Genomic DNA, 72,089 nt, shown 5'->3' with positions numbered 1-72,089 from the left:
CTTTTCAAGTGGGAAATGCTTGAACTCTTTTGTACCTTAAATATGTGCTGCCTTGCCTTCAGGTCTGGGAGAGGGATGTATATGCGTTTGTCAAAGCGTCTCCGAATAGCCTGAAATACTTTACTTTAGCCTCAGGAAACAGTGTAGCAATAAATTTCACTTTAGTTCAACAGACTTAGAAGGATGATTTTCCCACCTGATCCAGTGCATAAGGAGTATTTGTGGCTGCAAGAATGAGAACTTTCTGATCATTGTTTCCCACACCCTGACATGTACAAAGTTAAAGATACAAATGAATCTCTAGTAATTCATAAGAAAGTTGACATGCACAGCACTGACAGTCACCACTCCAGATTTAAAGATAAAATATATCAAGAATAATTTATAATCAACAATAAATATTTGTGACATATTTAAAATTGGGAGCCGTGACAAATTACACTAAAGCAGAACAACTGAACAAGTATGCACTGCACATGCACAGTACCAATAGCTTGAGTTCAGATTTCGGGAATGCGTGTGGATGTAATGATACAGGACAACTTTTGAAGGCTCTCCATGCAAGGTGCTGTTAGGAGCAAGATTTATGTGGGGTTTTCTTAAATTGTATCCCAAATAAAGATGAACCTCAACCTATGCTCCTTAATACTTTCCATTACGGAGAGGTATCAGTAGATTCACTTGACCCTTATGGTCTAATGGGTTCTACCTGGTCTGCTGAAAGCATTGTGTTCAAACCAAGGGATTCATAAGCCCCATAAATTCCGTCCAAAAAGTTGCCTTGCCCATGGACTTCATTGAAACTAGAAGAATAAGGTTCCCTCACTTAACACAGAAGTCTTAGAGAAAAACTGTCACGGAGGTGTTTATGCTCAACAGTAGATATGATCTCTATTCCCTCCTAAGGTTAAGGGTGTGTCATTATTCAATGCTCAAAATAATATGGTCAGTGATGGACATCAAGACAGGTACACCAATTTTAAAAGAAATCTTAATTGATATCTCTAGCACAACAACTCAAACATTAGGTCTTAAACATCTGATTGATTAAATAAGTAATCCAATAATAAATGAAAACTTACCAATACAAGAGAAAGGATGAAAGAAGAAAATGAAATGCTTCACAATCATCAAAAAATGGTTTTCACTTGATCATGGAGAAATCTAAGTCCCTTTTTCCTTTCATCCTTTGTAAAAAGCCACATTTACAATGTAGATGCATAGAGAAGAGAAAACTTTATCATCTTTGGATATGATACCCATTTAAATATTCATTCCATTTTAAGAGTATATGATGCATGATCTACTATGTCATAATGGATAACAAAAAATAAAATCAAAGTTGACAGTATCACAATTATTAAATTCATCAACAAAATCAGCATCCCCAATTCTTCTTACATCTGAATTTGTTACAACTTTATAAACAGTCACATTATTATCATCTTAGGATAAGAGACGTTGGCTTGTCTTAGAATAGTAGATTTAAGTCTAACTTAACCCTACAAAACCGGCTTGTAAGGTGAGGATTGCTTTCAACTTATATACTATTCAATTGCCTAATCTCTAGTTGATATGGGACTTAGAATTTTCCCAATACACCCCCTCACGTCCAGTACTATTGGGCTTGGTACGTGTATAAATGGTGGGTGACCCTTTTTAATAATCTAGGATTGGCGGGATTTGAGTTTTTCTTTCTTAATACACTCCCTCATGCCTATGAAGCATGTATCAATAGTGAGTGACCCATTTTTAAGAATCTAGGATAGCTCTGATACCATCTTAGAATAGTAGATTTAAGCCTAACTCAACCCTACAAAACCGGCTTGTAAGGTGAGGGTTGCTTTCCACTTATATACTATTCAATTGCCTAATCTCTAGTAGATGTGAGATTTGAGTTTTTCCCAATAGCTTGATATATTCTTTTAAGACTACAACTGACACCATTTCATTCTGTTCCAAGTTGACATTAGGAATTATTATTTATTAAATACAAAAGTGATAAGAGAAGACATTGGTGAAAATAATAAATCTTTAATTTAAAATCCAGAGTAAGACATAATAAATACCTGCATTTGCACTAAAAGTTCAGTTTTAATTCTTCGAGATGCTTCACTTTCGTTGCCTTCACCTCGTTGACCACATAAAGAATCTATTTCATCAATAAAAATAATTGAAGGAGCATTGTCTCTAGCCATTTGGAAAAGACTTGCAACCAGCTTTTCACTCTCACCCATCCACTTAGAAACAAGATCTGATGATGAAACACTGCATAGACAGAACATATACACCTGAGATATCAATTAATTATTAAACACAATCTTATGTTTTAAAATCATTTTATCTTCTGTTGACATGTGGGCGAGACATAAGCAAACACTGTCAGATCAATTCTTCCGAACTATGAAATACAGCATAAATATGTTTTCAATCAGATATGTTTGAGAGCATGCACATCTTGGTCTGTTTATACTTTGTATTATGTGGATATATAGCCAGTTGTACTGCTTCCTTTTACAATATGCCACTCGTATGAGTCATTCAGTAACCTACATGCTCCATTAAACTTATCTAGTAAACTGGAGAATCACATCAAAGGACACCGTTAACATGGCTCTCGTGCTAGAGACACATAGTGCTGCTTTTATTCTTAAAGCTGATTATTGGTATAATGAAGACTCAAGTGGATGCTCATAATATACTTCTGTAAATTCTTAATAAACTACATCCCTTGTGAATCTTTGACATCCTAATGTGTTGCTATGATGCAGGATAAATCCTTAATCATCCTTTACTTTCACTGACTTCAATACCTAGAAAAATTGAATGTATGGCTGTATATGCCCGCAATTAAGCATAAACATTATTTAATTTTATTCCCCATGCAACAAAAAGTTTTTAACTCCTGTCATTATAGTTTGACTTCATTTATATTTTCTACAAAACTCAGCGTGTACTATATAATTAACGGCCAAATTGAGTAGCAATGTGAAATTTCATAAAACTGTGGTAAGAAAGCAGAAAAAATCAGAATAAGGAATGTTATCTTTAAGAAATAACCATTTTCTTTCATGCTCTGATTAAATCCTGTTGTGAGTAACATTTGCTTATGACTTATGACTTACATGAGAAGAAAATAATGAGAACTGCTTTACAGCCTTTACTATTGAGAACTGTGTACTGTGCACCACTGCCATGCTACTAATTAACCTGAGAAGTAATAAGAATTTCCATATGTTCTGATAAACTTATATTAGTATCCTATAAAATACTAGAAGTTAGCAGAAGAAAGAGAAAAAATTTCAGGGAGAAATGAGAAAAGAGATGTATATCACTAATTCACTTTCAGAACAGATAGTGAGGAGAAAAGTTAGGGGTATAATTGTGGGGTATTAAGAGAATGAGTCAGTTCCTCTGAAAGTGGTGAATGAAGAATTTAAAAAAAAAAATCACTTTGTTGGAGTCCAGATGAAACCAACTATAGGTTCACACAATTTCTAAAATCTGGATTTATCATCAGAATTGGAAAAGGAGGGAAGAGTTTCTAGACTTAATAATGAATCAGGCATACTAATTAAAAATCAGATGTCAAGCTCACTTCCAATGTCTATGTTAAATACCTGAAAAATGTAGAGTCTGCTTCTGTCGCAACTGCCTTTGCTAAGTATGATTTCCCTGTTCCAGGTGGACCATACAACAGAAATGCTCTCCATGGTTGTCTCTTACCTAAGGGAATATGAGATGACATATAGTTGTCAGCAAAATACAGAAAGCAAATATGTTATGATTTAGATTAATTCTAGAAGGACAAGTCTCCAACTTGTTAGTAATTACTTATTAGCAATGATCTTGCTACAAGCTTTATCATAAGATGCTATTATTGTTTCAACCAACAGCATGGAAAGAAAAGATTCACTGCTCCTAGGATTAGGAGTTTGAGGAATACAATTTACATGCTTTCTAGACCTCAGTGGAATTACACAAAAATTAGGGAGGGATGGTTTTTCTAGTTGACAATCAGTTGAAACTCATTACATGTATCAACATGTCCAGATACCATAATTACATCCCCAGATTCATGAGTTCAAATTGGTTGCAACATTTTTTTCATCTGCAACTAAGACTCACAAGGTTAAAAATAAATGAATCCTGTGGTTTTTTGGTAATTAATTATCTTTTCCATACAGAAAAATTCAACTAAGATTTAACTCCTCAAACTATTATCAGCACCAGTTATCTTATTCAGACTTCAGAGTACAGGCTTGGAAGCTTATGGAACTAATTTCCTTTTCTTTTCAAATTAATCTATTTTCATGCATTCATAAAGCATGATTTTGGTTGAATAAACATATAATTGTACACTACCCATACAATTCCAAAACTCAGCACTCAGATATTGCTGATGGGATCATGTCCTAACCTATGCACTAAAGTGCAACTAACTGGCCTGTACAGACACTGAAATACAACCAGATGCAAGTACCTAATGGTCATGATTCATTAACATACCAGTGAAAAATTGTGGGAACTTAGCAGGCAATATAACAGCCTCTTGTAATGCCTGTTTAGCACTCTCGAGGCCTGCGATATCACTCCATCTGACATTTGGTTTTTCTTTGATTATAACAGAATCAAGAGCAGACTTCAACTTTGCTTGCTCAGGATCCTCCTTGTCTTTCTCTCCTCCCCCACTTGTCTTTGTCTTTGGTCTCACAGAACCAGCCGCGGCATCTCTATTCAAGTTTGCTTCACCACCACCCGCATCAAGAATGGCTTGAATCTCCTCAGCCCTTCTCAAGTATTGAGCAAATTTCAGAGTTATTGTCTCCTTGATCTTGGGGTGCTTCTCATACTTCAAATGGGCCCTTAAGTATTCCAAAGCATTCATATAAAGAGTAAATGCCTTCTTATAGTTTCCAGCATCATCCTCACGAACTGCCTGCTTAACATACTCAGCAGCATGCTCCTTGAAATTGCAATACATCCTCAGATTACCAGCACTGCAAACCTAATGTGTCCCTATCCTTTTACTGTTAACATAAGAGCCTTTCGAAATTATTAACTGTTGAATAAACACAAGGGGCACAACTTCATCTATCTCTTAAAAAAATTCATAAATTCAGACACTAAATTAGGTCACTTTCATAACATCAACAGATTATAACACAACAGAATTAACATAACAATACCCTTATGAAGTAGGGGAAGAAGCTCACTTTGATTGGACTATATACAATTATTACACACAATTGAAACCGCCATTATACAATAATCATATAGAAACAAACGAGTATATTTGGTATTTGAAAACTCAAAGCTTTTGCAAAACCGCTACAGAGTTTAATAATAAAGGGCCTTTAAATGCCCAGAAGGAAAACAAAAACATGAATTTGTAGAGGCTAGAAAGGATCAAAACCCAGATATACAAACTTGAGAGGAATCACAGAATCATGAAGCAGAGACGGGGATCGAGAGAAGCGTTTTAACTATTGCTGAAAATTTTGGCAAAAAACAAATCAGTAACCATCCAACGGGGTTAAACCGTCGAAAGAATTAAGAAAAGAGAAAAAAATTAAAAGAAATAAATTGGAGATGAAAGAAATGAGAAAAATAAAAAGTCGATTATATATTTTTATTTTTATTTTCTATTTATATATTTATTTCTGAAAAAACCTATTTCTATTTATTTTTTATTTTTTTTATTTCTTTAAAATCAAATAATTTTAATTTTCCTCTATTTTCACTTATATTTTTCATTCTATTATTTTTATCTATTTTTTTAACTTATTTATTTATTTTCATCTTATCAAATATTAGTATAGAGTATGGAATAACTTGTAAGTGCAAAATTCATCAAGAAAAAATATGGATCATGTAAAAATTATAAAATATACAAATAAAAAACATTAGGATTGATAATATATATATATAGTTTTAATTTTTGTGTATTTTCTTTAAATTTTTAAAATTCTCAACTAATTAAAATACATGCACATTATTATCTCAACATCTTATGATTGGGTTGATTAGCAGTTTTTGAGGGACACCTTATATCTGTTTGGTTTTCCAATGGTTACCGTTTCTTTGATTATGCACAGTATTTCCTTGACACAACTCTCCCTTATGTGGAATGGTAGCAGGTTAGAGATCTTTAACCTGGTTAGGGAGTTGGGGGGCAAGGAGACTCATTCTCTTCTTACTTGTTTGCCTTGTGAATGGAATGCTTAGGTGTTACAATCCTACATGAAGTTCAAGAATCAAGATGGAAGCCTATTCAAATCTCTTATATTGTGCCTCTTATTTCACATATCTTCTTTGCAGAGGATGTGCTTCTATTTGTTAAGGCTTTGTCCTCCCAAGCCCATGTTGTTGCTAATGTTGTAAACATGTTATGTTCCTCTTCAAGTATGAAAATTAACTTAGATAAATCTTGAGCTTTTGCTTCACAAGGGGTGGTAGGAAGCATATAGGATCCCATCCTTGGAATCACTCAAATTTGGTTTACCTCTTAGTTGGGAAAATACCTGGGGTTCAAGTTAGTTCAAGGGTGCGTCACTAAAGCAAACTTCATGAATGTTTTATACAAGATATCCAGCTACTTAGCCAGTTGGAAGGGGCATCTTCTTAATAAGCCAGGATGGCTGATGCTGGCCAATTCAATCTTAGCATCAATACCAACTCACAAGATGCAAACACAATGGTTTCCCAAGGTGTGTGTGATCATATTTATAAAACTATCTGGGGTTTATTTGGGATGGCCATGGTGACCATGTAGTGCACTAGGTAGATATCATAATATAGCACTCTTGGGGAAGTTAATTTGGGATCTTGTATCCTCTCCGAAACAAATTTGGGTAATTGTTTTACGCCATAAATATTTGCAACACAAGACTATTTTCAAGGTGAAGGGGGTCAAAGGCTAACCCACGTGAAGGGTTAGAACCAATGCATGATGTTCCTTGAAGACAACTTTTGCATGAAGTTGGGTGATGGCAGCTTAAACATTTGGTTTGATGCATGGATTGCCAAATTTCTCATCGGTCAACTTATTCCTTGGATAGATATCCATGATTTAGAAGTTACTATCAAAGATCTTTGGACAAATCAAGGATGAAATTTTGATAGATTGTATAATAACTCCCTGAGGTTCTGGATATCATTAGAAGCTTGCACCTTGTTTCGTGGAAGGCTTACCAAATATGTAGGTTAGGGGACATAATCCTGCGGGCACTTACACCACCAAATTCAGGTATGATTGGCTTAACTTTGGATGAGTCCTTACAAGATTGGAGAGGCAGATAGTGTTGGATATGGAAATTTAACCTTCCAGCAAACTCCCAATTCTTCCTCTAGTAGGTTTGTCATATGGTTATCCAAGTGAGACAAATTCTTTTTCATAGATACATTGTTTAATCTTAACGTTTATTCTCGTTGTTCTGTTGAGAATGAAGCAATCTCTCATTGCCTCTTCAATTGTAGTGCTTCTTAAATGGTATGGATGTCTTGGGGGTTCTCTTGTAAGTTGTAGCCTTCATATATCATTCATGATTTAAGAAAACTACTGCATACCATAAGGATCTTAGAATTTATGATTCTCACATACATTTATAATAGTAAGAAAGACTTACCTTGATCCATGACAACCGTAATGAGAATAAGTTCTTCAATCACATTTTTCCAATCTATCTCTTTCCATACTTCATATTCTCACATTACTTTCTTTGATGGTAAAACAATGAGAATTGTTTCATATGGCATAGATAGAACCCAAATAGTTCCTCTTATTCAACTAACTTCCATCAAGTTAGTTATAGGCGGTTATAAATTTTGAAAATAATAACTTTCCATATTTGCCAATAAGTCCTTTTATTTTATTAAATCACGTTTGAGCTCTTAATTCACATGAGTCACATTATAGTGTTATTTAATATTTTCTAACATTCTCCCACTTGACTCATGTGATGTCATAACACTTCATGATTTAATAATTACATAAATCATAGTGCGCATTAAAGACCTTAGATAAATTGACTCCATCATTAATCATAATTAAAGATACAGAAATAATAAGATCATGGCGGTTACATGTCATTCAATCAACACATTTCCTTCCATGTACTACTATATTATCCTTCTCCTTAATATGACCGTAAAATGAGAAGTTCATAATGGATTCAAACATAAAGTCACTCTTTCATTAATAAACACATAATATGTTTTCCACATCATAATTTGCATGCATATACATAAAGTAGAAAACATAAATTTCAGAAACTTGTATATTAAATGAGCTCAGAGTGTCAAATAGGCATTAATAACAACATTAACATTCAACATTCACTAGTAGACATAATGCCCATATTCTCTACATGGCTAGTAAATACTTTGGGCAGTAACCCTTTTGTTAAAGGGCCAACAATCATAAGATTAGTTCTAATATGTTTTATTGACACTCTTTGTTTCTGAACTTCTTCTTTAACGACAAAGTATTTCAATTCCATATGCTTAGCACCTTTGGAATACTTGTCATTTTTAGAAAAGAAAATAGTTGCGAAATTATCACAATAAATTTTCAGCGGCCTGACAATACTGTCAACTACTCCAAGTCCCGAAATAAAATTTTGCAACTAATTAGCCTAAACTGTGGCCTCAAAGCATGCCACAAATTCAGCCTCCATAGTGGATGTAGCAATGACTGACTGCTTCGCACTCTTCCATGAAATTGCTCCTCCGGCTAAAAGATACACAACCAAATGTAGACTTTCTTGTATCTATACAACCGGCAAAATCTAAATCTGTATATCCAATCACCTCAAGATGATCAGATTTCTTATAAGTAAGCATGTGATCCTTTGTCCCTTACAAGTATCTTAATACTTTCTTTGCAGCTTTCTAATGATCCAATCTCGGATTACTTTGGTATCTACCAAGCATACCAACTACAAAGCTAATATCTGGCCTTGTACATGTTTGAGCATACATTAAACTCCTAACAACAGATGCAGAAGGGATATTTTTCATCTGTTTCCGTTCCAAATCATTCTTTGGACATTGCATAAGACTAAATTTGTCTCTTTTCTGTATTGGAACGGGAGATGTTGAACATGTATCCATTCTGAATCTCTCTAAAACTTTATTAATATAGGCTTTCTGAGACAAGCCTAACAGTCCTTGTGATCTATCACGGAATATTTCTATTCCTATCACATAGTTTGCCTCACCCATATCTTTCATTTCAAAGTTGTTAGAGAGAAACTTCTTAGTCTCACTTAATAGACCAAGATCATTAGTTGCAAGCAAGATGTCATCAACATACATAATTAGAAATATAAACTTGCTCCCACTGAATTTCAGATATACACCGATCAACAGTGTTTTCCTTAAATCCAAAGGACATAATAGTATCATTGAACTTAATATACCATTGTCGGGAAGCTTGTTTAAGTCCATATATTGCTTAAGTTTACACACCATGTGTTCTTTTCCTTCTTCAATGAACCCCAGTAGTTGGTCCATATAAACATTCTCTTCTAAATTCCCATTCAAAAAGCCAGTTTTAACATCCATTTGATGTAACTCAAGGTCATAATGAGCTACTAATGCCATGATAATTCTGAAAGAATCTTTCTTAGAAATCGGAGAAAAGGTTTCCTTATAATCAATGCCATCCTTTTGAGTAAAACCTTTGGCAACAAGTCGAGCCTTGTGTCGTTCGATATTGCCATGAGAGTCACGGTTAGTCTTAAAGACCCATTTACACCCAACTCTCTTGCACCCTTCAGGCAATTCCACAAGGTCCCATACATCATTTTGTGCCATTGATTTAAGCTCATCATTCATGGCATCTAACCATTTTTTAGAATTATCACCATTAATAGCTTCTAAAAATGAAACTGGATCATTTCCTGACTCTTGTAGATAAATCACATAGTCATTTGAAATAGCAGATCTTTTTTCCCTTTGAGATCTTCTTAATACTATTTCCTGTGGTTATTCTACTATAGGTTCATTGTTAACCACAGGATCATTAATTTGTTGTTCTTCTTGATTGTTGTTTGGTTCAACAACATGGGGAACAAAAATTCTTGAAGTAGAAGCACTAGTTAAAGGAACTTGTACTCTAACTTCCTTAATCTTCACATTTCGTGAAGTTTCACTCCCACTGGTTTCACCATTTTCAATGAACCTGACATTTCCAGTTTCAACAATTCTTGTACTATGGGTAGGACAATAAAACATATACCCTTTTAATTTTACTGGATAACCAATGAAATACCCACTGATTGTTCTTGCATCTAGTTTATTTTCTTGCAGATTGTATATTCTAATTTCTGCCTGACAACCCCAAACATGTAGGTGTTTTAAACTGGGTTTCCTACCTGTTCACAACTCAAAAGGTGTCTTTTGAACTACCTTACTAAGAACCTTGTTTAGCTTGATTACTTATACCTGTAGGGACATAGTTACTTTGTCGAACCAGAGATCCCTCATGAGTCATCCCTACTTGTTGATAAGGATCTTGCATGATAAATCTCATCCCATTTGGTCTGGGATTATATCCTTGTGGGGATACATGCATTTGTGGATTTGACCCTAAATAAGGCAATGGCATCTCGACATGTATGGGTTGAGTAGTTCACCAATTTGGAGGCATAACCCATGGGTATTCTCAAGTGGCATTCAAAACTTCCTGAGACACATTTATTTGTCTAGCCACATTCTCAGGTACTATAGGTGGTGGCGTTGCCCCCTTGTCAAGACAGTTACATTTTCCACATTAAGATTTGAATTTATATTCTTTATATCTGCTGGAACATCGTTATTTACCTCTCTAGATGTAGACATGGTTCTTCCACTCTTAAGTCTCATAAAACATACCTAAAAATAGTTTAATTATGTTTTCAATCAAACATGTCCCACCGGGCGTGCCAATTTGTTTGTGGTAAAATTAGTTTATGGGTTCTTTTTACTTGAACTAATACATAATTATTTCAATTTAGGTATTTACGATTAAGGCTTCTTAAGAACGGAGACAAAGACGAGGAAAAGCGCTAATAGATACTTGTTTCTAGATTTTCCTCAATGACTATCAAGCAATAATTTTCACACATGTAGATCCTCAAATAAACGAAATGAATAGTACATATATTGGCAACACAAATCATCGTCCACTTCGCATAATTATCAAGTTACAGTATAATGATTTTAACTACAACAAACTACGAGCTACGGAATTCAACGAAGCTAAACTAACCCTAAGAAAATACAATAAATGTGGCCAAGAAGTCATACCCAGCAATCTTGTGCACGGAAGCTATATGCGCAGGTAGTGAGTGCTTGTGAAAGTTCAAGTATGAATTTTCCGACCATTGTGAAGTAACATGCTTCTCATATTTATAAAACCAGTCGAGAGCGGTTAATTTTGTGCAAGTTCATCATGGGCGCGTAACCGTTGTCCACTACGCCAATTACGCAGCTTAAATGTAACTTCTCGTAACTGTTCATCCCACGTTTCTTTATTTCTTCGGCTAGGCTTAGTAACCGCCTTGGTGTAACTGTCCCAAACTGCTCAAGCAATATTATATTAGAACTACTCGACCTACCCTCGAACACCCACATTCTTTTAGTCCAGCTTGATCTTTATTTGTATGGCATGTATCCCTTTTGATTTTTCGAGTAGATTTCGAGAGAATTTGTTTCGGGTGCCCCCAACAAATAGTAAGAAAGACTTACCTTGATCCATGACAACTGTAATGAGAATAAGTTCTTCAATCACATTTTCCCAATCTATCTCTTTCCATACTTCATATTCTCACATCACTTTCTTTGATGGTAAAACAATGAAAGTTGTTTCATATGGCATAGATAGAACTCAAATAGTTCCTCTTATTCAACTAACTTCCATCAAGTTAGTTATTGGCAGTTATAAATTTTGAAAATAATAACTTTCCATATTTGCCAATAAGTCCTTTTTATTTTATTAAATCACGTTTAAGTTCTTAATTCACATGAGTCACATTATAGTATTATTTAATATTTTCTAACATCTCTAACCTTAGTATTCCACATAATGATTTGAAGCTCATTTTGTGGCTGCAAGACAAGGTTCAAACTAATGTTTTGTTAGTTCCAACAATTTTATGGACTATTTGGTGTGATAGAAATGATATGGTGTTCAACCAAAATACCACTTGCACCAATGTGTTGTGTGAAAAAGAAAAGGTATAGAGTTATAAAATATAGAGTTTACAATAGTTTATAAATAAAAAAGAAAAGGTATATTCAAATAATATATAAACTCCTAACCTAATTTCATTGCCTCGATGTCACACTATCAGAATAACCTATAACTTTAACTCTCGACGTCTTGAGTGTCACCCACATCAAGATCATCATTACCTAAAATAACCACAAAACATATGGGTGAGAAAAACAAGCGTTCATAAGTGAGATACAAGAAAGAATTCCCACCCAATACAAAGTCTAGCTAAGAAAGATTAAACAACCTACCGAAACGATAATGGTGCTCCCTTCCTTGTGTTCTTTTGATAATGAAAAAGGGGGAGAAAAAAATAAGATCATCATAAAACATTTCAATTTTTAGTTCTAAATTTTTGTTAAATATTTTTTTTAGCTTTAATACATACATCGATACATTTGTGCTATGATACTCTTAATTATATTGATACTATATGTGGATATGCATCCAATGCTTATACTTTGACATGTTTTGACATGTTTTCTTGTTGCTCTGATCATATTGGCATGATGCATATTGCATAGACTCAAGGAGAGTCACACAATAGAATGCAAGTTATAAAGCTTAAGCTTTGATGCATGTTATATATGACATCAATGTATGATATTATTTTGATACAAATGTATGAGAACGTATTTGTTATTTTAAAATGAATCAATTGATAATTTTTTCATCATAAAAAAGGGGTGGATTATTGAACCAAATATGAAGTATGTGTCTAAATACTTCAATTTTGATGAGAACAAAGTCACGACCTTGATGAACAAACAATTTGTCTAAATGATTATAGGAACCATGTGTTCAATGCATAGAAGAGTTGAAGAACAAAATTGTTTTTTTATAACAAACTTTCTTCTATCAATGCGTGAAATTGAACAAGTATAATATTAAGCTAAAACGATAGTCGAAGTCCGTGTCCAACATCCAACATCCTAAGACCAATGTTTATGTTTTTAAGTATTAACAAATCCAATGTTTGTTTGAACATCTTCGCACCTTAAATCAACCTTAAAAATGTTTGAAAACATTCTTTGATAAGTATTCTGATAACCTGTGCAAGTTATAAATGCAAATATGCTAATTTATTTCCTATTTTGTGAACACGAGCAAAATGATATAGTAAAACAATCCCAATGCAGCGCCTAGCAAAAGAAAGACAATTACAAAAAGAATTTGTCAACGCCTACAAAAATGTGTTTAGTCGAGATTGCTACTCTTCATTCCTTTATCATTAGATTTTATGAAATTTTGAACTACCATGACAAAAAACGATATTTAACTAACATTTATCACAAGTCACAACTATCATCTTCAAGAGAATAAAAAAGAACATAACTCTTCTTATTTCATTCAACTTGTACAAGGAAAGAAAATAGAAGGAAACAAGTTTTTCTCATCCAATTTTAACTCCCCTCTAATATTAAGTATTAGAAAAATTTAGAAAAAAAGAGACGAGCTTTAAAATAATTTTAGTACTATATGTACAACATCCTTGCTTGTATGATTTACTTAAAGAATCTCGTTCTATTTTTATTATGTGCGAAAAAAATTCATTCTACCAACTATCGTCACAGTGATGCGAATTTTTTAGTTTAATGGACTAAAGAGATCGTGGCAGAAAAAACAAAGTTTTGTTTTTGTTTTTGTTTTTGTTTTTTTTTTCATTCGCCTAGTTGAATTTAAAAATGCGTGTCGAATATATACAACAACGCCTGCACTACGACTCGGTGGTGTCTATTTCCCAGCGAGCCACGCACCTCACTCCTTCAATTATATCAGGTTATTCCTCTTCTTCAATGTTTTTGCATTTTATGTTGTTCTCAATTGCATACACTCTGTTTGGCACAATATTTTCTTCAATCGGTTAAAAGTTACACTTTCTTTGCCCTTCCTCGTATATTCCGAACATGTGAAAATCAAACAATGCTTCTGGGCCTCATTTTTTATTTCTCATTTTAACTTTGAACTAACTAAATAAGAATGTAAAGCATGTCTTTTAATGTTTCTGTAATTCTCTCTCTCTCTCTCTCTTTTCCCTCTTGTTGATCCAACCATGCGAAAGAGAATATTAAATATATATTTTTTAAAATTTTTAATTTTGAATCCAGCACGAGGCACTGTCATCTGTTGAAGGTAGAAGAAGCATAATGCAAAGTGGCGAGGGAGACAAAGAAATGGAGGTGGGTTCAGTGGTGGTTGAAAAAGTTGGAGGTAGATCATCTGTGATACGTTGCTTCTCCAGATACCCCCTCAAGTTCATCATACCCAAAAAGGTTTTCAACAATCTTTAATTTTATTATTATTATTATTAGGAATTTAATTGGAAAAGACTGAAAGAGTATACTGTTGCATGAATTTAATTACAATATAGTAAAACTGACATCTAATTACATATCCTTCTCTGCATGATAAAGATATTGACCTTAACCTGCATGAAGATTGAACTCTTTTTAATATTTCCATATAATGGGAAATTGTTGACACAGGATAATTTTTGATTAGTTGTTAGAATAATTTCTTTACACACTAATAGTGCATTATAATTAAAATTTTATCTTGCCATATAATTGAAAATTGTTGAATTTTGTTGTACTAATTACTTTTAAAGTTACATACATAGACTATTTTGACTAGTTATTTGAGACTATATGAAAATTAAATTCTTCTATTATACTTTCAGTCGTGTTTTGACTTGGTTGCATAGACTTGTATGCTTGTGTTATGGAGCCATTAGTCTAAAAATATTAGCTTGGCATGCTAAAAATGTTTTTTTTTTTTTTTTCACTTATTGCTTAGGTGGGTTCTTCCAAAATTGATGCAGTATGGGTTTATGCCCTCAATTATGGAGGTGGAATTGTATCTGTAAGTTTTATGGTTTTATATTTGCCCCCTTCCTTGCCTTGGTTTTATGTTTCTATTTACATATGATGGTGGACTTGTGTGTTTGCCTTGTGAGGTGTAGGGTGATCACATTACATGCAAGTTTTCTGTGGGAGATGCTTGTACCATGGTGTTAACCACCCAAGGTTCAACCAAGGTTGACTAATTTTTTTTCTTTCTGTCGCTGATTGGTTCTTTTTTTATTTTCTTCATCTTCACCCTTCTAGTGTTATCTTTTTTAAATTGAGCTGGCTTCTGGATCAGATTCAGGTGCTTATGAACAAGATATATATATATCTTTAGATCAGTTGCTTTTGGTTAGAGTGAATTTTGGTCTTTAACTTGGCTTATGTTTAGATTATTGATAATTTTGTTGTCTTGGTTTAGGTTTACAAATCTGTTGGATCTATGTGTTCTCAACAAATATTAGAGGTAAAAACAGTGTATTTCTTTTGCTAGTTAGCATTGATGCTCATCATTCATAACTTAGAGGAGTCATATTACATGATAGAGAAAAAAGATTAGCAATAATTGTTTCACTTTACAGTACATGATGTCAATATCAAGATCATGGCATGAGTATTATGCTTATTGTTGGAATCTAATAAGTTGATTTTTTTAATAACATAACATACTTATACTTTTAAAGAGAAATTCCTTGACGAACTTGTTTTTTCATTTGTGGTTAATATTTGACTATTGGTGAGTTTATTGGTTTCTGGGTACAACTGACAACTGTTGAATTGATTGTGTAGTAGGCTAGAGTTGGAAGCAATGCACTATTAGCCATCATTCCAGATCCAGTGACATGCTTTTCCACTGCAAGATACTATCAGAAACAAGTCTTCAGTGTGTCATCAGACTCAAATATGGTCATGGTTGATTGGATTACAAGTGGGCGACATGAAAGTGGAGAAAAATGGGATTTTGATCTATATAGAAGCACCAATAATATATTCTTAGAAGATGGACAACCTTTATTTCTGGATACGGTAATTGTTTACTGCTGTCCTTGTTATGCTTGTTATCAATAGTACATCTAAAGAATGAAGCCAGTTAAGTGGCAACCAATGTGCTATATACTGCTTTATCTTTTCCTCAAGGGTGTTTCACCTGGGCTTGACGCAGGCCACAGACTCAACCAATCATCGTTAAGTGCAAGTTTGGTATTGCATTTTTTCAGGACATATAATCACTTATTTTTCAAAAGCCATCTTGGGAAATTGATAAATGCAAGTGATTGTTTCTCTAAAATAAGCTGAATCAAACACACTAAGATGCAAATTTAGACATTGAGGACTTAGAAGACTGAAAAATAACTGACACCATTTTTCCTTTTCATGGTTTTGTTAACCAGTATGATATAGGAATAATTTCTTGTGATGCATATTCTTACATAAAGGGAGATGATCAATGCTTTTGGGTTCAAAATCAATTACTTTAGCTCTTACCATTAGAAACTTGTTTGGTGCACCATATGCTGCCCTATGAATAGTAGACGAGTGTACCTAGCAGTTTTTGATGCACTACTATGTTGAGAGATTCTACATCAACTATGTGGTCAATGTATAAGGTTTGGGCAATTCTTACTTTACAAGTTGATTTTGTGGGTTAAGTCTTAACTCCCAAATTCTTTAAGATAATATTAGAGCCTATCTTAGATTTGTTATTCGACCATCTATATATTTGTTTATGATCTAGATGTCTAATCCTAGGCACGAAGCAGTGTTGTTATTGGACTCCTTGCATTTATCTATTCTCCAAATTACCAGCCTTGGGTGTGAGGGGTTGTGTTGAGATCCCATATCACCGAAATATAGTCAATGTAGTCCTTGTGACATTTGGGAAGTCCTCTTTTCTGAAGTTGATTTTGTGAGGTTGAATTAGGTCCTTAAGACACTATATGGGCTAAAATCTTGGGACTTTATATTTCCCTTATATGCAAATTATTTGATGTTGTACATGTACTCTAATACGAGAGCATTTATCAAGACAGTCAATATGAGATAGAATAGGAAGGGCCACTAAGGAGGGAAACACAGTTGTAACTGACATGGCTGTAAACTAACAACTGTATATAAATAACAGAAATGTAACAAATAGAAGCAGATAGGGAAATAGAGGGGAGTCTAAGAAGTCTATGAATTGTAGGAGTCTATGAGAGTTCGGGTATTCTCAACCCAGCCTGTTGTACAACATTCTTACCCTTTGGGTCACATTGATCCAGGGAAATTATTCCTAATAAACGCCTTTTTCCATTGCTTGTTGATTTTTTTCCTAATAGCAGTCACGTCCCACATTGGAAGTATGAGATTCTAGTTTGGGGTTTATAAGATCTTGGTGCTCTAACTTCAACAATAGCTTTGTGGAGTTGTTCTCAAAAGGCTCTTATCAACTGGAATTAGAGCTTTCCATCATGTCTCTTAGTTGTGAATGAGCAGTGCAAGTGGTGATGGCATTGTAATGTTTGCTAAAACCCAGTCAATGGGGTGAGATTAAGGGATCCAATTGCAATGAGACTTGAGTCTCGCAAGGCCATGGGCCCTCAACTAGAATAACTAACTATTGTGGCATGGTAAGTGGTTCTCCCAAAGGCTCTTATCATACTACCATTTTATGACCAAAAGTTATTGGGAAAGGAGAGAATTGTTATTTCATGATCATGAAGAACCCATGACAGCAATGGACTGCAGGACATGAAGTGGATGTCTTTCTTAAGAAGACTCTATAATTGCTTTTTTATCCCTTTCAATCTGGCAGCTACGAATTCAAACTTCCATTTCAGCTCTTACTATGACCTTGTTATTTTATCAAAGAGATAGACACCATATTTGGACCCCGTGCAGGAATGTGGGATCATATAAAGGAGAGGTTTATTCCGTGTACAGGGTGTTGTCCTTGTGATTTTCTTTAGTGACAATATTATGTTAAGAGAACATCCAAATCGAGCAGCATATTTTGCTTTGCATTTTTCTCTCCCCTATACAGGGTGTTGTGCTTGTCAGCTTTCTGAAATGACTATCATGTTAGATGCTAAAATTAGAGCATTAAAATTTGCAGCATATGTTGCTTCTTCATATCTCCTCCCATCACATATAATGTACAAAACAACATCCCTCCTCTTGTAGTTTGAATTAATAAAGTTTCAGTAGATATTTTGGAAAAGGCAATTTGGACCATCTTTTACTTTGGGATTGTTATCCTTTTCTCCCATATTCTACTCAAATGGCTTTTTGTTACAAACAGATGTTATTAGAGAAAGAAAAAGTGGGATGCATACAAGAACACATGCACAACTACCAAGTAATTGCAATGATTGTACTCTTGGGGTGAGTGGTTTATTTTTTCTTACTTTTTGATTAATTTTTTGGTATTATGAATTCATGTACTATGTGCTTTTTTAGGCCAAAGATGGAGTATATCCAGAATCTTGTGCAAGATCACGTAAAAAAAATTATGTCTGAACAATTACAGCATCCTTCCACTGCATGGAGTCACCAAAGGGACAAGGCTGATCATTTCATTACAAAACCAAGCTTCATAGCTTCTTGCAGTGCCTTTGGTCCCAAGGTAAATGATAAATTATATCAATTTCAATTTCAATTGACCAGAATATAATGTCTAGCTCCATTGTTTAAAGAGTGCTTTGACTTGAGTTTGTTTATATCTGACTTCTCCTACTTTTGTTTTGCTGGAACTCAATTCATTTCTGGTCATAGATCCAAGATACTAGTGTCGGTGCATTGCTGTATGTTGAAAAGTAGAATGAAATGGAGGAAACTTTCTGGTTTTCTACTATTTGCATAATAGGTTTGTTTGTGTTTGATGGAAACCCAAAAATGGGTGGGTATTATTATTTCAAATAAATAAAGAGATTGACAGATTAATCTACTGCCTTCCTCTCCTAGAGCACCAACTCCGATTACAATTCAATAAAAATTCTCAAAAACTGTCCCTCTCTGTCAAACTACACTATATTTATCTTCATATCCCTTGCCTAAATTCTTAAAATTGATAAAAGAAGATAAATCCCAAGAATAAGTTATGACAGAATTCAAATAACATAATCCTAATCCTAAAGATAATCTATGATAACAAAATTCAAATGATAAATCCTAAAAATAAGCTATGATAACATAATTCAAATAACATAATCCTAAACTAAATCCTAAACATAAACTATGATAGCATAATTCAAATGAGATAATCCTAAACTAAATTTGCTACTTTGAGTTGGGTGCTATCAATTTTAGTGAGTTATGATTGTAACAATACAATATCACTAGTAGTAGACCCAATTAGGGGCATTTGAAGGGAGTGCCTATGGTAGTGGAGCGTGGAAAAATGATTTGCTGGAATTTTGAATCATCTTTAAGGTAAGGCTGTCCATTTGTTTCTTGTACAGTGAATCTTGCTAGTCTGGGGTATATTTTTAATTTTCTGATACATTTTGAATAATACAGGCATTGATTTATAGACAGAATCAGTCCTAAAGAGGAAACTAAATCTGCTGCAATCAGGAAAAAAAAATAGCTTATCATCTATTATCGGATCATAATTCAGCTTTTATTTAAATCTGATTCTAAAAATCAAACCAGTAATTGATACAAAAATTAAGGACAAACTTGCAACACCCCTTTAAAAATCAAACCAGTAATTGATACAAAAATTAAGGACAAACTTGCAACATCCCTCCCCTCTAAGTTGGTGCAAAGATATCTCCCATGCCCAACTTGCTTATTAGACTTGAATATAAGAGATTTAAGTTTTAGAGAGAAAAATCAGTGAGTTAATCTGTCGTCACTAATGTATATTGTATATATATTTGAGAAATATCTGAGTACAAAATGTATAAGTCAGAGTAGAGAATAATTAGCTGAGATATATCACAGCAGCAAAGTACAGCAAAACTAGCTTTTAAAGAGCTGAACAATAGATACAAAAAGGTTTAATTTAACACTCCCCTCAAGTTGGAGCATATAAATTGTATGCACCAAGCTTGAACATATAAACTGAATCCAAGGTCCTCTCAAGGATGTAGTCAACAAATTTGCAAGTTGATCACTGGAGTTAATAAATTTAGTGATGATCTCCTTGGATAATAGCTTCTCTCTTAAAAATTGACAGTTAATCTCTATATGCTTAGTTCTCTCATGAAACACGGTTTTGAAGTAGCTAGCAACATTAACTGTTTAATCTTCTCTATTTATATTCTTTTTTCTTGAAAGACATCGGAGACCTATAGTTTGAGAATGTTTCTTTTCAAAATATGCATTAATTGTGTGTTTAATGACTTTGAACATAATTTTCGTTTCTTCAAACTACAAGTGTTTCTTTTGTTCTCTTGAAGTTGATAAGGGATCGTAATAAGAAGAACTTTTTATTCTTATATCTGCAAACTAACTTTAACTTAAAACCTACATTGACATATCTACTTTTGTCTTAGACAGAGAGCTTGTTTGGTTACAAACTAGAAGGACTTTTGAGAGTTTCTCTACCGAAAATAAAAAGTATTTTTCATTAGAAAAGTTTTCAAAAGCGTTTCTAAACTTGTTTTCAATCAGATTCATAGTGCACGAGGTTTTTGTGCATGCAAAGTATGACTTTTATACTTTGTCTCATTTTGTTGACCATAGAGGAATTTCCAAAGATCCTAGGATGGATTAGTCTTCAGACTTGATATATTGTGATAGGACCATTCAAATTATAGTTTACTAGTTGCGTATGGTTTTAGGACGATTCTCATCAGACTGTATATCTTTTAGTTAGGTGGGTTGTGACTTTTGATCACTGTACACTTACAGTAAACACATTAGCATTTAACTCTTTTTCATCAAAATTCTAGGATTGATCGTCTTGTCCTTAAAATAAAGGAAAGTTAGCATTTACTCTTTCAGAAACACTTATTATTGGTTAAATTTCATTTGAGTTCCGCTAGACAATGAGTGGGCCCATGCCACGTTATTTAGCGAGACCAACATAAAATTCACCTAATAATAGTGTTCTAAGAGTGTGAATTACCTTGTTGCTAGAATTTTTCAACAATACATTGAAAGATGCTATGATTTGTTAAACACTTGGGTGATAATACCCTTGTTTCACGACTATGTAATATTATTTAGTTATAAATGTTGCTAGCTGCAACTTCGTTTTATGTGCAGAAAATTGGTCTTCTTGTTCGAGTGGCTGCCGAGACAACTGAATCGGTTTATAAGTTTCTACGACATCAATTGGCTCCCTTGGAGCCAATGATAGGGACGCCACCATACAAATAAAGCGAAGTTATTTCATGAAATAATTGTATTGGTTTTAATTGCAGACATGCATGTATTATAGTTTTACATTCCTTTTATTCATGCATATTATATTTCTAGTTATCAAACTGCCATATATTAAGGACAGATTTTGAATTTCACTTTAGGAAGGATCAAACTTTTCTTATTTTCCTGCCATAAGTTGTTGCTGGGAAACTTGCAACTCCCAACTTTCTTTTTCTTCTTGGGGTTATGGCATATTTTTACATTGAAAAACCCTAATTTAAGAAAATTTTTAGGTGTCATTATGCTTGGTAAAATTAACAAAATATAATTGAGACATGAAGTGAATCGTATGGATGTCATGGAACTGAATTTGGAGTGAATTTTTATTTATTTATATTTTTGTCTGAATCTTGTGGTAACGTTTGGTAGACATTAGAGTGAGACAAAGCATAACTTGATTTTCTTTTATAACCATGTTATCATAGTAACTACCAAGTATTTATGACTTTGAAAATATTAATTTCCGCAATAGAATTTGGTTGGTCACTTCTAATGGGGTTTCCTAATTACGTTATTTTCCCATTAATATGAATTTTCGTTCATGTTTGGTGCATTTAAAGAAAACACACGATGTTACAGTTTAAGAAATCACTTCGAAGTATTGAGCGTTAAGTAAATACTAAATAAGTTCTTTGAGTGTTAAACAAGTTTTTAAATTCAACTATTTGGTGTAACTTTAGTCAATTGATTTTTTAAATTTTGGATTAATGTTATTGTTATTTTGCTCTTTCAAGGATTTTATATTATTACGAATCTATGAATATGATGAAAACGTTTAGAGGTAAGAACTAAAGAAAGAATAAGTTTTGAGGCCAATAAAGTCCGGTTGAAGGCAAATAGTTTGTCCCTTACGTATGACCGTGTGGAAAAAGTTGTTAGGAGAGAAACGTATTCTACATTTTCTGTCACATTGAGGATATCCATGCTTATTTTGAAACAATAGAAAGTGGGACAAATAAACATGCAGCAACTGTAAGAAGGAAAAAAGTGGCAAGGTTGCAATTGTTAGGGGGGAGGAAGCATGAAACAGAACATGAGACCCACTGTTTTTTAATCCATTCACTTTAAGACGGAATTAAGAGAGTTGGTTATGTATCCCTAAAAGACTAAATTACTCTTATTTTATATAATTTTTTTCTTATTAAAAATATGTCATAGTGTTGTATTACTATTTGGGAAGCGTTCAGAATCGCATTTCCGAGAGTACTATAACTAGGATGTTGTTCTCGAAAACATGTTTGGCTATATTTTAGTAGTTTTTTTGGAATATTTTCAAAACTTGTGATAATTGAAAGAAAAAAAATTAGAAAAAGAAATTGCCTTTGAGTCTAAATCCTTTATTTTTTAATTATAACAAATCTTATGAACAAAAGTTATAACCTTTTTTGATATTTATGTTAATGATGAATTTACTTACTATATTCAGAATATCAATTAAAGTAAACTTAAGATTGATTTAACGCGATTTTTAAAATGTAGAACTCATAATGGCTTAGAAGACATGTCTCAAGTATATAATGAAAATCTTTAAAAGAATATCAAGATTATTAGTATGACGGTATAAAATTTAGTATGCAATCTTTTTTACTCTATATTCTTACTTGTTGGAATTTTGTTATTGTTTTGTATATCTTTATTGCATAATTTGTCATCATTTTAAACTGTTGAAAAGATAGTTTATAAAGAAACTAAGTTTTTGAATACTCAAAAAGTTCACCTTCCAAAAGATAGATTTTTGCATAAAGAACAAGGTTTTATAAAGGAACTTGTTTATTTAATATTATTATATTTATCATTATATTGTTACATAATCTATTTTACAAACAAGTAAGCTTGGAAACCATTTTCAAGAAAAATATTTTAAGTTTCAATACTTAGAAGATCTAGCTTTAACATCTAGAAGATATACCTTATGAGTAACAAATTTTTATAAAAAAAATAAATTTTTAAAAAGTATAACAATTCAATCCTCTTTTTGTACGCTAATACTCACATAAAAGTATCACATTCTCACTCTCAACATGAGAATAAAAAAGTATGAAACATGATAAGAAAGCATTCTTAGAACAATTCTTATATGAATAATTTTTCAAAATTCGTAACAAAATTTAGAATATTAGATTTTCATGTTCACATTCATGGGAACCAATTTTTAATCATTGAAACAAACGTCTATTAATATTTCAAAAGGTTCAAAAGGAACTACCACTCATAAAGCAATCTTTTAACCCATTGAGTCGGCTTCATAATGAGAGTTAAAATAGTTTATACAAGATCATGGGTTTTGTTATGAGGTGAGGGAGAAAAGTGCCTCTAATGAATTTACATGAAGGCGATTGTGGTGTCTCTATTGGTCTCGATCATTTTTAGTTGCAGAAAAGAAAGTAATAAGAAAAAGTAAAATAAATTTTTGCATAAGTTAAAAATTAACTTTCAGAGAAATAATCTGAAAATTTTATGTATAAAATTGACTTGTATATAAACTAGTTTTAATGTTTAGAGAAATCAACTTTTTTTATTTTTTATTTTTTCTTCTAAAAGTACTTATGAAATATTTATTCTAGCAAGCCTTATGTTTATGGAATTGAAAGGTGCCCAAAATTTATAATGAAGATTCAATGAATATTAAACTTTTTCAAGTTATGCGTAACAGCTACGAAACTAATTTAAATTTAAAAATTCCATGCATGTATTTTGATAAGTAAAACATGTTTTGCTTTATTGACAATCTTTGTATTGTGTACCTGCCTAAAGGTATACTAGTAATCTTATATTCTGAAAGTCAAACAAGAATTCCGAGTCACAATGCAAGGGAGAAGTACTTACAAAAAGTACTTTAATGCTTAAGTCAGGATAAACACGAATATCAATAATAATAATAAATAAACAATAATCATACCTTATTTTGTGTGACTATTTATACTAACCATAATGGGTCCCATACGTGGTGGGCGTCAGTTCCATAATCTACCAAATTAGGTAATATGGTGATTGATAATTGATTATCTCTTAATCTTGTGTTGTCCTTATTAATTGTGATTATCATGCTACTCATGTCGTGGTCTCGACCCTTTCGGCCATTGGTTGAGCCGAGAGGTACAAGCTATCGATAAAGCTCCCTTCTAATAACATACTTGGGCAGGCGAGGTTGTGCTTTTAGCCCTTGGTTGCCGACAAAGCCAGCACAACCTTAACGATTGAAAAATCGTCAACATACGCTTCCTTCAACCATATCGACTGCCGATATGACCGAGGCCGCGTGATCAAGAGGTTGACATTAAGGTCGCTACAGTCTCGACTATATCGACAGCCAATATGGCTGAGACGACGTAGCCGAATGCCTCACGCCAAAGTGAGGTGAGTTAGCTAATGACGTATAGCGTGCCACATGTCGTAACACATGATTATTCCTCCCGATACATATTGTCTTTGGCACATTATAAGAAGAAAAAAAACGAAGTAGTTGACCAAAATAAAACCTTGCTGACTCTTTAAGATGTTGATCGACAGTGCAGAAAAGTTTATCTGGATAGAGAAAGTGTGCTTTTCTTTCCATATATTGAATTTTAGCTGTAAAAATAACAATATTTTTGTCAACATGTACAAATATTTTTTCATAGATTTACATTTACATCTAACCTTTATGCTTACAATCAAGTGCTTTATGTAAAATTGAGATAAGTTGTTCTACTCCTAGTTCAACAATGTCTACATTTGGAAGATGAAGACCTAGAGTATATTCTTCTTCAGTAAAGTCCACTTTCCTCAAAGTTGCTTTGTAACTCATAGCAGCTGATATTGGGTGAACTCTGGCAATTGAAACCTGTAAAACAATAAATAAGTTTAAGGTATATAAGTTAAAAATGATGGGGGAAAGCCCTACACAATAATAACAACTAATTGAGAGAAAGTAAATTATGCATCGGAAATTATATTCCCCTATTTGCAAGAATATGTGAAGAGCACCAACAAAATAGAGCAAGATAGATAACCCAAATGCACAAAAGACAAATATTTAGGTTAAAAATCACGAGTAGTCCAAACCAAAGAAAAACTCCACTATGATCAACAAAGGGTACAAGAAAGTCTCTAATGAACGCATCAAACAGTGCTTACAATCAATTGAAGCAAAACCAATCACAATTGCTTATAATTGAGAAATAAGAAGATGAAAAACCTAAAAACAAAATTGTTGTTATTACGAGATGTTTTTCTCTCACTCTAGACTTCTTTTTAACGATTTAATCGTTGAATATGAAATGCCACATCTTATGAACCTGCTGTTCAAAAATCAGTATGATCCAACGGTAAACAAATCTCCAGTCACAATTCAAGAAATATTATTCGGTGGATATACGACCTATAACTTTATCTCTTCTTTCCTCTTTATATTTTGCTGTTATTTTCTCAAATTGAGTCACTCTTTCTACCCTAATCTGACCCCTCTCCACTTGATTGAATGAGACATGATGAACTTATACAACTTGAACTTATTCTTCACATAAGAAGAGAGTCCAAAACCTAATAATAAAAAAACTAGATGCATGAATTCATAACCATGAGAGATAGACCTACAAGTTACTGTTAGCCGTTAGAAATGTAATACATTTACATGTTTTTAGTATGTTTGGATAAACTTATCAAGAAGAATTTTTTTTTAAAAAAAATAGGAAGAAAATTTTAAAGAAATTTTTTAATAAACTAAAATTAACTTATATATAAGCTAAAGATAAGATTTTATAAAAGTTAATAGGAGAAAACTTCTACAAATTAGTTTGTGCATAAATTAATTTTAGTTTATAGAAAAATTCATTTTATTTTTTTCTTTTATAAGTGCTTATTGAGAAATTTATGCAAACATATATTTTATCTCATAGCTCAAGTTTTAAGAATATGTTATTGTAGCCTAAATACTCCTCATACTGACATAGGGAATCCTCCTCCTTTGAGTTAGCTTTTGTTATTCAGCACTTATACCAATTTTAATTCCAGCAATATGGGTATCCTTGCAATAGAAATCTAGTTGTAGAACTATATGATCCATCCTTTAGCAGAAACGAAAACCTCGGAATTATTGCTACGCACGCCAGTTTTTTTCATTTGCATATGACCAACACCATGTTAGTTCCCTTTAAGTTTACTCAAGGGCAAGGAAATGAAATTGTAAGCCTCACAAAATGTAAGAGAATACCAGATTTTAACTACATGGATACAAAAGGAATGACTTGTTTTTCAGAAAAAAAACTTACACAAATATGGAATCTCTCATGTGATTGAAAAGGGGCATTTATTATTTGGTCAATATCATTCAACACCCCCTTCCCCCTCATCTCCTTTGCATCACATTCATCCACATAGTTAAAAAATCTGGTATTCATTTTTATTTCTCCCAACAATAAAGGTACACACGGGGATTTCTAGTCATAATTGTCAAAGTATATTAGAAGTTCACGAGGAACTTACACAATGTCTATCGTCAAGTTCAAACTGCCAAAATCTCCACTCTGTCATAACCTTCCCATCCACTTTCACTGATATATTAGTCCATCTCGTATGAGAAAATTCCACTTTATTTAACCCTTCAGTCAGTCCACTCCCTATAGCTTTAACATATGCTTCTTTTAAGCTCCAATATCTGCAAAGTAAAAGCACCTTTGACTTACAGCATGGTCTATCTTCATTTCAAAAAACCATTTTACATTTACAAAGAATTTTACTTATTTGACATATTAAAATCCTTTATCTGATCTGACACTATCATTGAACACTTTCAGACACTATCTTATGCTCTATATTACATAGCAACAATATCTTCAGGTTTGTTCTTTGCCAAATTATGTGATATACTGATAACAATTAAATTGAGAAGGAGCATAAAACCATAGCTTAAAATTATTGGGATTTTAGATTGAGGGGATGAACATGACTGCTATCTGGAATGAAGCTAGGAAAGCACAGTAAAGGCTTTAGCTGATGTCATTTGTTGAGCTGCCTTCACTTAAAGAGTGCACTGATATCAATTCTTGAAAAATGCTACGCAAGCAATTTATTATTCATTATTCATATATTCTATTTGGCTGTTGGAGTGTTTGGTGTGAATGAAGAGTTCTATATTGGATAAGAAAAGGCAAGTTAAACAATATATAAGTGGCAAGGTCCTATACGCCTAAAATGCCTTTTAAGGTTTTTGGTTTAATGTGGTGTCCGGTTCACCATAGTTGTATCATTTTCTCTTGGTAATTGATGGAGATTTTCCTGTGTTTAAGCTCCCCCTCACATCCCAACATTGGTTTCTTTAAACAAAAATGACAATACCAAGTCTTTTTTCCACATGCATGTTGCCAACTATCAAGAAGTTCAATTAAGAAATATATGCAGAATTAAGAGGAATTAATTTTATTTATCTAATGAAAAAAGAAGTTTTATTAGAGAGAATAGATGCAAAATATAACTAGGGAGAGGATTAGAGTATTAGTCACATTCCAATGCATGAAATACAAAAAACAGCTAGAAGCAAGAAAATCTCAACAATGAAGCAGAGGTGCCCACTCTCTCTGCATGCTGGAACAGAAACATTGAGAGGAATTAAATCTATTTTACAAGAAATATTTCCAATTGAACTATTCCTTCACAGTTGATAAAAAAAAAATACCCTGGTACAGTATAATCATATCATACCTGTAAAATTCAATTAGTACATCATCAGAAGTGCCAGCATTGACTATGTTATCCCATTCGAAACTTGAAAAGTATGATGAGAAGAATTTAATGAATTCTGTAATTGTTTCTCCCTGTGGAACATCATAGGAGACAATGTCTAATCCCACAAGACATACAGGTTCAGATGCTATGGCCACATAGTCACCGTGATGGGATACATTGAAATTAAAATTTGGGAATCTAAGACCACATTTATCATAGTCCTGAAGGAGATAAACAAATAAATAAGGCACCACAAAATAACATGAATACAGGACTTGAGAAACAAACATTGAGTTTGTTATTCAACACGTAAATATTACAAATTTTATTATTTTGATTATTATTTTCATCTTTATACATATGGGTGTATGCGTGCATGCACCAAAAGATATCATCATCCGCACCAAAAGATATCATCATCCGACAACCAAAAAACTAATTCCATTTGAGATATACACCGCAGAGGTCATCAGAGTGTGTTTTCTTCTCCTAACAAAGCCTATTTCATACACATAAGCAAAGTTTTAAATAGCAGTCATGGTTTCATCACAATCCTTCTTATTATCAGAAATTGCAGACAAATGCAACTGATGCAGAGACAATTGTAGTCAAAGAGAACCCAAAAACCTTGATATTACAGTCACAGAATGGTTCTAGACTTTTAACAAAACTTGAGTACAATTTCTTATATATGATTACTTTATTTTTTTAATCAGAATTAAAATTTAACTTTAATAATATGCATTTACTTTTAATGCAGATCTTAGTAATATATGATTAAGCATATTACCAAGGTTAAACATCAATTATAAATGAAGAACTAATACTAACCACACTTAAAAAAGTGTACCTAAATTTTGTCTTTTTTTAAAACCTTGCACATGAGCATGACCAAGAGACTTAAATATCTATCAGTTGTACCGATCATTGTTGTATTATTACTCATATTTGAATGCTACAGGAAACAATCATACCAAATATGGTTTGCCTTCCAAAGTTCGTTTTATGAGAATGTCAGTAAAAGGGATTTGCAACACCTCATGGACAAGAGCGTACTGAAGCATGCGGCTGACAAGTGCACGTTTCCTGTCTTCCATTTTAACAAACCTACCAATGCGCAACAAGTCAAGGGATCCATCAAAACCCATTTGTATAAGTTTCTGAACTGAACAACAACCTATGTCAAAAGTCAAAACCACTTGATTTCACCTAAAGTGACTGCTAAAACTTCATCATTATATACCATAAACGGGTCAAAATTTCAGACACAAATTTTCTTCATACAATTTAGGGAGACACCAATCAGACCTTTCAGGGTACATTTGAAAATCAAGTTCAAAGAAGGAAAAACAAATAATTTTTTTAAGTTTAGAAAATTATAAAATATTCATAAAAAACAAACAAAAGACAGCCAAATTATATTTATATTGAGAATAGTAGATAAAGTGACAACCTAAAGTTCATATTATTCAATAATGAGCTGTCACGTAGGATAATTTTTTTCACTTTTATAATGATTAACTTAAAATTCATATCAAGGATGATTTTTTTATTAAAATTCATTTTTATCTGTTTTTCTGGTCCTCCCTTGGGTATCTCCCAAGTCCCAACCAACTAGAATAGAGATTAATTCTACTTAGGATACTTTGATTATTGATAATCTGAAAAGTTTTTACACATGACTGAGATCGAACTATTCTCTACTAAATAATCATTTGTACAACGTAGAAGAATATGATAGCTAACTACTACACCTAACCACTACGCCTAACCGCTAAGGCTAATTCATTTTGATCAATTAAACTCTTATCAACCCATCATTTTTTTTTATCAAATAAAAGTGGTGACACCAATGTAATTAATCAAAATCTAATATAATAGTGAAAGAGAGTGGTTGGAATTACGAAAGTGAATTGGATAAAGAGAACCTGGTAACAGAGGAGTGGTGTTGGAAAGGAAGAAGGGAGAGAAGGAAGGAGAAGTGAGAGGGGTGTGGGTCCCACTTTGATATGTCCACCACCCATCTCCTCACGCCTTCTTCCATTCTCAACTCATATAACCAAAACCAACAAAGGTAGCTTCTACTTCCAACTTGTATGTTAATCGCTCAACAAAACCTCATTTTTCACGCTTTTTCTGTGCCTTGCCAGCCGGCTTATATGACGAAGCACTTCCAAAAATTAAAATAGTGGGGAAGAGGCACCATGTATTTATTTAAAAATAAAATAAAATAAAACAAAAATATGTGCAGTTTTTAGATTAATAAAAAAGAAAAGGTTGCTGTTTTCTCTGATAAATGTCTCACATTAAAGTGTGATAAAAATCTATTTAAAAGTGAAAAGAGTTTTAGGGTAAATTTGTCTAAAAATAAAATATAGGACAAGAGAAATTCTAAAATTATGTATCTCCTTTATAACATATATAAATGTTTCGAAAGAAGTAAATCCAATTCTTGCTGGTTTAACCATCAAGTACTGAGAATTGAAACAATGATAATATGCATATGATGTTAACTTCAAACTATGTTGTGCTTATAATTAATTGACTTATTAAAAAAATACTTTAGTTTGTTAAGTAGTACTTTTTTCATTGATATTATTTATACTAGTGGAAAAAAACACATTGAATCTCTCTTATTAAAAAAAAAGTAGTTAATTTAAAAGTGTATCTCTCGTTTAAAAAGTTAAAATTAAAAAAAAAAATTGTAGAGTAAAGTACTTATTTAAAATTGGATCCGAAATATGTCTACGAAAAAAACCTATAATAGTTATAGATTAAAAAAATGAGTATTTTTTTTCTTTAAATTTTAAGAAATATTATAAACCTATTTTAAAATAAATCATTTTTATTTCTTTTTTATTTTTCATTTGTTACGAAATCTATTAATGAGACATCTAGTTTTTCCTGCAAATGAATATATCTATATTATTAATGAAAAATATTTGTTTTAATTAGGTGTAATATCATTAAATATAATTATTATTTAAATTATTATATTATTAATAATTTATTTTAAAATATTAAATCTAATTTAAAAATAAATATGAAAATATAAATTGAAATAGATGAAAAAATATTTAAAAATCATCAATTAAAAAAATCTTTAAAAATTATCACTTAAAATAATTATTCTCACTTTTAGCACATCACGGCAAATTAAAAGCTTATAAATTTTTTAAAAACTAGAAGTAAATACAACTTTTAGGGTTTGATTCAAAATAAAGGAGAAGTAGGAGGAAAGGAGAGGAGAGAGACTACAAACTTGTTTATTTGAGAGGAGGGGAGGGGATGGGTTTTAATATAGGAGAGGGAAGACAACTTTTTTATTGTTGTCGAAACCTAAAAAAGTTTCGATCTTATTCACAAATGGTTTAGACCTCTGGTTTGAAAATCTCATCAATTTCAAAATGTCTAAAGACCGGACTAATCTTCCGACTAATGGTTTTGAAAAAGAGTTTGAAGGAGTCACCACCGATATTTTACACAAAACATCAGAAAAAGAAAAGGATTTCAAAAATGCTATTTTTTAGCTTTCATAGCCAAAGTCAGATTCGGGAATCGGTCACGTGTGGGGACAGTATTAGGTATCCCACGACGCCCAAACTTGGTACCTTATAACAAATTTGGTATAATAATGACGTGATTAAATTTATACCCCTTTTATTTTATTATATATACAACGATTTACATTATCCCTAATTTACAACATGCGTATTACTACATTGTCTACATGATGTCCAATCTATTGCATGCAAGTAAAGCTATAAATAAAACAAATAAAGAGAAGGAAAAAGGAAGAGAAAAATTTTAGAACCTCAGAAGTAAGCTTTTATAAATTTCTTCACAAATCTGTACAAAGGTGTTTTTTTGGCAACCTGTCGTTCTACAAAGACCTCACTATCACTTAGAAATTTCAGAGAAGGGAGAAGAATTTTTTTCGTATTGGTGTGTGTTAGGGAATGAGCCCTAGGCACGCTTTTATAGGCACCCAAGGAAGGGAAGGGTCATTCCCAACCTTGGAATGACCAAAATGCACTGAAAATTTCATTGAGAACGACTGTTCCAAATGTGGGAACGATCGTTCTAATCCTAAATTAGGGTTTTCGTGCTAAGGTGTTTTCTGAACAAGTGGACATCCAAACCTATGGGCCATAAAAAGATTTGTGTTTTCTAAGGCCAATAAGCCTATCATGACTTTAGCTAATTACACCTCTCCAAAAAAATTAATTACACCCTTAAGTAAAAATAATATAAGGACAAAAGTAGCTACACTAATTGACCCAAAATACAAGGCAAAAAAATATCCTAATACAATCACTACTAAAATGAATTACAAAAAATGTATAACAACTATAAAAGCCCTCTAAGATAGGATAGGCCTCCAAAGGTAGGGTACCTTACAAAATAAAGGTAAGTGCCCTATTATTATTCAAACCAACTTTATCATCCTTCACCTTTCTTGGTCTTATCTCTTCCAAAGGGATCCTTGGGAAGTAGGTTTCCATATCATCCCCTATCTTTAAAACTTTAATCATCTCAAAAAAACAATTTCTCACCAAACCTCTCCCATGAACTCAAACACAAATATCTCTTTTTCCATCAAAACTTAGAACAAGCAATCTTGTATCAAAAAAAAAAACTCATTCATCATTTCCTTTGAATGTTTACGCTTAACCATGTATTTCCAACTACTTCATTTGACTGGGTTGGCTAGGGACTCTGCCTTTCATCTACACAATCACTAGTGGAAAAAGGAGCTACTACGTCTCTTCATTTACGTTGAAAACTAGCACACCCGACGTTGTAAAAACGCGGTAGCAGTTCTGTAAATAAGAGGAGGAAATTTACGTCGGACATCGATGGGTTCGACGTAAATGAGATAATTTACGTCGGACAGCTAAAGCAGCCGACGTAAATTATCTCATTTACGTCGGACCCATCTTCGTCCGACGTAAATAACTCCTTAAATAAAGAGCGCGCACTACATATTTCAAATCATGGCATTCTTCTTCATCTTCACGTTCTCCCGCGCGTTGTGGATTCTTCCTCATCCCTCCGCCTCCTCCTCAAATCGTGGTTGTCTTCCTCATCTTCACGTTTTTCTGTTTTTCTTCTTCGGAGTTGCGTTGTTTCTTCTTCGCGTGTTGATGGAAATGGCTTAACCATACATCCATATGTTTTTCTATGAGGTAGTGACCACTCCTTAACCGATGTTTGTGTTTTCTGGGATGTATTTTTCGTAATAATGTTTGTGTTGCATTTCGTGTTTGTGAAGCTGCAGAAGGAAGTGACCACTGCCTGGGTCTATCAAGCAGAACGGGCCGTTCTGCTTGGAGAACGGCCTGTTCTGCTTGCACTCGTTTTTTTTATTTTAATTTTCATGACTTTTTTACGTCGAACCTTGGCATGTCCGACATAAATTTACGTCGGTTTTTGACCCCCAACGTAAATTTTACGTCTCCCGTATTGACGTCTGATGCTTTTCCGACGTAAAAGGCTTCAAATACCCGACGTAAAAGGGGTCTTTTGTACTAGTGAATTCCTATCACCAACTTTATGATAACAACTTGAGTCTTTGACCAACTCAGTCTAATGAGTATGTTGTCAATCATTGTTATCCATTATCATTTGCTTCTTCACCATCATCCACTCTACCTTTCCCCCACTCATAATTGAAGAGGACTGCGACAAGGTGATCATCGGTCTTTACTAAGTTTTGCACTACAAGCTAAGGAGGCAAGCACGTACTAAAAGGAAGTTCGATAAGTTATTGTCTTGCCTCAACCTTGACTTGAGCTCTAATGTGGAGGATGCCTTGGACTAACTTTTGCTGGTGCCAAAAGGGGGAGAGTGATTAAAACTTTTTCTTTTTCTACTTTGATTTATTTTTGAAGTTTTTAATTTATGAAGTTTTATTTTTGTAGTTTCAAGTAGTTGTTTTAGCTCTGATTGATTCTATTTTCTTCTAAACAACATGCTCTGCATAGTTTACATTATATTTGTTCTATATTATACAAGCTATATTCATCAGATCATGCATGTTTTTAGGGGAAGTAGAAATACATGCTCTAATTTATAACATATGCTATAATTTACAACATATGCTTTAATATATCTCAACATATTTGTATGCTTAATGAAGAGATAAAACAAGCATGCTATGTTATAATGATCCCATCTACTATGATATATTTTAATATGCTCCAATATAATTCAATATATTATGATCTGATACACTATGATATGCTTAATAAGAAAAAGATAAAACAAGCATGTCATGCTATATCTATCTTATATGCTTTGTTTTAGCTCTAAAATATGAAGAATATTTCACATATAATTTATCACTCTAATTTAGTTCTAAAATGTGAAGACTAAGTCTCATAGAATATGTCTGTTTATTGTAATGCCCCAATTTTCTTAATTCATATTAATGATATCACTACAAAAAAATATGCAATTTAGCAACCACCAAAATCGGTCGCTAAATTGCTAAAATCAGTCGCTATTTACATTAACGATCGAATTTAATCAGTTGCTAAAACCCTGGTCGTTAAGCTATTTAACGACGAAAAAATTTCGGTTGCTAATTCGGTCGCAAAATGGTTGCAATGATTTTGGTCGCTGAAGTGTATGGGACCAAATTAGTGACCGAATAAATCGGTCGCTAAATATTTATTTATTTATTATTAAATTTTATACACGTCGCAAATTTGGTCACTACGAACCACTCATATTTGGCCTCTTAAGGATTTTATTTCACAATACTTAACTTTTTAGCATGTTTTGTCCTTAATTACACAATTTTTGGAAACTTCCCAAAATGTCACTTATCCTTATATTACTCCAAGTCAAGCATGCTTAACTGTGAAGTTTTTATGAGATAAGCTATCGAAAAGCATATACATGTTGTTAGTATAAGTAGTACAAATTAATTCATTTAAGTCATCCTCAACTATACAATCTCATACTTATATTATCTTTGGATCCTTATCATTTTGGTGTATCCGGACCGTTATAAATATATAATAATATATAATAATTATATTACTAATAATAATAATTATATTATATTTAATTAATCTTTATTTATATATATACTTACTTTTATAATTAACAATCTACTTATTTCTGTTTAAAATTAATTTAAAATAATTAATTTTATCACACAACAATAAAGAAATACTAATAGTTAAGAAAATACATTTATACTCTTCCTATTAGAAAAAGAGAGGATGTTATAATTCTTTTTTCCCTTAAGATATCACATCTCTTCACTAGTACAAAAGAGGTGTACTACGTCGGATATTTTGAGCTATTTACGTCAGAAAACATACCGACGTAGAAGCGGAGACGTAAATTTTACGTCGGACCTGCAAAACTGACGTAAATTTACGTTGGACATTACGAAATCTGACGTAAAAAAGTAGTAAAAAAAATATTAAAAAAAACATAAGAATGCAAGCAGAACGACCCGTTTTACAAGCAGAACGGCCCGTTCTGCTTCGTAGAACAACCCAAAAGAAAACGCCCACTACATATACAAATAGAACAACCAAAAAATCGAATAAAACAGATAGCCACAGTAGCAATGCGAAGTAGAAAAGTGCTAACGAAACCTTGATTCATACCTGAGGAGCAGCAACAATGTGCGAATGAGTAACAAAGAGTTCATCCCTCTATAAAAGACAAAAAAATGATTCAGTAACAAAGGAGAGGGAGAGGGTTTACAGAAAAAAAAAAACGAAAAGTGATGAAGAGTGAATGCGCGCGGTGTGCCTCGCGTTCTCTTATTCAAATTTGCGTCCTTTTTTACGTCGGATTTGACTTTTTACGTCAGACCTTACCAGGTTCGACATAAAAAAGTTCGCAAAAATTACAAAAATGCCACCGCATTTTGTTTACGTCAGATTTTCGTATTTCTAACGTAAAAGGGGTAACGTAATATGCTGATTTTCCACTAGTGCTTCTATCAATAAAATTTAAATATAAATATTTATTTACAAATAAAGTTATCATAAGTTAGAAATATATATTATAAATATGGATCAAAATAAATAAGAAATTTTAAAAAATTCATATACTCTAATTAAAAAACTGCCTAAAAATCCAATCTAAAAAAAAACCTCTAAATATTTTTTCACATAAATAACTATTGGTATTAATTATGTAGGAGTGCATATAAATATTTTTTATTATAAATTAATGTTTTTCTCTTACAAAAAAAGAAAATGGGATTGGTACTCAACAACAATATTATCATCACTTTTAAGCAATTTATAAAAAAAAATTAAGTTTTATTTAGTGACTGAATAAAATTTTTTCGCTAATTTTAACTAATATTTAACGATCGAATAGAATTTCGTTGCTAATTTTAACTAATATTTAGTGACCGAATAGAATTAGATCGCTAATTGTAACTAATATTTAGGACCTAATTTAATTCTGTCGCTAAAAAAATCAAATTTTTTTATTTAGCGACCGAATTCAATTCTGTCGCTAGCGACTGAATTGAATTCAGTCTCTATTTTTAACTAATATTTAGCGACCGAATTTAATTCTGTCGCTAAAAAAATCAAAATTTCTAATTAGCGACGGAATATAATTCGATCGCTAAATATTAGTTAAATTTAGCGACTGAATTGAATTCTGTCTCTAAATTTAACTACTATTTAGCGACCGAATTTAATTTCTTCGCTAATTTTAACTAATATTTAGCGATCGAATTAAATTTCGTCGTTAAAAAAATCAAAATTTCTAATTAAGTGATCGAAATAACAACCGAATTTAATTCTGTGGCTGAAAAAATAAAAATTTCTTATTTAGCAAACGAAATAGCGACCGATTTTTTAGCGACGACTTATTTTGATCGCTAAATCGGTCGCTATTTTGCTTATTCATAATCGGTCGCTAATTTCAGTCGCTATTTTTTAATTTTCTAGTAGTGATATGCTAATAATTATTTTAATATTTTAAATATGTTTATTAAAGGATTTTGATATTATTTAATTAATCATATGAGTTCTATTTTAATATAAAACATGGTCTTGGTTAATATTTTGATTATTGATATAGGGTGTATTTTATGAAGATGTATTTTATTAAAGGTTTAAGCTTGTGATATTTTTATTAAAAGGGAGGAGTGTATTTTGATTTTATTTTAATTGCTTTATAAAAGGGGAAGGAAGGTTGTTTTGGTAATTGGGTTATTATTATTTTATTAATTGAGTAAAAGGGAGTTGTCAGAGTTAGTTTCACGTACTTATTTTCTCTTTGTTCATTTCTTTTGTACGCTTTTTGAAGACCAAGGAGAACCAGGAGAAAGAGACTACCCAAAAACTGCTCGTGCTTCGACTTTTTCCCATCAAGGTAAGGGGGGAGTGAGAAATCTCGCTCGAAGAGTGGGGATAAATGGTTGGTAGTCAAGATTGGCCCCCAATCCTATGTTTATGTATGCTAGGGATTTGTGAAAGTTTTCTGTTTTGATTTCTGAATGTTCTTTTGTATTCCTTGTTTGATTTTGAGTGCGAATATGTATTTGATTCCTGAAATTGATATGTTTTGATTTGACGTAGAGTGTTTTGTGGGTTCCTATGGGAAATCCTAATGGAAATAATTAAGAATGTGCTTTGTGGGTTTGATTTGATGTACTGATGATTAAATTGAGTGTTATTTTGTGTTCTAAACGTATAATGGAATATTTGTACCAATTAAGTTATGAAACTTGATGAATTGGTGTAAAAGTGGTGGAGTTCGCGTTCTGTGATATGCAGGTTTTATGTTTTGCATTGGGACAGAGTGAATCACGAGCGTGATTGGTGAGTCACGACCGTGATTGACTCTGTTGAGAATCCTCACTTTTGTACGTGAATCACGTGCGTGACTAGTGAGTCACGGTTGTGATTGACTTAATTGAGAACCCTCACTTTTGCGCATGAATCACAGGCATGACTGGTAAGTCATGGCTATGATTGACCTTGTTTTAGAAATCCTCACTTTTTGTGAATGAATCACGGGTGTGACTCACCAATCTCAGTCGTGATCTTCCTTGCTTGCAATTTTCATGAATTCCTTCACTTTTTATGATGCCTCGACCTATGTCTCATGTTTCAATATGCTATGTGTGATGCGTTATCTTGTGTTGGTGTGGAATGTGATGAAGGTTATGATTGTATAGTGAATGTGGTAAGCGTGTGTTAGAGCATGCATGTGTAATGGATTATTCTAGGTGTGTCGTTGAGGCCACATGCTACGTTGACATTGCTTTCGAAAGCTTTGTTTGGCATGAAAAGTTAATAAGTAGTCTTCTTGATTAGATAAGAGATACCGTTTGGTAAAATACATTTATACTAGCATTAAATGAGTCTAATGGTCACCTACCTGATAAGGAAAGATGATGAAGATAAACGAAGAAAACTTGTGAGCTGGACTCAAAGTGTTGCAATGGTCATCTTCTTAAGGCTACTATATATAAGAATTTTCAAAGTACAATAAAGATAGAGATGCTAATTTTACATGGATACATTTGTATAGAAACACACTCTTTTTAAATCTCTTTTTTTTTGTAAGCATTCACTGCTTTGTAATTGGTTGTATAGCGTCTTAGTGAGACGAACACAACTTTTCTGTAACCTTCATAACCATTATTATAAGGTTGAGCTTGAAGACGTTTGTCTAAAAAAGAATACTTGTTCTTAAGCTTCAGAGACTTGACTATAAAAGAATACTTGGTTGTTTTGAGCCTGGAGACACTTGACTATAAAAGAACACTTAGTTGTTAACCTTAGAGAGACTTGTTGTTAAAAGAATACTCGAGTAGTTGCTTGAAGAGGTAAGTCAAAGAATACTTAAAGTTAAATCAGAAGTGACTTTTTAAAAGAATATTTGTATCTTTGTTTAAAGATAATAAAACTCAATCTAGTTAAATTGAGAACTAAATGTAGTCTCAGTGGATGAGATGAACCATCATAAAAATACTCAGTATTCCATCTAACTTCTCTTCTCATTTCTTGTCACTAGCATTACTAGTTTATTGCAAAAAAATGTGCGAGTTTTATATACACTATTCAATCTCCCTCCTTCTAGTGTTTATCTCCTTTTCACGATGTCAAATCATGTCAGATAAATTTTTTAATTTGTCTATTTTTTTTTTTATAATATTGCCTTGTTTGTATAATCACATTTTATGCATAAGAGAATGAGTTTTTTTTGTTTTTCCTTTTACCCACAATGTAGAGCTGGTTCCTGCTCTACTTGTGCTGACCAACTGATTTCAGGGTATATAGATCAATCAGAACAATATTTTCTGGATGAAAACCAGATGGAGAAGGGTTATTATTTGACATGCATCATGTCCTTCATGCCCTAAATCAGATTGCGTGATTCACACCCATAAGGAGGCTGAACTCTAGTTTGGTTATGTAATTTTCCAAGCATAAATGTGCCATTGTAACCAGCCATTATGAACTCACGTTGTATTTTGATTCAATCATGTCACTATAAATAATAAAAGCCAATGGATTATACATAGGACAAACATTTCTCAAGAGTATCACTATTATATGGGACTAATTTTGATGCTTAACCTAATGCAAAAGAAGATATTTTTTATAGATATTTTTTGCATGTCAATTATATATAGTGATTCCTCCTTTGTTCCACCTACCAATATTTATTTTTTTCTTTTTACACTACAATGTTTACACATATATGCGTCGTCTTCTTAGAAAATGCATGGATATACCCCTCGCACTTTAGGGAGATTGCAACATGCAGCTAGATGCTGTGCTAATCAAATATGTCATCTTCTTAGGAAATGCATGGAATTTTTCTTTTACTTGCAAGCATCTTATATTTTGCATCACTACTTATAGAACAGGTAAAATAAAAATAAAAATTAAAAAAAATACAGGAAAAATTCTTCAATGTGAGCGGATAAATAAATTTTGAAAGTAAACCTTCAACTATTTGGATTAGTTGCAGTGTCTAATTTTATACTTGAAAAGAAACCATCAACTATCTCATCATTAATAAACAAGTGTTAGTGGGGATACCTTTTGGATTTTTAAAGTGCACTTTATTGAAAAAGCACATTTCATTAAATCCAATTACACTGTTATTCGCTACTTTGATCACCACTAATTTGATCTAAGATAACATTGGAATGTCATAATGAGGTTTGAGTGTGTTGTACATAAAAAAAGGAAGTTCCGGCAAATTACACTCAATTGCACGATCTAATATTTTAATAGCAAATTTTGAACCCTTACAATAAAAGAGAGCAACACACATGCTTGATGGTGTGGGTCCCTTATTTCTTCATGACTACTACATATATCACTTAAGTTCATAAGATTTTGTGATTTTGTTGCTTAAGTTGACGTTTCATTTTTTGCTTGAGGTGTCTAGATATTTGATCAAGTTTCTTGTATTACTCGGGTATTTGGTCATTAACCGGGCTAGTTTCTTATTAATTAGGATCTAAATATGTTATTCTTTATTATAAAATAGAAGTGTTTTAATTGTAAATTTTTTTTTTATTTTTTTATCTTTTAAAAATTTGTAAATATTTTTTTCTTGTAAAATGAATAATTTTTGCTTAAGTGCTTGTAAAATATTTATTTTATTTTCCTTCATTTAAAATTTAAAATTATTATTTTTAATTCGTAACTATGATTTTAAAGTATATAAAAAATATTTATTTTAAAGACCTATAAAATTTTTTAAACGTATCACATATGTTAATATTCTATCATTAATAATTGTAGTTAATATCTAATATTGTCAACTAATTTTTTAATGAACAAATGAGTAGTTAAAAATGATTATATAGAAATTAAAAGCAATAATTCTAAATTTTGACGGATGAAAAACAAAGAAAAAAATTATAGGGACTAAAATAAAAACTTGTTCATTTTGCAAGACTAAAAACATATTTAAGTTGTACTAAAAAAAGGTGTTGATCAAGATTAAGTTGAAACTCTAGAATTTTGGTTATTGCAAATGTGTATAAATGTGCATATAACGAGCCTTTTCGAAAACAGTGCAACTTGTATTGTTTGTTCTGCTTTGTGTGTGTTTAAGCTTTGTAGTTAGCGTTAAATCAATAGGTTATCTTATAATCTTCACACATATAACACTAGTGCAAAAATAATTTATTGATGCACTTTCTATGTTGAGTATTATCCACACGACATAGAAAGTGGCACAATACTTATAAATATGTCAAAACTGTCTATGGTAGATGTTGACTTACCTTACATAAAATGTTCTTTCTATGACGGGTAAGTCAATATTCGTAAAAAATGCGTTGATCAAAATTTGACTCCAATCTTTTTATGACTGATGTTGATTTATTGAACATAGTAAAATACATTTTATGATGAGTGAATCAACATTCATCATAGAAAGTGTTCTTATTAGGATACTAGGAGCACGAATTTAGTTTGTGCTCTTTATCACTATTCATCATATTCATCTTTGTTGTCCATTTGATAGCATTTTCAAATCACTATAAAAAATTATTAGATTTTCTCTCAAAGATTTGTAATATAGGGAACAATCTAAGTCATTCTTCTCGAAGATACAAGTCAATAAGATCCAAAATTATCACGCAATTAGAAATGAGATTTTTATGAACAACATAGAGAATTTAGAATATTACAAACAGAAACAAAAAATTCAATCAAAATTATATTGATTCAAAATTTCAATCGTTATGGTAAAATTTTCACGGTTCAAATTGTAATCCAAATTTAATCAACCTAAATCAACACCAGCAAAATCTAAATTTAGATCTAAACCTAGATCTGAATTTCATAAAATACAATCGCGATCTCACAATTTTTGCAAAATTCAAGAATGGTTAATGATTGATTTAGGTTATTTTAGGTTTAGATTTAAATATAGATCTAGATTCTAAATTAATCTTCAAATTTGATCAAGATCTATTGAAAATATCATAATCATGAAGAATGGAGAATAGATCTAGAACAGAGAAGAAGATGAAGAGAATTCGTAGGGTAAAAATAGATCGAGAACTTGAATTTTACCATAATTCATGAAACCTCAAATCAAATAAATGGATAATTAGCCACACATCCTCATCAAGATGCTACAGTTCTTTCGTGTAGAAAAATGTAAAGAGAAAATTGTGTGAGAGAGAGAGAGGGAGAAAGAATTTAGAAAAACTTATAGAAGAAGCAAGTCTAAAATCTAAAAAATGAGTGTAAAGTGTATATAATAAGTCTTACAACACCTATTAATATAAAAATATAGTGGGCCTAATCAAAATATTTACAAATCCTGACTCACTAAATCAACTAATTACATCACTAAATAAATCCTAACATTATATTCTAAAATAAAAATAAAAATATTATGTTGGGCCACAACATTGCAATGCATTTTTGAACCACTTAGCGTTCAAATTGGCCTTTACTCCCGGCAAAGAATACCAAGAACGTCCAAATTCAATGTCAAGAGGTCCAGATGTGGCCTACACAAGAATAGTGTAAAAGTGGGTTAAATTGTGAAAATTAATAAGAATTTACAATCATCGCCAACTAAACTCACTAATACAAATCACATCTAAATATCAATTATTTACATTATTAAATGCCAAATCATCCAAAATCAAGGCATTGAAATATGCGTCCCAAATGCACTATCAAATACTCTCACACTTAATCTTTTGCACTCTGGGGAAAAACTCAATTTTCAACCTAAAACTAATAATAAATCTATGAACAATGTTTTTAACACTTTTCAATGAATCACAAATGTATAAAAAAGGGAAATAATACAAACATTCAAAGCATCAAGGCTTAACAATAATCTATGAACACATTTTTCACATTTAAAGCAAGTAAGAGGACATGTTAAATTAAAGAATGATCCAAAAATGATAAAATCCTCTCCAGATAGTGTTTACTCTCAACTCTCTAGTGTATAGGTTTGTGTTTACTCTTAACCACATTATGCAATACTAGCACAAAGCGAAAAACTCTAAAAAGTGTTTTTGAGCAACTATTACACAAAATCACAAAACTCAACAAAAATGGTTAGTATCAAAGTTAGTATATACAAAAGCAATTTCACAAACAGTTAGTAGACGTGATAAAATTAAGACACAATGACTTGTGTCCATGGCAATGACACCATTTTTATAGCATTATCGAATCACTATAAAAAATTACTAGATTTTCACCAAAGATTTGTAGTATAAGAAAACAAATTAGATCATTCTTCTCAAAGATAAAAGTCAATATGATCCAAAATTATCATGCAATTAGAAAGAATATTTTTATGAATAACAAAGAGAATTTAGAACATTACAAATGCAAACAAAAAAAATTAAATGGAAAATTCAATTGAAAATTACTTTAATTCAAGATTTCAATCGTTATGGTAAAATTTTGACGATTCAAATTATAACCGAAATTCAATCAACCTAAATCAACATGAACGTAATATAAATGTAGATCTAAATCTAGATCTATTGAATTTCATAAAAAAAAAAATGAAATGCAATCGTGATCTCACAATTTCTATGAAATTCAAGAACGATGAACAATTGATTTAGACAATTTAGGTTATTTTAGGTCTTGATCTAAATTTAGATCTAGATTCAAAATTAATCTTCAAATATGATTTGGATCTATTAAAATAAAATTTATAATCATGAAGAATAAAAATAGATGTAGAACGGAGAAGAAGACGAAGAAAATTTGTATGATAAAAATAGATCGGGAACTCAAATTTTATCGTAATTCATGAAACCTCGAATCGAATGAATGAATTAGCCACACATTTTTATCAAGATATTGTAGTTCCTTTGTGTAGAAAAACATAAAGAGAAAATTCCAAGAGAGAGAGAGAATTTAGAGAAACTTATAGAAGAAAAAACTCTAAAATCTAAAAAATGAGTGTAAAATGTACATAACAAGTCTTACAACACTTATTAATAAAGAAATATAGTGAGCCTAATTAGAATATTTACAAGGTTTGCCTCACTAAATCAACTAATTACATTACTAAATAAATCCTAACATTACATTCTAAAAAAAAATTGTGCAGGGTCGCAACATTACAATGCAATTTTGACCCACTTAACATCCAAATGGGCCTTTGCTACCAATAAAGAAGTTGTAGAAATCTCTCTTATCTTTCCAGAAACACTAACAATGTCCAAATTCAATGTTAGGATCTCCGAATATGGCCTGCACAAGAATAGAGTATAAAAGTGTGTCAAATTGCAAAAATTAATAAGAATTTACAATCATAATAATTAAACCTTCTTATACAAATCATATCTAATATATCAATTATTTACACTATTAAATTCCAAATCATCCCAAATTAAGGCATTGAAAAGTGTTCCAAATGCACTATCACCTTTTGTTTCAACTTCCTCCATACAAGCGACCAGGTTCGCTTAGCCATTGCCTCCATTTAGGCAACACGTTCAAGCTACTTCCTATATTCAAGCGATGCAATCCCATGTTTGTTCTCGTCTTTTCTCTCTTTTTTGAGCATTTGAGGGATACTCTAATAAGGCACAAACTATTGTAATACTCTAAAAAAAATTTGTCTTATAATGACATACAATCTATAGTAACACAATGCTTATAACAAAATATATTTTTACTTAGACTATATGTTGTATATGTCAATAAATATATTCTCATAATTGTTAAAAATTGAAGGTATAAGTTATAACGACATGATATATGTTATTGAATCTTATTCAAAAAATCATTAAAATTGTATGTAAATATATATTAAATAGATTTATATCTACATATTTTATATTTATAGTGACACTTTTTTATGTTACTATATATATATATATATATATATATATATATATATATATATATATAAATTTGTGATGTAAGATTATATATGTTCTTAGTTTTTAAATTTTTGTTGATTTTTATTTATAGTTCTCCTTCAACAAATTTATTTTTCCTAATTTGTCCCTATATTTTTACTGATTTTTACTTTTAGTTCTTAAAATTTTTTTCCCTATTAGTATTTTGGTCCCTGATGTCAAATCTTTTTGTTTATGAAGAAAATTTTCAAGAACTAAAACTAAATAAAATTTATTCAAAGACTAAAAACAAAATCTGAAAAAAAATTGTGACTAAAAATATTTTGAATCATTCAATTAATTTAATATACATGCAGCTATAACACTAGTTTATTTGTATATGTTATATATGTTTTATGCACGGATTTGGCAAGAAAGTTTCATAGTTACGAACTGTGTCTGACTCAGCAAAATAAATGTTATCATCACAGTCAAAATCTATTAATTAAAGACAATGCTTTGGTCAGGAATTAATGCTTGCATGATAATTTTTAGGTGTGGAACACCTTGCGGTCTTAATCAAAATGATGTTACTCGACGTTAGATAATGGACCTGTAGAACATTGGGGTAGACAATTACAATATAACTCACTCACCCACTTAACCAGAAACTGAAGAAAACTATTTCGCCAAAACTTCGTTCAAAGTGTTGTTATAAGCTCCCACAAATGGTAGCTTATTTATAAGCAAAATTTTAAATATTTGTGAGAGTAGAGTAAACTACTGAACCCTCTATATAAGAAGGATTTTGGTATTGTTGATGATGTGTAACTTTTATGTATTTATGTGTTATTATTTAAAGTCCATATCATTTTTTATTTTTTATTTATTTAAAATTCACATTAGTTAAATGGTTACTTGAAATTCACCTTTTAAATTTTTTTTTTCGTATCTTTCTGGCGTCTTTCTCGCTCCGTGAAGATATACAGGAAAAATGAAAATAGAATTTGTGGACGTACCCTGAGCGAGTGAGAACAAATTGTCATGCGCCCCAGGGGCTGCCCTCCCGGCTCCAAAAACAAGCCCAAACTGCCGCTCGTTATAACCCGGGAGCCCGAGCTCGCTATGACCCCTTTTATTTTAGAAATCTCGGGCGGGAGCGACGTGGTCGAGGCCCTGGCCCGATTCAGCCATAGAAAGAACATGGGCCTATGCGTCCTGTCCAGTTCGGGAACTATCGCCAACGTCACTCTTCGTCAACCCTCTGTCACCCCCGGTGCCACTGTCACTTTCCACGGCCGCTTTGATGTCCTCTCCCTCTCCGCCACGCTCCTCCTCCACGCCTCGCTGGCGATCGCGCTCTACGCCTTCGACGTCTTGCTTGCCGGCCCGCAAGGCCAGATTATCGGCGAGAAAGAACTAGGAAGAGAGGGAAGAAACAGGAAGCGAGAAAGATGCTAGAAAGATATGGAATTTTTTTTTTTAAAACATGAACTTCAGTTAACCATATAACTGACGTGGATTTTAAATAAATAAAAAATTAAAACTGACATGGACTTTAAATAAAGACACATAAATACACATCAGCAACACATCATCAACAGTACCAAAATCCTTCAATAATTAAAGGTACCATAAAAATTCTCCTAAAATTTCTCAAGGTGAAGTTAATTTGTTTGATTTACTCACATCACCAAAAAAAAAAAAAAAAAAAGGTCGGTGATTCTTCGATATTGATATTTTTCTAACATGATTTTTATTTTTATCTTCTTATTGCGAGCTTTTATTTTTTGATATGTTATTTCCTATTAGTACTATATTGACATATTTTGTATTGTCTTCCGTGCTTTTTATTTTTTATTTTTATCCTCATGGATATTTTATAGCTCACTAAGTCATAAATTAATTCGTTTGTGATATCATAAATATCGTTGTTTTGATAAATTTTTACACGTAAAATGAATTCAATATGGATTTGTTATTAAATAAACTCTCACCATGACATGTAAAGTATATAGTGTTTAATTACTACGTTAACATGTTATAATTATCTTGCACTTTAATTATAAAGGAGAAACTTTCTTCATACAATTCGTTTATTTAATTTGTCTCTTTTTTTTCTCTAGAGAAATTACTAAAAAAATGTTGAATCACATAATTCTTAACTAATCTTTAAAGACATATAATTAAATGTGATTATTGATTGTTATCTTATAAATTAAAATTTTTAAATACATATTAAATTATAGTTAGTCAAAACTATAGACACATAAATTACCTAATAATTTTTCCTTCTTCTCAGCACTTAACATGAATTCATGTTAGCTCAATTTTTTTTATTATATTTTTTCATTATTTTGTTGATCTCTAGTTCGATTTGGTGAAGGCTCAACCATTTCTTGAGTTGACAACTTTTTCTCATCCATGCACATGTTTGTGGGAACCACTTTGAAGATATCTCCTCGAACACCATATTTACAATATCTTTATCCTTTCCGTTGACATGACCAACAAAAATACATCAATATCTTTTATCAAACTTGCTAATTGTTATATATCAACATTGGTCTCGCTAATTATTATATACTAATATTAGTCAATTTGAATTATTATAAGAAATATTATATATATATTGACATACAAAAGTGTCATTGTAAGTAATATATATATATATATATATATATATATATATATATATATATATATATAGAGGTATATATCTATTTAATATATAATTACATACAATTTTAATGTTAATTTTGAATGAAATTTAACAACATATTTTATATGTTACTATAGTTTATACGTACATTTTTTAACAATATATCAATATATATTGTATTTATTGGGTAAGTAAAAGTAATTTCTAGTAATATGTATAGTGTCATTATATGGTATATGTCACTATATGACAATTCTCTTGTAGTAAATTTTGATAATACATATGAAATAAATTATATTAGAAAGGGAGTATCCACTTTATATATATTTATAATATCTAATAAAAAAAATTAGTTATTATTTTCGAACGTAAATATTTCCTACAAATGTAATGTTTTAAAAAAAATCAAACTTGCTATATTCTTAATTTGGCACAAGTACGTAGCATAAAAAAAAAAAAAAACTAGGAAATAATTCATCGCTTATTTAACGCCCCCACAATTTCCATGTGCATAAATAAATTTAAGTTTGACTAACTTGACATAAGCAACAACTTTTATGCACTCAACTCAATCGAAATGAATGATATGCACCATTGAAGTATATTATCTGTTTGCGGATATGTAGGAATCAAATTTAGGTCCTAATTACCTAACTTCACTTGACTTGAGCTTCTGATTTCTCCTTATTATGAAGTCTACCCACACGACACGAATCTTAAGAAATCATCAATAAATGTGATTATATACTAATTTTTGCTAACCGAGTATTGCTATAATTCACTGGTCTAAAAATAGACTTGGCTCCGATCAATTATTACTAATTCCATGTCACAAATCTATTGTCTCGATTTTTCTTGACTTGTCCATGTATGTCTTCCCTTCATAGATGGTGAACTAATGGACTTCAAGCTCCTATACACTTTCACATGGTTAGGTCCAAATGTTATAGTTGCAACAGTAATAGTAAATTATTCTTCATCTTAATTTACTATTGCATGATAGACACGTAGACTTCAATTGTATTGTGAATTGAAATAGGGGACAATACTATTGGCAACTCTATATTTTGAGTGTCAATTTGTAAACATTTGCTGGTTTGGTAATGGTTCAATGATGAGTGAGGGGCAAATTTTGCCATGAGAAATTAATAACTAATATTTTGAGCATGAATTTGCAATATTAAACATATATGGTTTGATAACGGATAGGTCCAATAACTAAGATAAATCATTTAAACTTAATTATACCTCTTACAAAATTAATTTATTAGATACAATTTATTTCTACTTATATACATCACTTTGATCAGTCCATGTGAAATTTCTAAATAACTCTTTCTCCTTTTGTATGTTGTGTTGATTAACTTCTCTTTAGCCATTCATCACTTAGTTGGAAAAAAAAAAAAAAAAAACTTGAGCAACTATAAACATCTTGTGATATTTGCTATTTAATTCTATCAATAATAATGTTTCATATCCTTGTTTCACTAATATTGCTTTGATGATTCATTTGCATATACTTTGGTGAGGTATAAGCTCACCATCTTATTTTCTCATCAAAAGAACATAAAATTGACATTTGTGGGTAGTATAGTAATATATATATTCTAACAATAATCAATATGGTTAATTTTAAGTTAAATACATCATTTTATTCTTAAACTTTTAAGAAATTTTCAATTAGATCCATAAAATATTTTAAAAAATTGAAATTGGGTCCTTTGTCTTTTTATAGTTTTTAATGTAGTCCCTACGGATTAAAAAATTATTTACAATATATGTAATTTTATTAAATATTCTTTATATTTATACTTAAACAATTGCATTAAATTTTTATTTCATGTCATCATCTATACATATATCATGTTTTAATCCCTAGTCATAAAAATTCCCTATTATTCCATAATTCTTATGATTAGGGAGTATACAAAAAAATTAACCAATAAAAATTAAAATATGATATATTAGAGTACGACAATGGGACGGATAGTAAACCTCCGCCTGTCCTATTTAGTGCATGTATCTATTTAGTATATATTAATGAATATTTTATATATTTGCAGATATTGATAAATATTTGTTAAAATGTAAAGTCTTAAATAAAAAAGTAAAATAATAAAGTAAAACTAAAAAGAAATAACTTCAAAGCATATATTATTATTGAAAAATAATTTTATAACTTATATTTATAAAAAAATAAATTAATTAAATTAATTATATATAATTAAAAATATTTTTAAAATGTAGATACAAATATCTTATTGTCTGTCTCTGTCACATTATTAAATACATATCCATTTAATTATTGATTTATAATTTATAGTAATTTTTAGTCATGAATATATATAGGTATGAGTTTTTATATGTTATCCTTACTTGATACACATGAAATGATGATATAAAATAATAATTTAATGTGATTGTCTAAATATAAAAATATAAAAAATATTTTGTAAATTTTCACAAACATTAAATGAATTTCTAACCTTAGAAATTAAATCATAAAAATATAAAGAGATGAAAAATCTAATTACAGTATATTTTAGTCTAACAATCTGATTAAAATTTTCAAAAAAAAAAAAAATCATAGAGGAAATAATGTATTAAACTTAAATTTTAATACCATCTTATAAGTTAGCTTTGATTTTAATTTAACCTCAAAAATTAGCTTAAGAAATAAATATAGTCCCTTACTTTTTTCTGCCCAGCGATATATGTATTATTTTTGTTGTATGAGATATTTAACATCACTCTTCTTTTCGAAAGTGTTTTAAGGATATCACATTTTTTCATGTTTCAAAAAAAAAAAAAAATTAAAATCATGGTCCCAAATTGTGCGCCCATTATAATACCCTTGTGCTACCGTCCTAGACTACGAGCTCTCAAACCATAAATTATACTTAGCCCCTATGTACCTATTTAAGAAAGAAAAAAGTGTCATCAAAATTTATTTTCATTAAAAAGTAGTAGGATAACAGTGTCACTAATTTAGTCATTTAAGTTGTAATGGCCCATTAAATTAAATTAGTTCCTAAAATTAATAAAACTTCAAAAATATCGTATTTGAAGTTTGTTTTTTTTAATTAACGATCAGATTAATTTCTCAAATTGTAATTGTCAGACAAATTGATTCTTGAAATTAATATATATATATATATAATTGTTAAAATTATATCCTAATTTAATTCCTTCATTATTAGTCCGTGTTATTTATTGTTTGAAACACATTAACAAAGTGTTTGGTATATGATAAATTATTTAATACTTGAGAATCATAATTGATGATAATTAGAAATTCAGATTATGAATCATGAAAATCTATTTGGTTAGTCATAAATATTTCTGAAAAATATTTATAAATGTTACAACCTCTAAACATATATATATATATATATATATATATATAAATCAATTCACACAAATTAAAGAAAGTAGTTGAATGTATTTAATATAATAATTTCATATAAAATATACACTCTAAATTATATTTATTATAGATAGTATTCTCACTTATTATTTTAGAGGTATTTTTGAATTAAAAATATTAAATAAAGTTAATATAATTAAAATTTACTTATATTTCAATTTAAATTTTTAAGCATTTTTTTCTTATAAATAGGTTAAAAGGAAGTACTTAACAATTAGAAATTTTTATTACATTAAATAAACACATAAAAATAACATGATGTTTTATCATATTAAAGTTTTATTTTTATTTTTATTTTAAAAAGTTAATTTTTCAACTCTTCATAAAAATAAATTCATGGTAAACCTGTACAAATCATTTTCAAAAATAATATTTACTATAATATGCTATTTTTTAAATAATATATCAAATACAAAAACTACCATTTTCGACCTCAAATTAGAATTTTTAAAAATGGTATATCAAACACCGGTAACCGAGTGATAGTCAATAATGCTATATATGTGATTGTGGCGTCATGAAGATAAAAATTACTAAAATAGTGAAATAATAATTACTTTTTCCTTTTCTAATGATATTAGAAAACTTCAGTATCTCTCTTTCATTATGCATGTTTTGGGGTGTAACTAAATAGATTGATAATTTATCATTTCTGGCATCATTTTGTTAATTTCAGGGACCATTTTGTCATTATATTATTTTTAGGGGTCAATTTGACCGATTATTGCAATTTTAAAGAATAAACTGAACGATTCACTCTTGAATAAAATTCCAATCTGTTACCTTGAATTTTATCAAATGTTAGCAAACTCTGCTATCAATCCTAAATGAAATGTTTCCTCTTGTTGATTTTGATTTTGATTTTTGATTTTTTGCCCTTTTCTGTCCGTTTCTCTCTATGTAATAATTAAGAGTGCTTATGAAGTAATTTCATTCCATTTTTGCATTAAACATCATCCAAATCAAATAAGAAAGTTAACTGAAATTTAATTTGATTTGATTTAAATGAATTATAAATTTTGAATTAAATAAATTATTTTTTTAATTTAATTTGGTTCGATTTTTATGATTTTTAAAATTTAATTAAAAATATATAATTTTATTATTTAAGATCGTAAGTCAAAAATACAACTAAAAATATACAAAATAATAAAATATTTCGTCTACTTAATACATTTAATACCATTTTATCTTAAATTATTAAAAAAAATTAATATAATTTTAATTATATTAAATATTTTTTTCATATATATATATAATTTGTCATTTAAAAATTATTTTTAATTGTTATAAATAATTTCTAATTTTTATTTTAAAATTCAATTTAATATTTTACAATTTTATAAAATGTCTTGTAAATATTCTAACGTATATTTGGAGAGAAAAGCACCTTTTATTAATTTACAATTTTGTAAAACACTTTTTATATTATGTGTTAATTTTATATATCTAGATTATACATTTGAAAATAAAATATATTTATAAATAAGTATAATCCAATTTGATTTAGAGTTAGAGTGATTTTACATTTCAATCCAAAATTCAAACCAAATTGCGCAATGTTGAAAATTTAAAGACTAAATCAAATCACTAATTTATGATGTCCTATTAGTTTTCAAATATTTTTAGTTGATTCAATTTTGTGAACACTTGTAATGATAATGTATGTTTTGAGGCCTTTTATGATCTTGCAAACTGATACTTGTTTAGATGGTTACTTGTAACACCTTAATTTTCTCTAATTATTGATTTGAGGAGTAATAATGATTTTATTTGATTTACGATTGTTTTATTTTATGTATATTATTAAATTTAATTATTCAGGGGAGTATTAAAAAACAATAAAGATAAGAGGGGTTTAGAGAAATAGAAGTCATATATTTGAAGAGAAAGGAGGAAGAGAGAAGAATTATTATTCATTTTTTTTTATTTCAGGTTCTCTAACACTTGGGTTCTCCGAAGAAAACGCATTCAGAAAGCAAGGAGAAAGGATCACCAAAAAAGAGGAAGAAGATTAGGCTCATATGTTGCATTGCATTACTCTAGGTAAGGGGGTAATGAGAAAACTCATTTCTGGGATTCGGGTGTATGCATGAAGGGTAGAGGGATTGACCCTCAATCCCATAAGTTTTCTGTTTGATAAAATGATGTGTGCGTTTGATGCAATTGGTCAAGTAGATTTCAAATATGTGATTGATTTGATGATCAAATGTCTTATAGTAATTAATTGAATGCTCTGTAGAAAAAAGTTAGAACCCTAAGGAGAGAAATTTGATAAAATTAAAGGAGAAAGAGTTGTAGACTCTAAAATTGGAGAATTTTCTGGATGTAAAACAAATTCTAAGTGCTTATAAGTGGTAAGATTGATTATGGTGATAATTGTTTTGAGATTATTAATTCTAATATGTGTGTTTGGGTGTTGGAACGCACACGGCGCCAAGCTTAAATGCTTGACATCGGGCGTGCCTTTGCGTGCATGAAGGCACTACCTAAACGTGTCAGGTGCGAGGAGAGGATGGAGCTCTCTATTGTGGCTCTGAGAGTAGAGATGTCCACATCAGGCATGAAAAGACTATGGTGCTCTTTGTTGTGACTTAGCGTCGAGCATAGAGATGTCCACACCGGGCGCAAAAGACTATGGTGCTCTTTGTGGTGGCTTAATGTTGAATGCGAGGCGTGACGCCAGGCGTGATGGGGTTTTGGTGCTCTTTGTGGTGGCTTAAAGCCAGGTCTAGCCTGGGGAAGCCAGGCGCGAGAGAGGTAGGTGCTCTCTATTGTATTTTAAGGTCAAGCGTGGGTTTCTAAGCCCAGTGTGGATGGCCAAAAGGCTTAATGTGATGTTTTAAATGATTTTTTTATGATGTTTGTGATTGTTATATGATGATGAATGTATATGCATACTTAATGATTGATGATTATTATCATGATTGATGTCCTTGGTGTGGATGGATATAGATGTCAGTGGACGATGAATTAAACAATGATTGTGATGTATTAATATGAAAGCATTTGCATGGTGGTGAATGGTGACATGTATAATTTATTTGCATGATTATGTTGTTATGGTGGGAACCTGTTTTTGTGGTTCTAGTGGGAATACTTTTGTGTTAGTAGTTTAAGATTAACTCGGGACTTAGATACCAATTGTATATTCTTGATGATGATGATGGTCGAGTACCTTATGCATTTAGATGTAGGTGCACATTGCATTGTACCTTTGAGTGTGTGTTTGTGGATGGTTGATGTTGTTATTACAGTTTGAAGTATGAATTGTTATTATTATATTTCAAAGTATCAGTTGTTATTAATATATTATTTTACGTGAAGAGATAGGATGCCGAGGGTTGCAATCCATTCCCTATAGAGTGAGATTATTCTCACTCCCTGTTTGATTTTGGTGTATCTGTCGTATGTTTTGCGAATGAGGATCCCCAATCTTGAAAGGAACAAGGAGTAATCTAGGTGTTGGTGAAACTCTTATGCCAATATGACACCAAAAATGTGGAGTAATTTAGGAATTTTATTACTTCTTTTGTTGCTAGAGTCTTTTTGAACTACAATTGTCTACTACTACTCTTTTTATTTATTCTTCCAACGAACTAGATTATTCTATTTGTGATTTCTATGAAGATGTATTCAAATTTTTACGAGTTTCAGTTAGTTTCATTCTTGGGATAGATGGATGTCACATGAGTATATATACTATCAAGTAGAAAATCTAAATCTTTCATACACTACATTTTGGACCTTCACCGGGGTTAATGACATCCATTTGAAATATTTTACAATGCAGGCAAAAAAAATTTCAACCTAATTTGCGAGTTTCTTTCTTGATGAGTTGATGTATCATTTCTAGCCTCTTTTTTATTCATTTACGTGCACAAAAATTTAGCATCAAGGATTGGAAACTACTACGTATCCAACAAAAAAAACTTTCAATTCCTACTAATCAAAACACCGAAGTCTTATTATCATTATGAATAAATTCAAGTACAAATACAAGGATGAATATTCTTTAGGAGCACATATATTCATAACAGCCTTGTTCAAACAAGCAAGGGAAAACATAAAAATAAGAAAATGCCATGCTTTGTCAAGAACCATCCCTGCTTCCTGTTCCATTAATTGACCAAATGGTGTCAGATAGGCTTGAGATGAAAGTCTGAAAGCTTACACTTGTGCTGGGTGTTTCACAAAGAAAACTGACATAAAAAAGAGTCCCCAATCTTGAAAACATAATCTGTATTCACAATGTAAGCTTCATAGTATTCATCATTGTGTGTGCCACATGATATAGGACCCATGAAGAATATATATATATATAATCACACATACTCAATACTCAACAACCATCTTAAGCATGGATTCCATTCTCTCTTTGTCCCTACACATGCTGATCAAGTCCAAGTATTTCATAGCATCATGAGGTGGTAGCCCCTCAAGAAGGAACTTTAACAACCGGCCATGTGTTCCTTGCATCACAACAAAACACTGTTCTAGTGCACTCTCGTCTTGCTCTTTGCTCAACTCCACTGCTTCCATCATTGGAAGTAATTCCAAATCCTCTTCCATGAAATGTTGTTTGCATTGCACCTGTTAACAAGAAAAGTGAAGGGAACCCAATTCAGATATCAAACTCTTGATTCACAAGATGCAAATTGATGTAGAGCATGTTTACTTTCACGCCATTTTTTAGTTGGACATGGTTCACTAACAATTAGTTACATTTATATTGATTTTGATATCATGGAAGTGAAACCAAACATGCACGTATAAGATAAAAATGAAATGAAGATAGACTGTATGATAAAAATGAGAAGAAAAAAAATGTGCAAATGAAAATAATAATTTGTGAGTTGGATATATTACCTGCAATGATTTGAGCCGAGTAGAAAGGTTGTACAAAGTGTCTCTGTAATTAGGGCTGCGTGAGTCTAAAACCTCAACGGATTTAATAATTTCTTTGATGCCATTCATGATAGGTAGGTCCCTAGCATGTTCCTCTTTTGCAGCTTTACACAGCCCTGCATTCGCCCTCAATATCACAAAACTTTAAACACAAGCAAACTACTTTCTCTTAACTTCTAAAATGTATGTTTCAACTGCCAAAACCGCCCTTTTACACTATCTTCTTTTTCCATTAAACATTAACCAAATAATCTCTAATTTAACATTCATTGCTGGGATATCCGACGGTTCAACAAAATCATGTAGAGCAAACAAAAGCACGTGACAAAACCATGATCCCCTTAGTTTACTTAATTCCCATGATTCTATGCAACCCTGTCTCAAAAAAAATTAAAAACTACCTTATTGTTAGTTAATTTTACCAATGAAGAAAAGATTTAGGAAAACACTTGGTAAAACCAAAATCAACTAACTTGCAAAAACAATGACAATGTTATATTGTTTATTGTTAACAAAAGATTTGTGTACCAGGATCAGCTCTATCAAAGATAGGAAAGAGAAGTCTCTCCTCCATTTGAGCATGTTCCAACATCACCTCCAACAGCTGAGAGTAGCTCCTCCCGAATTTCGCCACCTCCATCTTCCAAGTCCCCACCTTAGGATCAACGGCCCTCCTTCCGCCACGCGTCGCCAGATCCTCCACCCACTTCACAACCCTCTCCAAGTGCCACGTCATGCTCCTGTGCTGCAGCCGCGTCACCCTCGCCACCAACGGCCCCGTTTCCTCCTCCCTCCCGCCGCCGCCACTCTCCGCCGCCACCTCCGCCTCCGCCACCTCCTCCTCCTCCGCCAGGTCGGGAAACTTCAAGTCTATAAACCGGAGCAGCGCGTCGCGGGAGCCCGACGCCGCCTGGGGCCCCACGCGGAACACAACCGGAACCGCCGCCTCGGATCCTCCGCCACGCGCCGCCGTGCGCGGCGGAGGCGGCGGCGGAGGTTGCGCGACGGGAGCGGGGTTGGACGAGACGGCGTCGTGGAGAACCGCGAAGCGGGTGTAGGCGGCGACAATGCTGTTGGGGGAGCCGCGGAGGCGCACGGTGGGGTAGACGGTGGCGCCGCCGTGGGGCAGAATCTCGGCGGTTAGCTTGTCCGACGAGCGTAGGCAGTTACCCATTAAGTGGGAAAAATGAAATTTTGCGGTTTGCGGAGGATTGGGTTGCAATTAGTGCATAGTTTTGGTGGAAGGAAGAAGAGTAGAAAAGTGGGTTAGTTTGATGCGTGAAAGAGAGAAGGAGAATGGGTTTAATGTGGTGTGAGAAGTGAGAAGAGTGCGTTAGTCTGAGTTCGGTGGCTTCAATGGGAAGGGATGAATCGCGAACGTGGATTGATATCTCAGTTTCCATGGTATATATCTGGAAAGATATAAAGCAAGTAGTGTGAAACTATCAAAAATAAAAATGATAAATTTTATGTCAGTTTTTTTTTTTTTTTTTTCATATCAAGTTATTACTGAAACTATTACTTTATTTCTAAGAGATCGATTTGATAGGAAAAAATTATATCTCTTTTTCATATAAGGAAAAAAGTAAATATATTTTTCTTATATAATATTCATATTAAAATGTATATTATATTGATGTTATTCTAAGTCTTCGTATGATAAAAACAATGGTTTTGCTCGCTCATAGTATTTCTTTTTATATTTAGATAAATTTTTTGTTTCCTAGAAATAATGTAGGTTAAATTTGGAGAATAAATTTGTCAATTTGATTATTTATGGTGAGTTAGATTAGATAAATAAATTTACCAATTTTTTCAACTTGTCCAACCTAACTCTCTAACTCGATGAATTGAATCTATCAATTAGGTGAGTTAACTCACTAATCTATTTTTTAGATTTGTCTAAGTTTTAATTATATTCTTAAAAGATAATTTTGTAATAAATTTATACTAAATCAATGTTTTATTTTATAGCATAACTTTTTTTTTTTTATAATTATTTTCATTTTATATAAAATAGAAGTATGTTGTCTTAATCACATATTTTTTACTAGTACATGTTCATGCATAATGTCTTTTTTCAATAGAAATGCATGTTCTTTTGGCCCTTTACATGAAAAATTACAACTCCTTTATCAAGTTTACAAATAATAATAAAATTATATGTTAAAGTGATAATGTATATTTAAATATTTTAATTAATTATCTTTTTTAAATTTGAGTGGATCAACTTGTCAATCTATCATTTTTAATCTACCAATTCATTAAAATAAATCAATATGTGAATCCACTATTAAATGAAGTAAGTTATAATATGTTTTCTTTGGTTTATCAACTTAACCCACTCTGGTTTTTTTATTATAGATTATTTTGTTCCATTCCACTTTAAATGAATTAACTCACTTTATTATTATTATTATTATTATTATTATTATTTTATAAAATTTTAGATATTAGGATAAGAGATGAAAATGGCGATGAATTATAAGATACCTTTGGCACAATATATATATATGATTTGTTAATCTTCATGAAATCTAAATTTTTAATTTATAAAAAAGAGTTAATAATACTGAAGATGGGTCAGAAATATGATGCTCCTACATCATATAATAACTTCGTTGAAATTCCCCGATTATGATAAATACAAAGACCAATTATATTTGACTAAAAAGTAAAAACTTATATACTTAAAACAAGTGGTGAATGCACGTTTAGTAATATGGAGCAATTGCCCCCTACAACTACGAGATTTTACATTTACTAAATTATGTTCAATAAAAACAAATTTTTGCCCCATAATAAATGTAGGTTTTATCCCCCATGACATTTTAATTATTTTGGAATAAAGGTAAAAAATTTATAAAAAAGAAAAACATATTAACTTATCACTTTATTCTATTAATTTTTTTAAGACTATTTTGTTTTGCCCCAATTAAAGAAATATTTTGGACCCATCATTGCTAAAAGCACATTTAGGTTGATCCATAGATAAGATAGTTAAAGATCAAGTTATAAGTCCATTAACAAAAGATTAATTATTATTAAATTTTATAAAGCAAAATTATCATATATGTCGATAGCAAAAAAGACGAGAAATATTATCAAATAAAATATTAATATATTTTAAAATTTTGAAAAATAAAAACACATAATTAGTTTAAATTTTAATACATATTTCAAACATTAAACACAAATAACAATTAAATGACATGTGATATGATACATGTCTCATATATCATGGCACTAGTGAGAGTTATATGAGATAAATAAATATTATATTACTAATTTAAATATTAACTAATTTATCACACGAACAAGTTTTTGTAATATGATCGAATACATATTAGATTACTAATATAATATATATGTCTCTAATTTTATGTGTTACGCATATTAGATAATTAATATTTATTATTATTATTATATTAAATTTAGGCCAAGTATATAATTAAATAAAAAAATGTTTATTATACTTAATCACTCAATTCAAAATACTAAAATATAATTAGTTAATTGGATTAAACTTGTAGATTTATAATTTAGAATTTAGGATTGAGCTCGTAAGTGGATCCACCTAAACAAAATCCCAACATATAACTCACTCTAAAACAAAAAAATTGCTCTCAAATTTGCTTTGAATCTCCTCTACCATTTGACAATCTTGATAACATTTACCTTGTCTTTGTTTTAGCAGGAGGAGAGCTACTAATTTAAAACATAACGTTACTGATAAAGGAAAAGTAAAATCAAAAGAAATTATATAGTTAAATGTACAACTAGTAATTAAAGAATAAAGTAGATAATATATATACATTATTTTTATTATATAAAAATAACTAAGTGTTTAAAAATATATTTTAGTTTTCTAATAAATAATTTATCTTACGATACAACTTTGTTTTTAGCGATTAATATTTTTAAATACTAAAATTTAATTTTAAATTAAAGATATAAAAATTTAAAAATTCTTTAAAATGTAATCATTAAAAAAATTAACTAAAATTATTCATATTGAAATATAATCCTAAAATCAATATCGATAGTTATTCATTGCACATTGGTTAATTTGTAATTGTATGTAAGGTCCGAAGCGCCTGGGATTCTCCTATCAATGCTATGTAAGAATAGTATTATAAATGTTGTTGAACCTTGTAATTCGTAACAAGTCTCGGGTTTAGTATACGATGCCCTCTTTATATCGCAAATGAAACGATATAATATAATATAATGACCACCAGCATTAATCTAATGATTGTGAGAAGAAAGTTGTTAGAATAGGAAAGAAAGAAATTATATTCAATTTTTCTTGCATCTTTATAATTTTTTTATGAATAAAAAAATAAATTAATATAATGTGGGATTATTTTCGAATTTTTCTTCTTTTAAATGTAGAATATCCTTGAACTCAAAATTAAAATTATTGTTTTTAAAATATTGAGATTCATTTTATGTCATTTTAATGTACTTATTTATGCTCATTTCTTTAATTTTTTTTTTGGCAAACATATATTTTTTTAACTTAGGTACCACTAGAATCTGCAAGTAGAAAATAGATTGAATTAAGTCTCATCTTTAGGCTCTTTGGTGAACTCTTACAATAAGTACTAAAACTCTCATGTTTAAGTGATAAGTACTCTCACTAGTTAACAATAAATTTTATGTGTGTGCACTAGTTGTGTAGCTACTAAAGAGATCAAATAGTTTTGGCCAAGTTGGACGAGAATAGAGAGATATGGCTAAGATTCTTTCCTTTACCTTCATATTCCTAGGATTATGCTTGGTAACTACAATAAGGCAGATACTTCTGTCATACTCGCCCACTATGAATGAGCGAGTTCATTATGGTCAAACTTAACAGAAGGAGCTCTAAAGTTGGTCCTATCTTTCTTTTCATTGATTTATCACATAATTAGGATATTCATTTAAAGTGTTTAGTCTAGATAAGCTATACTTGTTTATCAAGTAACAAAATTGGTTTGTTGGGTCAAAAGATGATCTTAGACTTCTTAGGCCTAAAGTTTTAATGATAACAAACATTGATATTTTTATAGAGAAAAGTTTTCAAATCAAACAATAAGACAAATTGATATAAGATGATCTGATAGGATAATTAATTATCTTGATGTTAAGTCTAACAAACGAAACACTTCATTTGTAAGACATATGTTTTAAATCTATATCATTTATGATGTCTGATAACTAAATCAATCTTTGTTTACATGATTTCTTAACATATCGAAGTGAAAAAGCTTATTTGATACTCACAAATAACAAAAGGAACAAAAGATATACTATGCATTAGAAAAAGACAAGCAGATCTCATAAATCATGGAATTCATAAAAAAAAAGCTACTTTGACTTGACACACACATGGTTTCACTCTTTTGGTACCTAAAATGTGATAAGTAACTTTCTTGATCAAATAAAAAGTGACAATTTGGTGAAAGATATTAAATGCAAGCAATTAATGCACCAACGAACACTTCTCTCCATAAAGAACGAAGATGAAGATAGACAAACAAGCCTATAAGAGCTACCTAAGGATTTGCAAAACTCATCTTCAATGAAACATTTATAAAAAGAAGCTTGAAGATCCAAAAAAATGTCGGAGAGAACACACATTGTAAAAATTATATTCATTTTTTAAATCAATAAGCATTGTACTTATTTGGTTGTATCGCGTCTTAATAGTAAGACAAAACAACATTATCTTACAATATTTAACTTAGTGTTACTACTTTAAGCTCAGAGAGACTTGACTGTAAAAGAATACTTGGTTGTTTTAAGTTTGAAGAGGCTTGATTGTAAAAGAATACATAGTAAAGACTTGACTGTAAAAGAATACTTGATTGTTTGAAGCTTAGAGATTCTTCATGTTAAAAAAATACTTAGGTAGTTGCTTGAAGAGGCAACTCAAACAATACTTGGGTTGAGCCAAAAATGGCTTGTAAAATAATACTTGTATGTTTGTAAAAGATAGTAAAACTTGATCGGTTTGATAAAAAATTGTACATAGTCTCGATGGTTGAGAAGAACCAGTATAAAAATACTTTGTATTCTTTCTACTTATCTCTTTGTCTAAACTTCTAAAGTTATTATACTACTTCTTTATTTCAAAAAGTGAGTTTTTTTTATTGAAATTATTTAACCCTCCTTCTAATATCTTTCTTTTCTTCATAGTTTGGTATCAGAGCTCAACCTTTGACGGGGTTAAGAAAAAGAAGCAGTGAAAGTCAATACCTACCTGAAGGAGTTTCTCTTAAAGGGCCTCCAACCTTTAACGAGAAGACTACCTATAATGGAAGGACAAGATGGAGATGTTCATCAAATCTATCCAATATCAACTTTGGAGAATCATCACAGGAGGTGATATTGAAGTTAAGAAGGCATAGAGTAAGTACACATAAAATGACTACAACACCCTACAACTCAACACCAAAGTAAGATACATCTTGGCTTTCTCTTTAGCCATAATAGAATATAGAAAATTTTGTAGCTACAAAACTGTCATAGAAATATGGGAAGTCATCAAGGTAGCTCATGGGGGTATTTAAGATGTTAGGTTCAAATGAGATGCCACTCTTCAGACCTTATTGATTGTTCTCTTTGTAGGAGAATGAAACCATTGATGAAGTGTTTGTAAGATTCCAAAATATTCTTTATGGGTTAAAATCCCCATGATATGAGTTTTCCAAAGCTTGAAATAATATCAAAATCTTGGATAATCTTCTAAGAAAAAAAGGCTACTACTATATCATAGGCATGCGATCTCAAAACTCTTAATCTGGATGAAATTTTAGGAGCCTTAAGAGTCATGAAGTCCAATTGAAGAATAAGGATCATCTCAAGCCAAATGACTTTGTTGCTCTAAGGGCTGGTGATACCAGTAGGAGGAGAGACAAAAGAAAGGCTTTGAAGGTTGAATCTGAGCATAGCAACTCAAACAAACATTTTAAAAATTCCATGAATGATGAGATATCTCTCATGTCCAAAAATTTTATGAACATGTTGAAGAAGAAAGGAAGATTGAAGAGTTTCTAGAAAAAGAAGGACAAGTACAAAAAGCCTATTTAGGAAGACAACAAAAAAAGTCATCTGCTATGAGTGTAAGAAACTTAGACATATGAAAACTAAATATCCTACACTCAGAAAGTGATGGACCAACGAAAAGAAGGCCAAGAAATGTCTGATGGCCACCAGGGAGGATCTGGACAACAACAATAACAACAATTTAGACGATGAAAAATGCCAACATTTGTCTAATTGTAGACACATATGATACAAGATGAGAGGTAAATTCTAACTATGATTCTTGTCCTTCTAATAGTTTTGATGAAGATGAGATGTCCTATGAAACTCTCCTAGAAAACTTTTAGATGATCACTCTTGAGTATGAGAAATTTAAAGAACAATGTAAACTATTACAAACAGAAGATCATAAACAATGAACCACTTGAGGTTACAACATTTCGAGATGAAAACATACAAATCAAGAAAGGCCTTGCTAAATTTGTAGATGGATCCTCCAAACTAAATACGCTTTTAAAGCATGAGAGATTCCCATCTAACAAAAGTGGTCTTGCTTTTGATTCAAAATTTGGGACATCACATTCTAGACCTAAGACTATTCTCTATAACATCTATGGAAAGACTCATCATCCGCCTAGTAGATGCAAAAGTAAATAGAAACATAGAAACAAGTCTAAGGTTAAGGGTATAATAAAATAAGGACAAGTACAAGAAACTTGTTTAGGAAGACAACAAAGAAGTCATCTACTATGAGTGTAAAAAACTTTTAGACATGAAAACTAAATGTCCTACACTCAAAAAGTGATGGACCAACGAAAAGAAGGCCAAGAAATGTCTGATGGCCACTAGGGAGGATCTGGACAACAACAATAGCAACAATTTAGACGATGAAAATGCCAACATTTGTCTAATGGTAGACACAGATGATACAAGCACTACAAGAAAAATACAAAATAGCGACCGAAATTAGCGACCGAAATTTATCGGTCGCTATTTTGCGACCGAATTAGCGACCGAATAATTTAGCGACTGATTTAGCGACAGAATTTGATCAGTCGCTGTTTAGCGACGGAATTAGCGACGGATTTTATCAGTAACAATAAAATCGGTCGCTAAATCAGTCGCTGTTTAATTTTGTTTCGTGGGAACGTAGTTTGCTACGGAATTAGCGACCAATTTTGAAAAAATTATAAAAAAATTGCGACCGAATTTAATTCGGTCGCTAATACTAAACTTTTGAAATTTTTAGCGACCGATTAAATTTCGGTAGCTAAACAATACAAACAAACTTAGCGATCGAATTAAAATTGGTCGCTAAATTTTTTTATTAAATTTTATAAATAGACTAAAATTAAACATTTCATTAAAGTTACACAGCCAGGTTTCGATCCCAGGTCCTGTAGGTAACCATGGGCCAACTACGAAACCACTACGCCAGTTTGATTCATTGATATAATACTGAAAGTAATTATATATATATATAAAATACAGAAGCTTATAATTTTTATTATCTTATAATTTAATATTAGATTTCTTTTAATTATAAAATATAGTAAATAAAATCTAAAATCTGTATCCGTTTCTTTGATAAAAATATTTAATTAAATTTTAAAAAATATTTAATTATAATCTTTTGATTTAATACTGGATTTGTTTTGATTATAATATTTTAATGTATTTTATTTGAAATATCAGTTAAAATATTTTATGATCTTTTCATTTTAATTTATTGTAAAATAATTAGAATATTTAATTTAGTGTCATTAAAAAAATAACCAATATAAGATTTAATTTATTTAATTTCATTATTTATTATAATACTTTTAGTTATTGTATTGATATAAAAATATATTTAATTAAAATATATTTTAAAATTTTAATTAATTTATTATCATTCACTTACTTTATTAAAAAGTGATAAAATATAATTTATTTTCAATTAATTTAATAAAATAAAAACTTTAAAATATATATTTAAAATATGTAATAATTTCTTAAATATAAATATTTAATTAATTTTAATATATACTAAATTTAATATTAGAAAATTTATTAAGATTTTAGTTATAATTTTTATTATCTTTTGATTTAATATTGGATTTCTTTTGATTATAAAACATAGTAAATAAAATCTAAAATCTAAAAATATTTAATTACTTTTAATATATAATAAATTTAATATCAAATTATTTATTATGATTTGAATTATAATTTTTATAATCTTTTGATTTAATATTAGATATGTTTTGATTATAAAATATAATAAATAAAATCTAAAATCTGTAGCAATTTTTTTATACAAATATTTAATATCAGAATATTTATTATAATTTTAGTTATAATTTTTATTATCTTTTGATTTAATATTGGATTTCTTTTGATTATGAAAGATAGTAAATAAAATCTAAAATTTGTATGAGTTTGTTTGATAAAAATGTTTAATTAATTTTAATATATAATAAATTTAATATCAAAATATTTACCTGGATTTGAGTTATAATTTTTTATAATCTTTTGATTTAATATTGGATTTTATTTATTATAAAACATAATAAAAAAAATCTAAAATCTATAACAATTTCTTTGATACAAATATGTAATTAGTTTTAATATATAATAAATTTAATATCATAATATTTATTATAATTTTAGTTATGATTTATATAATCTTTTGATTTAATATTAAATTTTTTTTATTATAATATTTTAATATATTTTATTTGAAATATCAATTAATATATTTTATTATATTTTTATTTTAATTTATTATAAACTAATTAGAATATTTAATTTAGTATTATGAAAAAAATAACTATTATAAGATTTAATTTATTTAATTTTATTATTTATTATAATACTTTTTAGTCACCAACTAAAAAATTATTTTTAAAAAAAAAATATATTTCAAAATTTTAATTAATTCATAAAAATAAAAAAAATTATTGTAAAAACTAATATCAAATGACTTAGTTAAAAAATGACTATAATTAATAATTTAATGTAGAATTTGTTTAAAAAATATTTTTGAAAAATCTGAAAATAAATAATAAAACACAATTGTTTCCCTCCCGAGCCCCCAATCTGAAAAATCTGAAGTCACCACTCTCCCTCCTCCTCCACCTGCTCTCGTATTCTTCTTAGTTAGGGTTTTCATCTCACTTCAATCCCACGCTCTTTCTTCGCTTAACTCATCGCTTCTTTTCACTTTCAGCTGTTGGCCCCCAGGATAGGCTACTTGCCTTTGTTGATTTCGCTTTTGAAGCCTCACTTCAGCACCGCGCTTTTGACACCATTTGGTTTGAATACAATGCTTTTCTGCCTCGAGGTCGAGCGCCTCGGCTTCGGCGCCGTGCGACGCGACAGCGATGGCAGGCTCGGCAGCGTCAGCGGTTACTGCGTTCACCACTGCGTCTGTTCCGTGGTCGTCGTGCGTTATCCCGACGACGTTGCCTCCGCCGCGGCGGAGGCGGTGGTCGCGGTCAAGGAGGGCGACGAGGGCGAGGCCGTCATCCAGCCCGTGCCGCATAAGAAAGGTTAGGGTTTTTTGTGTTATTGATTGGTGGAGATTGTAATCGAGGTTTTGAATTGCTGTTTGCATTTGTCTGCAATTAATTTCCTGCAATATTTGTATTTGACTTCAATTTCTTGCATTATTTGCATTTGTCTGCAATTTCGTTGGTTTTAAATTACTGTTTGGATTTGTCTGCATTTTAATGCTGTATTTGCATCTGTCTGCAATTTCATAGGTTCTAAATTACTGTTAGCATTTGACTGCAATTTCCTGCTATATTTGCATTTGTCTGCGATTTCATATGTAATTTTGTCCTTGAAAGTGCACATCCATACAAATTGATCCCCGTAAATTTCAATTTGCTAATAAGTTTACTGTATCAAGTTTTAATTTGGAGCTGTTAGCTTTACTGTGCTCTTGGGTGTTGCATATATTAAGGTGGTTTGTAGTGTTGGAGAAGGGATTCTATGTCTCTGGAAGGTTAACTAGAAAGGGTATGAATTGTTGAAGTCTGTTTCATTTAGCTAGTATTGTATGACGTGTTTGGCATTTAACAAACTAATTTCTTCTCAACCATTGAATATTGTTTAGATCTATAATAAAATTTTCTGTCATGACACGAACTGTCTAAATATGAGTTGCATTTACAGTCTTTGTATGACCAAATCTAGATCCTTGCCAACAGTCTAAGAAATTACATTACAGTGTCACTTATTAGATATTACTACTGTCTCATGAAATATTTGGAAAAAAATAGTTTTATTGATTTATACCTTTTGCCATTGATTTTGTTAGTGTGAAGTTATTCATGTTAATGATGAAATCTATAATTTAAATATAAGGGAATCTCAACAGAGCCCTCCAATCATGTTGTGCTTTTCTTCTTAAGTGGACAATTTGATTTGCAGGTATAAAGACATGTTTCTATCCTTGTGGGACACTGTCAAATATTTCTACTGTTGCAACTAACAGGCCAATATGTAAGTGAGCTATAATGGGTTGTTAGCATCAAAGTGATGAATCTCTATTTGAATTCTGTTTCACTCTGTCGTTAACAAGGCTAGAATTTTACTTAAGTGGATAATAAGATCATAACATTATGCACATTCAGTTTATAATTTTCACTTTTGAAGAATGTCTTCTTGGTTGCTATGACTTCGCCTAAACCTTTAGAAAATCTTGACTTCATCAAATTAACTGAAGCAAGCCCTGTCTACACTTTCTTATATAATTAAGACTGAAGAGGGTAATGTATCTTTGATTTTAACAGTAACGAAGTCTCACCATTCTTAAGATATCATAATAGCTACAGCTCTGGCCTAATTGATTTTTGTCACTTTCTTATATTGAGGCCGTGTTGCTAAATTTCAAATTTGTGGTTTTTCAGCTTCTGCGGAAGTATATAATGAATTGATGGCATATTCAATAATTTATCTTGCTGTTGCTATACTTGCTGCATAAGGAGGAAGCTTCGGAAGATGTTCAACATCAGGGTAATGCTTCCTTCTTTTCACATAATTTTTTATTCTATGATGAAAGGTTTATTCTTATTGTTCAGAGGATATACTTAAAACACTATTTTAGTAAACGTGTCTGGGGGCTATTGGCTAATATATCTAGACTCTCATGTATTCAACTATTCAGTATTTTTACTTGTTGTTTCTTGGCTTGTGGAAATTTATACCGACTCTGATATGGTTTAAATGGATCCTGATTGTCCAATTTTCAAGGCGACTTACAAATATATAAATGTTAAGGTTTGAGTTATCATTGGAATTTAGTGTTATATGGAGACTTTTTTTTTGTTTTTTTCATTTTCTGGTATGTTTTATGTTTCATTAGCTATTGACATTCTATGGCAGGGGGGCTTTGTTGATGATTTTCTTTCTCATTTGATGTGTTGCTGTTGTGCCCTTGTGCAAGAATGGAGAGAAGTGGAGATCCGTGAGGCTAGTGGGACTGGTATGATTTCATTCAGATTTCTCAACATTTAAGGCATTGAAATCCTTTCCTTTACTCAGCAAAATCATTGAATTGGATCCAACTTGGTGTTATAGATTTCAATTTTACTATGGCATTTTCTGTTGCCTTTATATAGCACTACATGTTGATTGATTGGTGCTCAAACTGCATGTAAATTGTATTTTTGTTAAACCATTTTGCAGGTCCTGAGAAGACCAACACAAGACCTCCAGCCTCATAGTACATGGAATCATAAGTGACAAAATGATACTGAAATTTGATTGTGTAGGGTATTATAACCATATAAATTAGAGGCAATTGGCGTTAGAACTGTACAGGAAGCTAGGGCCTATGTATTTTGATTCTGAGATTCTCACACCACCTGGCATCAATTACCCAAATGTAAAGTAGTTTTCTGTTTTAAGTTATCAAAAGAAAAAGTACCCTACAGGGCATTATAATCTTTTTAACTGATTTAATATTTTTTTTGTGTGTCCATATTTATACATTATCTACTGATAATTAAGAACTAATTTATGTTATTCAAAAGTGACTTGTGTTAATAAAGTTAGAGTTAATTTTTGACATTTTTATCATCACCGTTGAATGAAATTTTCACTTTCACTGGTTCATAAGACTATGCTTAACTGATCCCACCTACTTTTCCACTTCAATCTACTTGCTATTAGCCAAAAATTTCTCAAATGATAATAAATTAATCTTCCTTAATACTAGCTTTTGTTATTGATTATTTATTCAATAATAGATTAAATGCAATAAGGATTTATGACTCACATGGTTTAGTTAGCAATCATGTGAGTCATCAATAGCGACCAAAAGAATTTGTAGCTAATTCAAGTTTTTAGCAACCGGAATAGCGATTAAAATAATTCGTAGCTAATTTAAGTTTTTAGCGACCGAAATAGCGACCAAAATCGTTCGTAGCTAATTCAAGTTTTTAGCGACCGAAATAGTGACCGAAATAATTCGTAGCTATTTCAAGTTATTAGCGACCGAAATAGTGACCAAAATATTTTGTAGCTATTTCAAATTTTTAGCGACCGAAATAGCGACCGAATTTATTCGTAGCTATTTCAGGTTTTTAGCGACCGATTTAGAGACTAATTTTTAAAATGTTTTTATTAAATAAATAAAAAAAAATAGCGACCGAAATTGCTACAAAAAAATTTGGTCGCAAAATTGGTCTCCAGAAGTTAGGAGACCAAAATATTAGCGACGGATTTTTAATGTTTAGCGACTGATTTTTCGGTCGCTAAATTGCGACGGAAAAAATTTTGGTCGCTATTTAAAATAGCGACCAGGGTTTTAGCGACGGATTTTTTCGGTCGCTATTTCGGTCGCTAAATGCAACAGCGACTGAATTTACCTAAATAGCGACCGATTTTGGTGGTAGCTAAAACTTGATTTTTTTGTAGTGAAGATGAGAGGTAAATTATAACTATGATTCTTGTCCTTCTAATAGTTTTGATGAAAAGGAGATGTCTTATGAAACTCTCCTAGAAAACTTTTAGATGATAACTTTTGAGTATGAGAAATTTAAAGAAAAATGTAAACTATTACAAATAGAAGATCATAAACAATGAACCACATAAGGTTACAACATTTTTAGATGAAAACATACAAATCAAGAAAGATCTTGCTAAATTCTTAGATGGATCCTCCAAACTAAATATGCTTTTAAAGCATTAAAGGCTCCCATCTAACAAAAGTGGTCTTGGTTTTGATTCAAAATTTGGGACATCATATTCTAGATCTAAGACTTTCTCTATAAAATCTATGGAAAGACTAATCATCTACCTAGTAGATGCAAAAGTAAATAGAAACATAGAAGCAAGTCTAAGGTTAAGGATAATAATAAAAGAAGGACAAGTACAAGAAACTTGTTTAGGAAGACAACAAAGAAGTTATCTGCTATGAGTGTAAGAAACTTAGACATATGAAAACTAAATGTCCTACACTCAGAAAGTGATGGGCCAACAAAAAGAAGGCCAAGAAAAGTTTTATGGCCACCAAGGAGGATTTGGACAATAACAATAGCAATTTAGACGATGAAAATGCCAACATTTGTCTAATGGGAGACACAGATGATATAAGATGAGAGGTAAATTCTGATTATGATTCTTGTCCTTCTAATAGTTTTGATGAAGAGGAGATGTTGATGGAAATCTAATCCCTAAAGATCCCTTTGGAAGAGGCAAGACCAAGAAGGGTAAAGGTTGATCCAATGAGGCTCACACTTAAAGACCATTAGGCCTTTAACTAGGTCCATGGTTAGGAGGTTGGAGGAGGCTTCTACAAAGGAGGTTCTTCTTAGACCTTTGCTCTTCATGAGCATTGAGTATGATTCCTCTTATTAGTCTCTTAGTCTCCATTGTATATACATAATATGATACTTGTACATAGTAGTTGTTTTCCAAGGAATTGATTTAGCTAGTTTCTCCATCATTTGGTGAACCTAACTAAACCACACCCTTTTCCATGTTGTATCTAACAAATAATATGATCAAGGGTTGTCTAGGTAGTTTCCTTATTATATTCACTTTGTTTTCTTGTAGGCTCCTAGGTTACTACATAGGGTACTTCAGGCAAGATATCTTAGTATGTAAGAGTACTTCATTTGTTTCTTATAGTTTTATTACTCTCACATTTTTAGGATTTAGTTTTACACTTAGACTACACTATAGTGAGGAGCCTATTCTTATTTTTAGAGAACCCATCCTTTCTAGTCTAAGGACCCTTGTTAGGACTATAGAGGGAATTCCTCATAGAGTGCACTTTTCACATGTATTATATGAATATAGCATTCCTAATGCTTTGTTTTTTGTTTTTGTAGGTTATCCTATCCTTGTGGATGAACCACTGGATTTGAGGACAAATACTTTCGAAGGGGTAGGGTATGATGGAAATCTAATCCCCAAAGATCCCTTTGGAAGAGGTAAGACCAATATGGATGAAGGTTGATCCAAGGAGGCTCACACTTGAAGACCATTGGGCCTTTAACTAGGTCCATGGTTAGGAGTCTAGAGGAGGCTTCTACAGAGGAGGTGCTTCTTAGACCTTTGCTCTTCATGAGCATTGAGTATGATTCCTCTTATTAGTCTCTTAGTCTCTATTGTATACACATTGTATGATACTTGTACATAGTAGTTGTTTGTATACATGTATTTTGCCTTTGTATTTGTAAGACACTTTCTTTCTTTTATTATAGGTTATCCTTTAGGAATTTAGGGTATGTTACTTAGAGACTTTTGCTCCATTTGACCTTGTATTAAGGATCATTCATTTTTATATTTTTTAGTAGTAGAAGTGGGGTGACAAATAGCAAGGTGTGTAGGTGCAACTAGTAATTGGGCCAGAATTGAGCCTAGGCCAAATTTTACATATTGAGCTTATTTTGTTCCATATTTTCCAAGGAATTGATTTAGTTAGGTCTCACCATCATTTGGTGAACCTAACTAAACCAACTCCAAGTTTTTGGATTGGATTAAATATGGAAATACAAGTCTTTGCCGCCTAGCCTAGTCCTTTGGTTGAATTGCTTGGCTTGGCTTGCACACTTGGGAAGCTTGTGCTACAAGCTTCTAACTTAGCT

At 31.1% G+C, this 72,089-nt stretch overlaps 5 protein-coding genes and 1 long non-coding RNA gene across 12 annotated transcripts in view; 3 read left to right on the top strand and 3 right to left on the bottom strand.

The window, feature by feature from the left end:
- LOC109788394 (protein SUPPRESSOR OF K(+) TRANSPORT GROWTH DEFECT 1) overlaps positions 1-5,551 on the bottom strand; it is a 7,084-nt gene extending 1,533 nt beyond the window's left edge. Inside the window, exons 1-6 of one of the 3 annotated variants that reach the window (XM_020347109.3) lie at positions 5,431-5,532; positions 4,510-5,030; positions 3,621-3,726; positions 2,070-2,268; positions 197-265; positions 36-110 (exon numbers count right to left, since the gene is read on the bottom strand). In XM_020347109.3, the coding sequence (XP_020202698.1) occupies positions 36-110; positions 197-265; positions 2,070-2,268; positions 3,621-3,726; positions 4,510-4,984 (924 nt within the window). In that variant the 5' untranslated portion in view covers positions 4,985-5,030; positions 5,431-5,532. Of the gene's footprint in view, positions 1-35; positions 111-196; positions 266-2,069; positions 2,269-3,125; positions 3,240-3,620; positions 3,727-4,509 lie in introns of those variants that run through there. The other 2 variants (XR_002238728.3, XM_083060477.1) reach the window with 2 other exon arrangements.
- Positions 5,552-13,888: 8,337 nt separating this feature from the next.
- URED (urease accessory protein D) lies at positions 13,889-21,633 on the top strand. Of its 3 annotated transcripts, none has more exons than XM_020347115.3 (9): positions 13,889-14,038; positions 14,368-14,532; positions 15,056-15,121; positions 15,222-15,296; positions 15,527-15,571; positions 15,898-16,131; positions 18,386-18,468; positions 18,544-18,709; positions 21,301-21,633. In XM_020347115.3, exons 2-9 carry the CDS (start codon positions 14,407-14,409, stop codon positions 21,412-21,414), a joined length of 909 nt encoding a protein of 302 aa, XP_020202704.1. In that variant the 5' UTR covers positions 13,889-14,038; positions 14,368-14,406; the 3' UTR covers positions 21,415-21,633. The 3 variants fall into 3 exon arrangements, with proteins under 3 accessions (XP_020202704.1, XP_082916601.1, XP_020202703.1); XM_083060475.1 differs by lacking the exon at positions 13,889-14,038 and adding an exon at positions 14,067-14,129; XM_020347114.3 differs by lacking the exon at positions 13,889-14,038 and adding an exon at positions 14,126-14,266.
- Positions 21,634-24,979: 3,346 nt separating this feature from the next.
- On the bottom strand, positions 24,980-30,346 carry LOC109788393 (phosphopantetheinyl transferase). 2 transcript variants are annotated; one of them, XM_020347105.3, is made up of 5 exons: positions 30,066-30,346; positions 29,136-29,268; positions 28,138-28,382; positions 26,923-27,094; positions 24,980-25,282 (listed from the first exon to the last, which is right to left on the bottom strand). In XM_020347105.3, the coding sequence occupies exons 1-5, from the start codon at positions 30,203-30,205 to the stop codon at positions 25,094-25,096; spliced, it is 879 nt and encodes a 292-aa protein (XP_020202694.1). In that variant the 5' UTR covers positions 30,206-30,346; the 3' UTR covers positions 24,980-25,093. The 2 variants fall into 2 exon arrangements, with proteins under 2 accessions (XP_020202694.1, XP_020202696.1); XM_020347107.3 differs by having other exon boundaries at positions 30,090-30,344.
- Positions 30,347-46,018: 15,672 nt separating this feature from the next.
- Positions 46,019-46,435, top strand: LOC109788400 (AT-hook motif nuclear-localized protein 17). Its single transcript, XM_020347119.1, has one exon. It carries the CDS (start codon positions 46,019-46,021, stop codon positions 46,433-46,435), a length of 417 nt encoding a protein of 138 aa, XP_020202708.1.
- A 6,060-nt stretch (positions 46,436-52,495) lies between these two features.
- Positions 52,496-54,921, top strand: LOC145949702 (uncharacterized). Of its 2 annotated transcripts, none has more exons than XR_014428115.1 (3): positions 52,496-53,109; positions 53,546-53,823; positions 54,391-54,921. It is a non-coding gene; the product is annotated as an uncharacterized LOC145949702 (long non-coding RNA). The 2 variants fall into 2 exon arrangements; XR_014428114.1 differs by having other exon boundaries at positions 53,505-53,823.
- Positions 54,922-55,009: 88 nt separating this feature from the next.
- On the bottom strand, positions 55,010-57,377 carry LOC109788396 (uncharacterized). The gene is made up of 3 exons (XM_020347113.3): positions 56,500-57,377; positions 55,933-56,087; positions 55,010-55,656 (listed from the first exon to the last, which is right to left on the bottom strand). The coding sequence occupies exons 1-3, from the start codon at positions 57,143-57,145 to the stop codon at positions 55,399-55,401; spliced, it is 1,059 nt and encodes a 352-aa protein (XP_020202702.1). The 5' UTR covers positions 57,146-57,377; the 3' UTR covers positions 55,010-55,398.
- Positions 57,378-72,089: the final 14,712 nt, after the last annotated feature.

The sequence above is a fragment of the Cajanus cajan genome, chromosome 7 (assembly GCF_000230855.2).
Source record: "Cajanus cajan strain Asha chromosome 7, NIPB_CcT2T_4, whole genome shotgun sequence".
NCBI classification, from domain to species: Eukaryota; Viridiplantae; Streptophyta; class Magnoliopsida; order Fabales; family Fabaceae; genus Cajanus; species Cajanus cajan.
This window is presented reverse-complemented; position numbering and strand designations above follow the sequence as displayed.

Coding starts and splice junctions, on each gene's coding strand:
- URED (XM_020347114.3), top strand. Junction 15,572..15,897: donor GTTCTCAACAAATATTAGAG/GTAAAAACAGTG, acceptor ATTGTGTAGTAG/GCTAGAGTTGGAAGCAATGC. Junction 18,469..18,543: donor GCAATGATTGTACTCTTGGG/GTGAGTGGTTTA, acceptor GTGCTTTTTTAG/GCCAAAGATGGAGTATATCC.
- LOC109788393 (XM_020347105.3), bottom strand. CDS start 30,205: ATGGAAGAAGGCGTGAGGAGATGGGTGGTGGACATATCAAAGTGGGAC. Junction 29,269..30,065: donor TCTTTATCCAATTCACTTTC/GTAATTCCAACC, acceptor GCGCATTGGTAG/GTTTGTTAAAATGGAAGACA. Junction 27,095..28,137: donor GTACTAATTGAATTTTACAG/GTATGATATGAT, acceptor TTTACTTTGCAG/ATATTGGAGCTTAAAAGAAG.
- LOC109788400 (XM_020347119.1), top strand. CDS start 46,019: ATGCGCCCCAGGGGCTGCCCTCCCGGCTCCAAAAACAAGCCCAAACTG.
- LOC109788396 (XM_020347113.3), bottom strand. CDS start 57,145: ATGGGTAACTGCCTACGCTCGTCGGACAAGCTAACCGCCGAGATTCTG. Junction 56,088..56,499: donor CTTTGATAGAGCTGATCCTG/GTACACAAATCT, acceptor GGGCGAATGCAG/GGCTGTGTAAAGCTGCAAAA. Junction 55,657..55,932: donor CTCGGCTCAAATCATTGCAG/GTAATATATCCA, acceptor TCTTGTTAACAG/GTGCAATGCAAACAACATTT.